Source organism: Nothoprocta perdicaria, unplaced genomic scaffold (assembly GCF_003342845.1).
Source record: "Nothoprocta perdicaria isolate Ctin4 unplaced genomic scaffold, notPer1 scaffold_17, whole genome shotgun sequence".
Lineage (NCBI taxonomy): Eukaryota > Metazoa > Chordata > Aves > Tinamiformes > Tinamidae > Nothoprocta > Nothoprocta perdicaria.
Genome location: NW_020454871.1, coordinates 5,606,831 through 5,678,919, shown reverse-complemented (window position 1 = coordinate 5,678,919; position 72,089 = coordinate 5,606,831). Strand labels below are relative to the sequence as shown.

At 37.7% G+C, this 72,089-nt stretch overlaps 1 protein-coding gene across 3 annotated transcripts; it reads right to left on the bottom strand.

The window, feature by feature from the left end:
• Nucleotides 1-21,933: 21,933 nt before the first annotated feature.
• Nucleotides 21,934-54,641, bottom strand: STAG2 (stromal antigen 2). 3 transcript variants are annotated; one of them, XM_026036005.1, is made up of 33 exons: nucleotides 54,530-54,641; nucleotides 53,197-53,275; nucleotides 52,042-52,203; nucleotides 48,908-49,004; nucleotides 47,498-47,574; nucleotides 45,926-46,130; nucleotides 44,289-44,440; nucleotides 43,244-43,317; nucleotides 42,959-43,082; nucleotides 41,727-41,825; nucleotides 41,551-41,630; nucleotides 41,183-41,290; nucleotides 40,580-40,691; nucleotides 39,750-39,867; nucleotides 38,958-39,061; nucleotides 37,987-38,079; nucleotides 37,704-37,793; nucleotides 36,633-36,836; nucleotides 35,411-35,481; nucleotides 35,042-35,129; nucleotides 34,863-34,943; nucleotides 33,810-33,902; nucleotides 32,540-32,714; nucleotides 32,002-32,141; nucleotides 30,793-30,894; nucleotides 28,814-28,962; nucleotides 28,453-28,581; nucleotides 27,919-28,124; nucleotides 27,311-27,500; nucleotides 27,110-27,223; nucleotides 26,399-26,525; nucleotides 26,193-26,270; nucleotides 21,934-23,802 (listed from the first exon to the last, which is right to left on the bottom strand). In XM_026036005.1, exons 1-33 carry the CDS (start codon nucleotides 54,571-54,573, stop codon nucleotides 23,779-23,781), a joined length of 3,789 nt encoding a protein of 1,262 aa, XP_025891790.1. In that variant the 5' UTR covers nucleotides 54,574-54,641; the 3' UTR covers nucleotides 21,934-23,778. The 3 variants fall into 3 exon arrangements, with proteins under 3 accessions (XP_025891790.1, XP_025891792.1, XP_025891791.1); XM_026036007.1 differs by having other exon boundaries at nucleotides 27,110-27,193; XM_026036006.1 differs by lacking the exon at nucleotides 21,934-23,802 and adding an exon at nucleotides 25,428-25,629.
• Nucleotides 54,642-72,089: the final 17,448 nt, after the last annotated feature.

The following is a 72,089-nucleotide window of genomic DNA, read 5'->3' as shown; positions in this document are numbered from 1 at the left end:
TTGTCTTACCAGTGCTTCACCTTTTTTTCACTTTGACTCAGTGGGCATATTTTACAAATGCGCTTAATCATCTTGGTTTGTGAGCGGAGCCTCGCAGACACGCAGCACTAGTTTGGTGGGAGCCGTGGTGGGCAGCCGCAGACGGGAGCAGCTGTAAGGCTCCGGTCCAGTAGCAGTGTGGACAGCCCCGGGTGAAGCCTGAGGAGAGGCTGATGGGCAAGTAAAGAATTAACAATCAAAACTGCTGAAGGGCACGAGCTCTGCCAATGCTGCAGGTGGTAGAAGAGCAATGGAGAGACTTTGGGTGCTCTCCTCACCAACAAAGGGAAGGGGGAAGTCTTGTGGAGGCACAAGGCACAAGGTGGTCCCAAATACCCAACTCACTAAAGTACTGATTCACTTGCAAAATTCTTGATAATGGACAGAAACTCACCTGAAGATGCTGGAAGAATCACCTTATGAGGATGACCAGAGCACAGTCACATACTGCTTTCCTAAGGGTATTAAGAAGAGTCTAGCACTGTGAGTTGAGCAGGAATCAGGAGGACACCTGACCAACTCCTCCACTGGACCCTGAGTATCCCTCCACTCCCCTTAACCTGGGACACTGGGTAAGGGAATTCCTTATAAGGCTGAAAGTCCCCTTTACATTCAGAGTGTAGAAACACCAGTGTTTGCAGCTCCTGGCAAGGCTGAGAGGCCTCTGTGCACACAAGGTGAAGTAACACAATAGCTTTTTATTTTTATTCAGGGACAAGCAGAGTACTCCATTTGTGGCGCTAATTGCCTGTTGTTATTTACTAATCGGTAAGCCCATCTCTACAAAAATTGCATCAGTTAATGGTGGATGCTGTTATCACACAGATCTCGTGCTAGTGAACAAAATCAGCTAACTAAAGGCCAGTGGTTGTTGCCCCTCTGGATTATTTTACCGTCTCCCTTAATGAGATGCCATGATAGAGGGGAGCCTGGTGGCACCCTGTACTAGCCTGTTAATGCAAGTGGTCACTGCCCATCTGCAAGGCATGGACTTAATCCTGGTTGCTGCTCTCAGGGGTGGCCTCGTTGGCACCTGCAGGACCTGCTATTACCAGTCAAAGCCTTGCTGGGACAATCTTGCTTCCCTCCTTGCTCTACCACAAAAGGCCATCCATCTCCTAGTCATCCATTTCTCTCACATGCAACAAATTCCACTCTTAATGGGAGAACCCAAGCAAAGTTCCCCTGAGACTCTGAAATGTCACTTTTCAGCATCTGACAATAAAATACCAATTGTGCCCTGTCTCTTGTCTATTATTCTTTCAGTTAAGCTTTCACCCAATGCATTAAAGAAATGAGTCATCTTTGCCATCTCTCGTGCGCATACATTCTCAAAGCCCTGCCTTAATCTTCAGTTTCTCACCATCAAGTAAAATATATGCCTCTTAATCTCTAATATTACTTTATGGAAAAAAAAATATTGAAAAATAAATCACAGTTACAATAAGAAGCTTCCAAAGCATCTTATCCTAAAATGTGCTCATCTAAGAACATGATTGAACCTCCCTGCTCAGTATTAAAAGGCTAATTTTTCAATGCATACACAGTTTAACAGATACACAGAGCTCTTCATTTTCACCTGTGAATGACTCTATAGATTAACAGAGAGACAAAACTCTCATCAAGCATGCCTGTCACTGCAGTTATGACCTGCCTGTAAAACAACCTTGCAGAATGGGAGAAGATTGTGGTAGAGCCAGCACAGTTAAGAGCCTTCCTCATTGTGCCAGTTTACCTACGCAGTGCTTTAGATGAAAGGTTCCAAAAACTATTTGCCTACAGAGGTGGGTATAGGGCAGGGGTGGGTATTTGACACTTAAAGTGATTAACTCTGAACTGAGTTTCCAAAAAACTGGAAAAAAAAAGGCTAAATTACAGACCCAAGTATTTTCAGTCTATGACTCAGGTTCTGGCATTCATTGGCAGAAATACAGCTCTTAGCTCTCTTGAGGAAGTAAACTGAAATCCATGCACTTTTTTTTTTCCCCTCAAGATCTTTCAGAGCAACATAATTTCCTAAAATTAGCAGTCTTAAGGACATATCTATCAAGTCTGCTTACCGTGGTCAACCATTTACAATTTTGACGTATACTCAAAACACAAAACTGACATTTTTTTCAGACATTTTCTAAGAATTTAAGCCAGAAATTGTCTAAGACTTTCCAAATAAAAATTGGAATTCCTGTTTCATCATAGGAAAATGTAAATATGTTATGATGTTATATGTTAAATGTTATATGTTAAATATGTTATATGATATGTAAAAAAAAAATAGTGGCTATCCCAGGCAGCACCCTCCACACATCTGTGAGGCACCGGCCCAGCACTCGCTGCATAACCTGCCAGTGGTGGCAGAGTCAGACTGAGAGAAAAGTGCAGACTTTATAAAAGTCAGCTCATTTTATCAGGAATGGTCTACGGCTGCAATTGGAGGAAAGTGCACATGTTCCTGGGCACTTGTCCTCATGTGCAGGGAGAAAAGCACGGTGCCTTCGCTGCCTCTCCAGTGTCTTGCTCGGAGGTGCTCCTTTCTGTTCCTTCCTTTAAAACTCACTTTTGCCTCTTCAGGACAGGAAGGCAATCTGAGGTGCTTCATTTCTTCTTTTTCCAGGATCCTCCACTGCAGGGCTAAAGCTGAGATTCCCCCGGATGACTCCCATGCTTAAGCACGTGCATTAAGTACTTTGCTGAATCAGGCCCTATTAAGGTAAGGAGGAAGATGTTCAAGCTTCCTAATCCCGTGGCACAGCAGGGAAACTGCTCCTCTCTGTGTGATTGTGTAATTGCTCTTCAAAGGCAGAAGTGAGTTTCTCTGCCCTCACAGCACTGATAAACCTCAGAAGTCACTTTGGTCTCGTAGCCTAACTTTTAAGATTATTTGTTATGGATAAAAGGAAAGATAGTTCCATTTCCATAGCTGACAAGCTTTGCTGTAGGGCATGCATTTATTTTCCATGCTGTTGATCTGTTCCTCCCTGTATCAGGCTAACTCATCAGATTAATAAAGGGCGATTTAGCTTCCTGCAGGGTGTTATTGATCTTGTAGAGAACATCACAATTGCTGCTGTACTACAGTTCACCCAAGCAAAGATGCTGGTTTTTAAATATTTCTATTGTTTGAAGGTTGCAGTCAACCTTCAACCTCCGTGAGTCACTATGGAAGAGGAAGAGGCTGGGCCAAAGGAGAAATATAAAAGACACCTATTGATCTTGCTACTTTTTGCCCAGCCTTGTGGCTTTGTCTAGTGGGCACAGCCAAGACTGGGAGACCAAGAAATAAACACCTCCCTTCTAACCCAAAAATTCAGAGAGGGAAAGTACATCTTGCATGGTCACACACTTTTAATGCCCCAGCAGTGCAGTGGGGATTATTTGAAGGAATGCAGCACAGTGGGTAGATTACAGGGTCAAAAGGGCCCTGGCATCAGCCCTTGCAGCACGTAGCTCCCGGCGGGGCGCTCCAGCAGTGCAGCGCTCGCGCCAGGGCTCAGGAGCAGCCGGCCCCGGGCAGGGCAGCAGGACCAGCCCCTGCCTGGCCCCTCTCCTTGCTCAGCCTCTTTTATGCAGTGCTCTCCCGCCTCCTCTCCGAGCCCTCTCCACATCAGCAATCATTTTCTTAAGAGCCCGAAATGGACACAGGTTTCAGGAGCACTCACCTACCAGCCAGAGCAGAAATAATAGCATCTCATTCCTAATGCTGCAATTACCTTCTTTATCCAGCCAGAATTATTCTTGTACCTTTAGGCAACGGTGTTGGACAAGAAGCTCTAATTTACCTTAATCTCTCAGCCCTCTCTTGGAGCCCTGCTTGTCTGGGCACAAGTCTCTGTCCTGCTGATGCAGCCTCTGTCCTTGTTTCCAGAAAGCAGGACTATACATTTGACCTTATTAAAAATCAAACATTGCCTATTTGTGGCTAGCTACAAACCCCAGGTGCTTGGCTTCTGCAACTCACCCGCTCCTGCTCTGAATGTTTCTTTTTCTATGGATGCTCCTTTTTCTTCCCAAGAATTGACAGACATGGTAAGTAGTGATGGAGCGAGATCAGAGCCCCGACGATTCCAGGCAGAAACGTGTCCCGCTGCCTCTGTCTTCACCGTCATGTGGGGGAGCTGGCAAATCAGGCCACTTGAAATCTACCTAGTACATATTATATTAATTTTATATCATTCTACATCCTTAATCAATAGCTTTGAAGAATCAAACACCGCGGTAAATTACAGCAACATTATTACCTTTAGCAGCCTAATTTGCAATCTCATTAAAAAGATATCAAGTTCTTCTCTGTAAGCCTACAGTGATGGAATAACTCTCCATCCTTCATTAGTCGTACCCTTGGATCCATTGCTACATATTTTGTCTAGGATTGGTGTCATGCTGGGTTGTTGTCCCCAGCTAACTTTAAAATTACAGCCAGGCAGTAGCGAGCTTTGGTTCCCGCAGCGCCCCGTGAGCCAAGCACTGCAGAAACTCAGCACAGGTGACACAGAGCAGCAGCATATATGTATACAATGCTATATAGACACCCCAGGTCACTGTGGGGACACCCAGCCTGGGACATGACCAGGGCTGAAACATCTCTCCCCCAAACACGGCACATTTATAATATGCTTCTGCCTTTTCTACATTACCCATGGTTTACCTACCAAGTTTGTCTGGTGATCTGCCCGAAAGATGCCTCCTCCTCTCAAATATTCTTAAAATTATTGCGGTCTGCTCAGGCTTGTGGAGTCAACATGAGGCAAGGAGCTGTCTCAAGCGAAGGGCTGGCAGCCCCGTGGCAGCCGGGTCCTCAAGGGCTTTCTGATGCTAAGGCCGTGCCACATTTCAGCTCATCAATCCTAATAAGTAGATTGGATGTGCCAAGATTATAAAGGGAAATAACCACAGAGAACTACTTTTTTTTTTTCTAAAAATAAGCAGAGTGCCTTAAAACTGATTTACTGTCAGTGGCGTCCTCTCTGTCACCCCGCTGTAAGTGGGTTATGATTGCTCTCAATTGCAAAAGGAGATGTAAATATATCTGCCACATCCTGCTGTTTCTAGTTTTATCTAGTCTTTTTTCCTGCCTTTTCTTCACTTTCTCTCTTTGGAGTATCCCAGAAACTGGTGAGAAATATTTGTCCAGCATGCAAGGCCCAGGAGGAAGAACAGAAAAGGAAAATACCCCAAACTATGTGGCTTTTCTGGCAGGCTCTTCCTGCTGTTTTATGTCCATATCATGGGAAGTAGGGTTTCATATCTGCCCTTGAAAAATAGATCAAAGCACACTGCCAGCATACATTCTTCCTTGACAACTTTTCACTGATTTGGGAAAACCGAGTTTATTAGGCAGGCAGCATCCCCTCTGCAGTGACAACTTCGCTGTCCCAGGTGTTTTGGGCTTCATGCAGCCCATTCTTAGCAGAAGCTAAAGAAAAGTCTGTGCCCTTGAGCAAACCCAGGGCAGGCTCTAGCATGAAAAACAGCAGTGCCCTCCCTACAGCAAGCAAAATACTATTCACAGTTAGCTAGAGGTTGTGCTTGGGGTCCCCAAAACAGAAAGCAAGATTTTCCTTAAACCAAACCTTTGTTCTAGATTTTTTTTTTTTTTGGTTAATTTGACAATTTAGAGGTTACTCTGACAAGTTTATACCTACACAGGTACCAGAGAAGCTTTAGCTGGGTCTGCAAGCAGCATCTCACAAGGTGAGTGGTCCAAGGACCACTTCGGGGGGTTTCTGTGTCCTGTGAGGTTGGGACTGGGGAAGGGTTCCCTATTTTGTGGCTGATCTTCACACGCTGCCTCCTGGCAATGCTCGGGCTGCTCCATGGGAAGCGGCTGCTGCTCCTAGTTAAACAGTACTCATTCCTGCTCGTCAGCCTGATGACTCCTCCAGGTGCTAGAGCTGCTGCTGACGTGAGGCAGTATGGACTGCAGCTTGCCCATGGCAGACAAGATGTGTATTTATTGCCATTAAAAGGCTTTAGAATTAAAGAAGGAAAAAAAAATCTACTGTAAAAGATTTGGCTATGTCTGTAGAAGGGTGAAAACAGGCAGCCAAGCGATGACAAATTTAGCACCAGGTTGCTCTGGGACTACTTGTGATGCTCAGCCACAGGTGGGCCCGGGGAGGGGAGGCAGGGGACGGCCCTGCTGGGCAGCTGGGTTTTAAAGCGCCGTCAGGCTGCGAAGCAGGGCTTTGAAATAGTGGCTGCTCCTTGAACAAGTCTTAAGCACGTTTCTGTAATGCAGATCAAAGTATTTGCGGCCTTCAGACAAGATCAAACTACCGAAACTTGAGACACTCTCCCTCCAGCAGGATCTAAGATCTGTGCCGTTAATAATTATTAATACATGAATAGTCTGTTACATGACCGCAAAGTGAATAGACTTCCCCCATTTATATATACATGTATCTATGTGTTCTGCGAGCTACAACACCCTTCAATAAAAGAGCGACCCAACTTTTCTGATGCTCCTGAAATTCAATCACCCCTAAAGGCATTTCGGTTGCAAAGGCACCAAATAGTCATTGGGTAACAATATAATGAGTTTTGAAACAAAATTCAGGACACAGGTTGCCTTTCTCCCACTAACTGCCCAAATGCACCAGAGTCCAAGCTGTCCTTGAACAAGCCCTGTTCAGAACCTATCAGCCTCATACTCGCTTAAGAGCGACTCAACAGTCTCATACAATGTTTGGTTTGGTTATGAAACATTAGCCTTAGTTGAACGTATTTCTCAATATGAGTTATGAAGTATTATTTCATCTTTAATTGCACCGATTTGCACTGGGAGCTTTAAACATCTGCCCAACAATTACTTAAATTAATTTGTCATCCAGAATGCAGTAAACTATTCTCTACATGAAGGCTTACAGAGAGATGATTCTCCTGCATCAGAAGAACTGGAAGCAAGTAATATACTTAAAACAACTGTCCAGGCTGCTGTGCTTAGACGGGGGGAAATTCTACCAGCCAAATTACCGCTGAAGATGAAAGCAGAAATAACACCTCAGGGAGCAAAGTTTCACAGAATGCTCATCTACAGAGATACGTCCTCATGGTGGCAACCTCCAGCACCACCGTCCCAGCTGGTTCCCGTTGCACCACAGCTGCCCCACAAGCAGCCAGCAGCTGGGCAGGGGCTGCAGCACGGCTGTCCCTGGCAGCTGAGCACCCAATGCTGGCGCAGGGCACAGGGCTGGGGGTGCCTCGTTCGTAGCTGGCACTGGAAGAACTGCTGCATTTCTGCGCCATTGCTCCTCTTTCTGTCATACCCTTCTAAAAACAACGTTTCTGCTTACAAAAAGAGCATCAGCAAATATTTTTAATGACAAAACTTCATACTTCTACCCTGATTCTTTAAAAGTCTAACTGCTTGAAAACAAAAAACAGCTAGAGGCACAGAGAACTTCAGATGAAACAGTTACTAAACTATGAGACACACGGAGACAGCAAGGCATAACGAGAACTGCCAGGCAAGTGTGCTAATGAGCAGGGCCACCAGGTTGCCTCATATCGGGGCTGGCACGTCGTGAGTCCTCCTCAGCTGCAGAGCGGAGGTGAAGGCAACGTGTGTTTGCTCTGGGCCCTGCTGTCTCTGTGAGAAGGCGGCCAGGAGACTGAAGGCAGGATTTGGATGCTGTGTGCACTAGGGCAGTGAGGCACCATGTTTCATCTTGGGGAGGCTCTGCAGGACTTGAGAGCTTCCCCCTTCCAAACCCAGTGAGCCAGCACTATACAATGCTTCGCTGGCACTGTCTTGATGGATTTTACCGCAGCTGCAAACCTCTTCCCTGTGACACTTTCAGCACAATGGGATTTATTTTGCAAAATGCAACTTTGAAACACATGCCATGGTTTTGAGGGGCAGGATGAAAGAAGGCTCTGCCTCCCTGTGGTGTCTCCAGAAGGGTTTCACAGCTTGGCTTTCATGAAGGAAACACGTTATCACTGCCAGCAAGGCTGCGGGTACCCAGACAGGAGGCACCGCTCTGGTGGGAATGCGGGAGACAGGAGCCTCACAGACCCTGGCCACCAAGCAGTGCCCAGGCCAGGACACCAAGGCAGCAGCTCTCGAAGGCTGCCGGGGCCCCTTCACCCTGCATAACCTCTGAGAGCTGCTGGGCTTCAGCCTTATGCAAAAGATACCGATCGCCCCAATGCTGCAAAGGAGAGTGGCGCTGTGAAACATGGGGAAGGCAACGAGTGAGCACTGGGCAGGGGCCTCCTGCCTTCTCTAGCGCTCCCTTCCAGCCTTGTGTATAAAATATCATCTGATAATTTACAGGAGGTGTCAGCTGTAAGGCACCGCCAAAGAGAAGGTTTATTTAAGACACCATGTGGATGGTTATACAAGATGCTGATGGATTATCTCTATCTGAGAATTTACAGATACTGCAGGAGCACGGCCAACAACTCAGATTAGTTTAGATTAAACTCAGACTGGGTTGTTTTTTCCTCCCTAAGGAAATCTCAGCCCTAGGCCTACAGATTTATTTTTTTATGGAAGACATAGAAAAAAAACTTTTATTCTTTCCAGAATACAGTGCTTTTCCCATCAATCATCTTTGATACGTGGAGGCAGAAGTGGGAGCTACTTCATTAGAAGCACTCACACATAACTGGGTTCATTTCCATATTAATCAGGCAGCCGAGATGATAATCCCGCTCTCTTAATTGACTCTGTAACCGTTAGTCAGAGCCAGGATGCCTGCTAAACACACCGGGTGCCACAGAGCGCTGCAAAATCAGGATGAGCAGAGGTGATGAGCAGAGATTCTTACGTACAATGCTCCCAGAGCACCACACTGTTGCCTTTGCAAATACATACATATGTCTGTCTACCACTGAGAGCTTTAACCCAGCACCAATGCCAGGCCAGGCCCTGCACCCCAGCAGCAGAGAGCATTTTGAGCCTGAAAAGCAGCCCACGAGGAGCCCTGCATGGCGCTACTGCATGGCCACCAGCCCCCGCGCGGCCTGGCCGGGCACCATGTTGGAGAGGCAGCGGTGTGTGATCCGTGCGCCTGCCGCCACAGGCAGCGGCCAAGCAGGCAGGCGGGCGGCAGCTGCTCGTGTGGAGGACGTGGCTTCCCCTCAACGAGCCTAGTGCCTGTCTGAGCCTCGGCTAAGCGAGGCGGGCGGCCATGGTGGCGCCAGTGCTGCCACCCCGGGCTGCGGCTGCTCTGTCGTGGTTTCCTGGAACCAAAGGGGCCCGTGGAAGCTGGCACTGAGGCCAAGCCCATGTGGGTTTCCACAGGAATGGGAGGGCAGAAAACAAGAGCTCTTTAAGAAGGGGAAGTGTCACTTCAGCCCTTCTCCACCACGACTGTGTTAAGCTCTCCTGAGCCCTCAGGTGCCCTCGCTGAAAGCAGGGCCACCTCCAAGGCCACATCGGCCCAGTGGGGCCAGCAGACACGGCCTTGGGCAGCACCCAGCGCCTGCTGCCTCCTCCTGCACCAGGACTCACATTCGCAGCCTCACTCCACCCAGCGCCTGGCAGATTTAGAGCTCCTCCATCCTTATTTACACTTCAATTTTGCCTCTGCTCACACACAGACACAAATCACACTCCTTCTCCGGAACACCCTCACCAGCAAGGCTGCAGAGGCCTTTTTAAAGTCGAGCTCAGGAGAGCTCTGCCCTATTTGGAAGTCTAGCGTAAAAGCATAAAGCCAAGCAGTTATGTTTGCAGGCACTGCGAGTTACACACCATACCTGTCACTCACAAATTATCATCCCTGTAACTGAGCACTTTGCAGATTTTTTTTTTTTTTTTTTTTTTTTTGGATCGGGTACCCAGCTCAAATGCACTTCAGTCTGAGCTCAGCTGTGATTATTCCACCAGAATAAGTGATACTTACTCAGGTATCTGGAAAGACTGGAACATTTCATATACAGAGCTGGAAGGAAAGAGAACCACCCCACTCCCCCTCCCAAAAACACATATATTTTTATTTTCCCTCAGCCTGGGACGGTCAATAAACCTTTCACTGGATGTTTCTTAGCAGTCAGGAGGACTCCGTGGGCTGGGAGGATTTCCCAGCTCAGCGCAGTGTTGGAGCTGGTGGGGAGGTGCACAAACCTAGGACACCCAGAGAAGGACATCGGGGACAAACACTGGAGGCTCAGTGGCCACTGAACAGCAGGTGGGGACAGATCTGCCTGCCCCACCAAGCCCCGTGTCTTGGGATGATACCTCTCCTTCAGTGACGCATTATTTCTCCATTTATATCTTTCCCCTCCATTCCCAAATGGGCATTTGGGAATGTCAGCCACATGCTGTTAAAAACTTCCCTGGATTCTCAACCACCACACCTGTGCAACATGAACTGGTCCTATTCTTACAGCAGAGAAATGGGGCTGGGGTATGGATTGCCTGGGATGCAGCCTGGGAAGGGATGACAGGAGCAGGCAGGCTACCAGAAGTAGCAGCACCATAGAGTGACATCAGGGATATCAGCCTCTTTACCTCCCATGCAGAGATGAGAGGGGCAGAGGGGCATGGATGCAGCAGGCAGAGGCATGGACTTGCACTGGGCACCCTATGGCGCTGCCTGCCCTACTTAGATGAAAAATTCTGATTAACCTTACCAAGGAAACAGCAGCTATTATTTTATGTGCCTTATTACACTTAATCCAAAAGGATGAAACCATTCATTTAGGCATAAGATTGATTCCTTATTTGATGTGAAATCAGACAGCCAAAACTTAGCATTTGATCTCAGTTAATCCATGAGATATGTTACCCAGAGAACACACCCTTGCTCCTCTTTCCTCCTCACTGGGTTCCTTTATTTCCATCTGCACCAACATTTCAAGCAGATCAATAAGAAACTGCCAATCCCACAATGATACGGTTTCCTCAGCTCTTGGCAGCATGCACTGTTCTTCAGATTTCAGGTTTCTGCAAGGAAAGCATCAGTGTGCCTTGAAGAGCAAAAGGAAAGAGCAGGAGCCAAGAGACTTGGCAAGAGGAGATGATAACCCTCTTCTGCTACAAGCCTTGCACCTTGGAAATCTGTAAGATCTCCATATTGCAGGTTCCCATCCGTATCTTAGTTGTTTGCCAACATACAGGTTGTGGTGGGATCAGGGCCTCTTGCAATCATTCCCCTTACAAACACAGTGATGAAACCCAGAGGCCTTTGCAGAAACCCTTCTGCTTGTAAATAAGCAGGTTGAAACCTGTAGAACTTTTGCTTGCAGAACTGACAGGAGATGTGACCATAAACCCTGCTACGTGAGCAACTATGTTTTGTACTAGGAAAATGCTTCAATGTCAGTCAATGAAACCATGCTAGGGACCGATGGTTGCAAGCCTGGCCTACAGCCAGAGCCTACCACAACTCCTCAACTAATTTCCCTTTTCTTTGTGGGGTTTTGAACAAGAGCTACAACCACCAAAACAGGGGCCCTCTTATCCATCTGAGACATATGGGATTTTGTGATGCAAGACCTTCAAAAAGCTGCAAAAGCCTGTTACAAGCACAGATAAGCACTAAACCCACTGTGCTAAGGGAAGTTTTACCAGCCAAACGTGGCCTTTGATCATAGCAGCAGGAAGCTGCATTTCCTGCCCTTACCTGAGCAGACTCCCACTACCTGATCATTAATGATTAGGCTTCTGCATCACTTTGTTGGCTTCTGCAGAGGAGCGAGACTTCCTTTCCATTTTACTGACTTCAGATTTTCCATCCAACACTGCAGTTTTCTTCTAAACCCAGATTTGATACAGCAGCTTCAGTGTGTTCATCAGGACTTGTATCTTTCTCTCTTCATTGCTGACAGGTTGGTTTTCCCTAACAGCTTCTTTTCCTGGGACACGGGCAAGTCCATCTATTTATTAGAGAAGAAGCTTGAGTAATATGAAGTTTCCCCTTTATTTCCCATCTCATAGTGTGCTTTTCTCAACCCATATCTTTCTCACCTTGTTTAGTTCCCATCCTTTCTTTCAGGGCACTCCTGCACACATGCCAAGCATAACAGACCATCTCGCTGCAGTCAAGGTGCCCACCTTTGCACGCTCAGCCTAGGGCAGAGCTTCCCCTATAATCTCTGTTTTTGCACCATATGACACTGTTCAGTCTCTTCAGGTACCACCTACACGTATGGCACAACCCTTAAGACCTCCCATATTTGATGATTTACATAAGTTATAAGCAAAATACCACTGTGCAGTAAAAAATAGAAAAAAAAGACAAAAATAAGGGGGAATTTTAATTTGAATGTACATGTTTAAAAGCTGTAGGAAGTGGTCTGTCGTGATGCAGCTAGGGATGATAAGGAAGTCATAGTTGAGGTAAGAGGCTCCATGTGGTACAGGATAACCATCAGCCTCACAGAGATATTGCAGATTTTACTAGTTCTACCATACTGAAACAACCCAGCAAATCTTGCAAACTGCTTAGAAAATAATTCTGTCACTCAAGAATACTTGTCTTCTTTTCTGCAAGTCAAAAATCTGTTCTATGGCTCCTACAAATCAGCCTTCTGTTCAGCAATTTAAACGACAACAGATCCTGCTTTTGCTAAAACGCAGCTTTGGGATTCATCGGAGGGACCTCTGCAGAGCCTGGAACTGAAGGCTCTCCAGGAGTTCGGAAGAGGGCTGTTCCGTAAGGAAAGCTGCAAACCCACCGTATTCTCCAAAGGAGACATCTCCTCCTCCCAGAACTGCAGAGCCCCAACTGTCCTGTGTGAGGAACAACCCTGTTGAACAGTGTATGGCACTCAGGTCAAGGCAAGCAGAGGCATCTCTATCTTGGAGCTCAAGGTATCAGCATGGCAAAGAACTAATCCATATGGAAAATGCCTCCTTTCATCTACCACTTGAGTGTTCTCCACAGGTTCAGAATTTAAGAGAGGTTTTCTGTTACACATCTAGACCAGAATATTACATCCTGAGGCTACTGAAAAGTATGACTTGTTCTCAAACCTCTTAAAAAAACACCTCATGCAAACGTCTTGTCTTTCAATGGTATTTTCCCATTAGTTTTCTGTAACTTAGTATTTTCCTAACATTTTATATTTTTCTAAGAAAACTTGGTCCACTTTAATCTAGCATTTAATTCCTCTCACTTCCACAAGAACTTGCTGTTTTGGCCATTAACACAGAGCTAATCCTCTGTGAGCCAAAAGGTGAAAGTTCCAGCAGAGGTTAAGGCTACTGGAGCGCACTATAGATCTATTCTTGGAAGAACACTATTAAGCACTTTGTATTAAAAACAGTACTTCTAGAACCATCAGAAACCTCTAAATGCACCCCCTTCTATTTTCCTTTGTGAAAACAGTGAAACTGTTCTGAAAGCAGAATCAGAACTCCCTTAAAGTGACATTAAAAAAAAAAAATCCATGCACTATCTACAAAACACAGTAGAAAAAAGCCTCAGACCCACTCTGAGAATACACACCCTCAGAGGGAGGGTTATTTTCTTCATCTCTATTATTCTCTATGAAGAGTCTTGCTAACCAGTATCATCTTTCCCTTAAAGCTGCTCATCGTGACCTTTGGATATTTTCCTCTGTAAAAAGGGATTTCTTCATCGTAGCACAAGAGGGACAGCTCTGCGTATTTCTGTGTTCTTACCAATAACTACGATTTGTGAAGATCTGCAGCTACAAAGTGATAGAAAAAGTTGTTCGTCACTGGATGCCTAGTCCACGCGTTCCTTTACTGCCTGAGCTCACATATATCCAATGGTGATTGTTGGTGGTAGTCTTTTGTTCTGTGGTTTTTGTTCTTGTGCTGGTGGGCTATGAATCATGTACAGCAGGGACATTCGGCCAATGTAAAACATCCACAGCACCTCTGTGCGGATGCTCAGGTCCTGCACTAACACTTTATTCTACACCTTCTTCCTGTCTGTGATCAATTTGTTAACAGACACAGTCCGTAAGAGGTGAGAACGTTAAGAAAAGGCTGTGGATAATATGAGTAACAGCAACAGTAACAGTGAGGTCCCCCTCGTAGAGAAAACATCAAGAAATGCAATCCGTTTCCTGACCCTAGGCCTGGTCTCAGATGTGGCTTTTCCTAAACCCTACTTTCTTCCAATTAGAAACCAAATGTAAAACAACCAAACCCACCACTCCTCCTAACCTTAATTAGGGACTATCAGGAGTAGATTTATCTTCTCCCTTAATTATTTCATTTACAAAACGTAGCTAGGGACTTCAAAGTTAAGTTTTTACACTGGTGATAAATCTTACCTTCTCTTCTTCCACCTCCGAGCTGGATAAAACTGATTTCAGCTCTCCTTTTTCAATTACCTGCTCCCCAGAAGAGAATGTTCCACAGCAGACTGTCTCCACAGGGTTGACTTCTTCTACAGTCTGCTATCTTAAGGTGGTACACTTGGAATTTATGTTCCAACAAACGGAACATACAACAATTCCAAACAATGTTGGAACCGATTGGAAATTTTTGAAAGAAAAAAAAGACTTTTGTGTCCAAGTCTTCCTGCACCTGCCAGCCTGCTGAAAGGTGCATCACCTCTCCTGAGAGTCTGCACACTGGTGTCAGGGAAGCAACGCATCTTTCCATAGCAACTCTCAGGAAAGGCCTCCCTCTCCTTTAGAGCAAATCTCACAGCTTGTGCACATCAAGTGACTAAACACAGAATATTAACTTATAATTATACACAGAATTATAGTTAAACAGAATATTAACTACTCTCTAAAAGAATGATATGCTAATGATATACAATAAAATCTATTTGCTTATAATTCTGAAAATGTCTGCCAAGAGTTAAATGAATGTAAGAATTGCTTGATGAGTTAAGAAGATTGCACATCATCTTCAATTTCTTCCCTCAGACTGGGGGTATGGTCAGCCAATAAAGCTGTTATTTTCCTCTACTGATCTCTGGTGAGGGCACACCTGGAACAGCGTATCCACCCCTGGGCCCTTGGGATATGGGGAACAAGCGCTACCAAAATGGTCATGGTCAAACTTCTGGTTATGCCAGATGATATAAGAGACAAAAGCACTACAAAATCTGCCACTGACCACCAGAAGAGTTCCCTAAATTCTGAAGGGAGGCAGAAAAACACCCCCTTGAGCCTCAGTGACCTCTGGGATGCCTGAAATAAAATCCGCCCCCCCCCCCCCCATTATGACAAACCAGAGGCCACATTCAACAAGTTGTTAGGAATTATTTATCCAGATTTGAGGCTTATAAAAAGTCAGGTGAATCTCAACCTTAAATGCCATGAAGTTCACTTGAGCTTTGCAAAAAATGAAAGCCATTGCTTTGAAAATATCCTCATAGTGATTTGAGCTAACTACTGTACTTCGGGTAAACAGTACTAGTACCACGTTTTGAAAGCAGAATTTTTTGTAGTCAACTGCAGCCTGCAGGTTACTCAATGATACGTATCTGCCTCCAAAGACAACACTTCTTTTCCTCAAAGCATTCTGCCTAAATCCCCTCAACAAACTCTCCTCTGCACTTTAAAACTGGAGGAAAAAATAAACATCAGAAAACAAACAAAAATCAGGAAGGAATTACTTTGTTCAGTCACTGCAGCTTAAAGATGATGCCTTGCTAAAGCTGTGCTGCTTCCGAATAGCTGTAATTTGAACATCCCAAGATGCTTTTGTCTGCTTTCCCATTATTGCCTACAGACTGCTTGAAGACAGAAACTGCAATGGATTCTAGCTTGTCTTGCTCTTCTAACCAGTGAAATAAAGAGTGGATGAGAAAGGCATCCTAAGTTCAGGCTGAGAGTGAAAAATAAGGTGACTCCTTAAGCAGGAGGACTTTTTTAAAAATCTGGAAGTAAGCTAGCCTACCTTCTTCTAGTAAAGACTTTTTCTGAAAAAAAGATATTGCAGGTGACGTACCACCGTACCACCACTTCTCTCCCCCAGCAAGACCTATGTGGACCTAAGATTTATCTTGTGCTGATGCAGACCCTGGAATACAATGGTCTGATAGCCCAGGCCAAAAAGCAAGCTGTTCTTGCCTTTCTCTCCTTAAAAAAAGTTTTTATTCCTTCCTGCATTATTGTCACTGCATATCCTTCCTAGAGGCATCTTCCATACAGTGAGACCTGACTGCATCCACCCAGTTCAAATGGGCAAGTTTAATCCTTTTAAAATAAGCTGAACAACAAAGATAATTGTTTGGTGGGAGTCAGAAGGTGGCTGATCTTGAACTACGTAACTAGTAAGGTCACTGACACCTTGGTGACAAACTAACTTAGGAATAAACTAATTGCCCCTTCAGAACAGGCATAGGCAGCACACACAGACGTTTGACAGCATGTAGAAAGCCAATCCCAAGGGAGAACCCCTGCACACTTTCATCAGCCAGGACTCAACGTGTTGGTGGGCTGGAGTACCCTGCTGCCCAAGATAAATGTGCTGGTCTTTAACACGACTCAAAATTTGTGTGTACATATGCCTGCATTTGCTAGAAGAGCCATCACTCTCCCCCTGCTACAGCCATCCTGCCACGTTAACACATTTTTTATTACATACATACATATATATCTATATCACTTAGTGGTGTGGTTTTGTTCTATTGACCATTTTGCACACCATCCATTTGCTATATGAATAAGCAATCAGTAGCAATCAGATTAATTCAAGAAGAAATCTAAGCTCCCTTGCAGGTAGAGATTTAACAAAATGTCTAAATGACATGTGTTTTAAATCTTAATAATGGATCAAGGGACCTAAATCTAGTACTTCATATGAAAAGAACAGTACATGAACAAATGATGCTTAAAGATAGTTTGTCAAAATCACCTCTATGTATAAAACAAAAAAGCAGTGGACCACAACATCTATAAACACCATGTCCTATCTCGATAATTCAAAACATACTCCAGAAAACAAGGTAATACAAACTCCTAAGGGCAGAATTTCAGCTGTTTCACAGTATGTCACATTGCATCGGACCTACAAAACAACCAAGCCGAGCTCAGGAACTGTGCAAGTTGGAAGTTGTTCTGAAGTGGAAGACGAAGTGTTGCAAGACAAACAAAAAAGAAAAACCAACTTTGTAATGAAAGTACCATAAAATAGAACATCTGTTCCTTTTAGCCTCCTAGCATTTCAAGGAAGTTGCTTGCACCAAGAGCAAACCATTGAACTGAACAAGTCGTCGTCCTGTTCCTAAACAAGGTGATGGATGTGCAGCCTGAACGCTAATCCTACCCCATTAACAGCTGCTGTACCAAATACTGCAAACTTAACTGGCTACCTTACAGGCAGCTGCATGCCCATGGATGGTGACACTAAAGGACCTGCTTTTCATGTTTCCCTTAAAAGGGAAGGATAGGCAGAAATTTGCTTTTATGTGGAATGACATACAATACACATCCAATTGCCTTCCACAAGGATATAAACACTCACCCACCATTGCACACGCTGCACTGGCCGACCTTCTACAGGCAGTCTCACTTCCACAGGATGTGAAACTGCAGCCAACACAGAGATGACATCCTAATTGGGGGTGATTCTCCTGAAAAGGTTAGGAAAATAGCCACAGCAGTATGTCAAATCCTACTTGAAGCTGATATTAAGATATCCCTGAAAAATGCCAGGGACTGCACAAAGAAGTAAAACTCTTGGGTACTTGGTGGATAGCTGGCAGTGCAGTGGTTGTTCTAGATACCTTAAGAAAAACTGAAGAGCTGCAAATGTCCCAATAAAGGGAAGAATTCAAGTGCTCTGCAGGGTTATCAATACACCCTGACAGGACTGGAAGTGCCACATCTGTGCCACAACAGATTCATGGTCACTATGGCACACACTTTCTGAGCTAGTAAACTTTATTGACATAACTGTGCACAAGTTTCCTTAGCCATAAACCACAGACCAGGTCTGGAAATAGGACTGGATCCAGCCAGACTCCTCTCAGGAGGGAAAGCAGCAGGTGGGGTCTAATCTGAACCTCATGACTCAACAGGACAGTGTCCTTGGTAATTCTGTGTATTATCTTGTACTCCATGCAATAGACAGTAAATGCTGTCACTTATAAGTTGCCACAGAATCTTGTGAAATCATCGTCTGTATGAATAAAACCTATTACTATTTCTTTCACATGAGAAAAGTGCATTGTGTCACCTCCCACCACTACCACTTGTTCCATGTCACAGGAAAACAGAAAACTGGTGACAGTAGCAATAGGCAGGCTTCTGTAGCTGAGTGTTACACAGGATGCCCTTACACCAAACCACCAGTACCTCAAAGAGGAGGAAAATGACAAGACACTGTATTTTACTGACAGAAATCACTTTCCTAATCCATACTATGTTTTATAGAAGATTTCCATTTCTAGCTGTGATGCAAGATTCCAGAAGAAAACTAGAAAAACTGAACCTGCTTTTCAAGATGCAAGATTACAGGCCACGAACAGAAACAACGGACATGTTTTGTCAGCTGAGACTTAAGAGGAATTGTGCAAAAGACAACTTAGTATTTTAAGATAAAGAAGTGCAAAGCATAGACTAAATGCAAGATATGCCACATCTTTAAGTGATTTTGTGCATGACACGAAAAACATGTGGATGTGGTTTGCCTTTTGGCTTATAGAGTTCAACAGTCTGAAAAGAAGAAAACAGAATACAAGCTTGTGGAAACAGTGTGTTAAAATAGTAAGATATCTGTGCGTATGTCACACAAGAACTGTGGTTTAACTGCTATTTAAAAAGCAAGAGCAAAACGCACTGCTTCCTGGGTTGGTCATAAGGCACTGCAACTAACGAGCGCTTTCCCATGGAGCTGCCAACACCGTGCCCCAGCACTCCAGCAGCTGAGAATAGCCGGGCAGATGAGGACAACATCAGCAGGCTGAGGCAAAACCGCCAGCAAACATATATGCCAACTCCAAGCCAACCAAAACCCACCATTTATTGGATTATCACACAGCATTTCCAAGAAAGCTCCTGTCTAAGGATATCTGCTGGGAGATGTTATAGGCAATTTTGAGAGAAAGGTACATGGAAGAACATTAAACTTAAGGTCAAATATACTGAATAAGCATTCTAGATAGGGTTATTAAAACTTACACCATAACCCTTAAAGAGACATTCCTTACTCTAACGGGAAGTCAGATAAATAACGACCAGTCTGCACACAAACAGGCTATCACTGTTTAAATTATGACAAATAAATTACAAATTATAACAAATAAATCGTAATGGTACTAGTATTCAGCACAGTTTTTTCAAGGCACTCAAAGAATGGAAATAAAGAGGATACTTCTAGTTTATTCAAAACAACATGCTAGGAATGCCTAAATCTACCAAATGTGAAACGATTTGCTGCCGTTGGCATTGATCTGACCTTGTCATTAGCCAACTCAACACACTAGAGACTGCTTTCATCAATAGACTAATTAATGATTCAATTTAGCCAAATCCCTTTGTTTTATAATGTGATTTTTTTTTAATTAAGGCCCAACTTTGGGTCCCTTTATGTAAGATGCTCTAACTCCATCAGAAGACTTATTAATTTGACTTTTACGTCCCTTTCCTAGGAAGTTATAGCTAGTATTATCTTTCTAAAGTTTTTGTTTTAATAAGGCCAGCTTTTCTTGTCGTCATCAGCTGAACACAGAAATTCTGTTCTTAAAACTAAATGCAGCTTTCTTTTAAACAAATGTAACTCATATGAGCATAATATAATGCGCCTTACTCTTTCTGCAATCTAGAACACTCTAAAAACCTTTAGCATGAGTTACATGATCACTTTTTAGGAAACAAAACAACTGTATGCAGATGACAAAGAACAGTACACACTCTAGAAAAACTCAAGTTATGTGGAGTTCTGTGACACAAATACTTCTTGCTGACTTAAAATGCTTCCCATCAGGCTTTTTTAAATAAAATAAAAAACATCTAAGAGGAAGGCTCTTATTTACATCCTATTCAACAAGTTTTACCTGTTAAAAGGTTAACTAAAAATATAAAAATTAAGAGATTTAATCAAAAGAACACATTCAAGAAAACTTGGCAGTGTGACACAAGGACAAAGAGGTAAAAACAGTACAACAGCCACAAGTGACTCTGAATATTATGAAGTGACACTTCATAATATAAATCATTATTACAGATTATTGTCCTACACTGCCTTATTTCTCAAATGTATCTTCTCCCTCATCCAAAGACGTAACCTTCGCATGCTAATAAGTAACAGAAGTTAAACTCTCTTAGTTTTAGAGACCATTTAAGATTATGAACAATGAGGGAGTGACATAAACCCTATTTCAGTATCATAAACTGATTAAAGAAAATTAGTCAAAGTATTTAAGCAATATTTAGTATATTTTAAGAACGGAACTTTTGAAGCACATATTGACTGCTTTGTCAAATGCTTCAATGAAGAAACGAGTCCATGACTACTAAAAAATCTAAGCAACTACATGTTAGGAAGTAGCAAACGACCAAAGAAACCCAAAAAACGTAACCTTAAAAAAACCAATAGTACCTTGAAATTCCATGCTAGAAAAAATGTCTGTGTAAATCCCATGAAAGTTAGAAAAGAGTAGAAATTCAAAGTGTCAAATATTTTATTTCAATTGAGATTAAAATAGGGAATTTAATGACCCTAACAAGCTGTGTCAATCAGGACACATTATCTGAAAGGAAAGACCCTCCCCAAAAAACAAAACAAAACAGACAAGAGCAATCATCAACTTCTTACGTATTGTCTTTGGTTGTTTAATTTCAGGAAATACTTTTTACAGAATATGCAAAGACTATTTGACTATCATTAAATGTCAATACCTCTTGCATGGCCTCTTCAGTAAATCAGAGGACAGCCTCGACTTTCTCTGTAGCGCTTGCTATTTTCTACATTTTTATCACATAGCCTTTCTGGGGAGGGAAAAAAAAAAAGACAAAAACAAAACAAAAACAACAACAAAAAAGCATCTTCTTGTCTTTACAGCCATCTGTACCAAAACTGTATCACTGTAACAGATTTTGCATTGACTTTGCAAAGGTGTTTTTCTTGTGTTATAAAGCTGGAGTCTACTAAAACCATTTGAACTTGCAGCAGGATTTAGAGAAACGATACACTTTTAAGGAGAAATAAAATAAAAACAAAGTTAAGAATCACATTAGCAAGGGTTAGAAGTATGCATCTGTAAGACTTTTAATAACTCCTCTGTAATGACTGGTAACCAAAAGGAGACATTTTCAACACACATTCAAGGCTTGTCGAGGGAGGGGGAAGGAGGACCGCTTAAGATTTTTTGCTTGTTTTCTTGCAGTCTTATCAATTAGGCTTGAAAAGTTTATTTTTATCACATGAATGATAAATGTAAGGAATGGAAAGTAGCATTCATATTCAGTGAACCAAACAGCCTAATTTGATTTTATGCAATACTTCCAATATCTGAATCAAAAACATTCTGAACAACAGCAGATAAAATAGGGAAAAGAAGCCAACAGAAAGGCTATTGACACACCTTTTAAAAATTGTAACACAAAAATAATTAACCATTGATTTCTTGCCATGTAAAAGTTCTATACAAATTTTAAAAATTTTATTTGCAGGTACTAGCCTCTCAAAAAAGCTCACTCTGTATTTACACTGCTAATTCTTTTAACAAGTTTATCTCAAATTAAAGCATATTTAAAACAATCATGATTGCATAACTTTCTACTTTAAATTATTAACCCAATTAGTGCTTTATTCACATTTTAAAAACTTGTACAATTTATTACAAATATAAAACAGTGCAGTTTTTCATACATTATCCCAACTCTGAGACAAACACTTAAAAGACATGAAAAAAGATTTTGATTTCTATAAACATAACATTTGCATTACTCACTCCCCTTTCTTCACTGACCTCCCTTATCCCCGATTTAAAAAGATCAAACATACGACATACTGTAGGTTTATTTTTATTCAAAAAGTTACTGTCTCAAGACATAAATACAAATCAGAAAACAGTACAATTAGGACAATAGAATGTGGAGGACAACAGGTTAAGGTAAATATATAAAACATTTTTAGCTGGTTGAAAACAAAGCTGTAAGAACTGCTTTCACAAAGAAACACTCCTTTAAGAGTAAGAAAAAATCAACTTAAGTTTAAAATCATATATACAGTCCTCTCAGCAGTTCTATTAAATGCAGTGGTGTGAAAAACAATATAGGCAGTACTTTTAGACATGAGAGTATTTATTTATGTAAAATGAGTTAGGCAGATCTAGTTTAGAGTTTATTGTTACCCCATGACTTAGTAAAATAATTATATTTTATCATGATCCTTTAGATAATCTATGGTTTTTGGCTACCACAGCCGAATGTTTAATTTCCGAGTCTAAAAACAGGAAGCCTTTTCGTATTCACCCATTTGGGGAGATCCTTGTATTGCAAGCATATTAAGGCATGGAATGATTAAAATAATATACCTCAAGAACTGAGAGACAACTGACAAAAAAATATACATATGTAATATAAGTTAATATTTCCTTTAAAATGATGTCTAGCTGCCTAAGCCTTGCAAAATGAGTTGATGTCAAAATGGCATAGATCCAACTTTCTGTTTTAGACCAATTTAATTTATTTGTGAATGGACACAAAATGAAGTTTAAAGCTTAGCTTTCAAAGAATATTATGGGTTGTTTATGAATTTCTATTATCCAATCTAATTTACATACAGAGGAAATGTACTGTAACCTGTTAGAAGTATCTTTAACCTGAAGACTGCTTGCAAAGACAGATAGATAAAACAATATAAAATACAAATTTAAAAATCATTTTTAAAGCATGAACTCTCATGCTCTTCTATTTTTAAACATTGTTAAACTTTCAATATATTTCTGAAACCTCATAATTTTAAGTTGGAATTTAAAAGTAAGAAAAAACTAAACAAACTGCGCAATTATAAAATCAGCACCAATTTATATATATATATAATTTTATTTAAAATTTAGATCCCTATTCCCACACTCTAATAAGCTGTATAATTTTTGTTTAGAATTTTTCTGCAAACATACTACAATAAGCTTCTTTTATTTGGAGACAAAATACAGTGGCACTACTGGAAGGAATTTCACAACATTACATTTTTCTTAAAGGACAAGCAAACTTTCAGGGCTGGTAATGGGCAAGCATGACTGATCTGTTACTTTCTGGTAGTTCTTATTTTCTGGACCTTTCTAAAAAGGCTAGCATGAAGCTTTTGGAAAAAATAAAGAACATTTTAGATGAAAAAAGCTACTGAAATTCTGCTTTTTTTTTTCCCCCCACATGATTAATTAAAACAGAGCTTCTGTTGTTGAATTTATGTTTAATTTAAAATATTGACACTTCTGGTTCTATCACTGTAAGAAAATCAATCCATCTATTCTTTCAGTTCATGGATATAAACAGCAATCCAGCAGAGCTCATCATTATTTAGGATAGCCAGCAAATGTAGAAAGAGAGGGGCTCAAATCTGTACCAAACACCTCTCAGACTGATTAAAAACCAAGAGGGAATACTTCTTATGATCCGGAATAAATTGATAGCACATAAATAAAATATTGATTTTTTTCCCCCAAAAACAAACAAAAAAAAGTGTAGCTTATCCTCAAATTGTTTACTTGTCCTTTACACTTCTTATTTTCAGGCAAACAAAACTGCCCCTTCAATGCACTTGATCTTGAAAGCATGTCATTCTCCTTAGAGAAAAATCTGTTCAGAATCTCACTGTATATCTACCACAATTTTGTATTGAAAAACTTCCTCTTCCACTTAGAAAATGACTTCACCACTGATTTATTTGTTGCTCTGGTATTAAAACATTGACACCCCAAGAACCTAAAAAGAAAGTTAGAAATGGTGTCAATTTGTAGTTTACTATACATTTAACAAAAATAAAACAATTGGTATATGATAAGATTAAGACACTTCAAGATATGTTAAGGCATTACAAGTTTATTTTTCTTCCGAACCAAATTCACCACATTCATGATTTATATTATAATATATGAAAAGGGCACCTCATTTATTAGAAAATGTTTCTCAACACTTGAAATTAAAATCAGATCCAGTATGAATGCAATAAAAAATACTTTTTACTTTAGATAATAATCGCAAAATAATTTTCAATTGAGCTCTTTAACAACAGTAATTCTTAAGCCAAGTGTGCAGAGTGTGATAGCTAAGCCAAGGCTGTAACACTCTGCACACAGCCTGTTGCTGTGTGCGTGTTTATAAAGACAACAGCCCAACCACACCAATTAGTCAGGATACAAGCTTAGTATTAAATTGTGTCTTTCAGAAAGACAACGAAGAATACCAAAAATAATCAGGTTAAAGCAAAGCATTGTTCTTTGGGAGGCTATATAATTCGGTGATGAAAAAGCTTGCCAGAAATGAAAAATCAGTTTCAACTTTCTAAGTGAGAGCAAACCGTATCTTCTACACCAATGAACACAGCTATCATCACTGAAAGGCCAAAAGAAAAACATCCACAACTTGCAACTGCCCTACCTGTTATAGGACTAAAGATTCCAAAATAGTGCAATAGAGGTACATAAAAGATTTAATTCTCCTGAATATCAAAAAGTTAAAGACCGTCGCTCATATTTATCTGCTTCCAAAATATATATCTTTACATCTTTCTTGCTTTTATGCAGTCCTGGTTCCAAGATAAGCACCTTCCTGTGTCCTGACTGGAAAGAAGATTTGCTAGATGATGCCCCTTTGATCGTACCAACTTATATTTATGTGTTTGAGCGCGCCACTGCTTCCTCCTTGCAGAGAAATAGTGCACAGCTGGTTCTCCTGGCACACAGAGGCAGGACACTGCTAGCAAGTCTCTCACAACGGGCTCCAAAAGCTTGCAGAGCAATGTGACTGTAACCAGCTGCCATCATGTGGTGATACCTCCAAACTGCAGCTAAGAAGTGCCTAGCAAACTCTGGGCTCACACGAGATGGTGGTAAAAAGAATGAGGAAAAAGTAACAGGAAAGAACTCTAGCTTACAGTAAAGCTATTAAACTACTCTTAATTAATTTAGAAATCAAAAAGCTGCAAGGTTGCTGAAATCCATGAAATATACCTCTTGCTGCCTAAACTTGAATCACTGTAGGAAGAATAAAAATGACTGGCATTTCACAGACCAATTATTTAAAAAGGGGAGGGAAACAACTATTTGAAAACCAGAAAGAAAACAGAATACTTTCTATGTTTTACTGTAAAACTGAACACACAAAAGCTAGATGCACGCCTAACCTGGTTCATCAGTCTTAAAACAAATGCCTACTTGTACAAAATAGACAGATCTGCATTTAAAACAGCATTTAAGTTTTCTTTCCCCCATAACAAGAAAAGCTTCATGCTGCAATAATATTGTGAAAGCATGTAACAGTCTTTCAATTTCCACCAAGCTGTCCAAGATGCCCAGGAAGCCTTGCTGTACTGTCCTTTGCTGGGTTGCTGCAGCTTGTTATTTCCAGGGTAATTTTGTACCAGCTACACAAGGTCAAAAATGGCTGCATACATTACAAGTGGTTCAAGACAGAAAGGATCCCTCATGCAGATTTTTAAAAAGAGAATAGAGACTGCAGATGATATTATCAAGTCGGAAAAAAGGGCAACTGCAAGCAGAAACTACACGCTTCAGATGTTTGGACCTAAAGCTTTATATGGAAAGAAAAAAATACCTCTCATCTCTATAAGCAGTTATCCATATATCTGTTTTCTTTATTACCTTATGAACAGAATTTAACATATCAACTAAAGAAAAAAAAATCCCAATCTACTGGTAACAACAGTCACTTGAATTAGGTCATCACAACATGAAACTTGCCTTTAATGTTATGTGTGTGGATTTTATTTAAAGCTGTTCCCTAAGAATCTCTGCAAGGATCTTTGCTAAACTGATGTGTTTTCTTGTTAGATTCAAAAGCTTTTGATATCTACGTAACTATGTATGAAGCAGTTAAGAACAAAAAAATGTATAAAATTGCAAAAATCTTGGTATGAGCATGGTAATTCTCCTCTGAGACTTCCAGAATATTAACTACTTAAAATTCATAAAACCAAATTACAGCACAGAATATTTCAACCAACAGACCAATCTGTCAAAATAATGAAATGTTTTAGGACAACCTAAAAATTGAATTTCTTTCACTTAAAATTTTAAGTAAGGGTAAACTTAAGATTGACTCTACGTACGTTCCTCTTACAGATGTTAACCTACCGATTCATCCATGATTGAAGCGGGGTCAAAGAAATCTGGTTTTAGCTCTGTTCTTTCTCTCCTGTTCTTTGATGGTGGCTAAAAGAAAAGTAGGTAAATGCAAAGAAATCAACAGGAATTATTTCTTGTTTCCATAATAAATTATTTAAATATCTTACTTAAAAATAAGAAAAATATATACAGTAAAAGCCAAGCAAGTTTCTTACTAAGTCTATGTCCATGGTGTCAAAATCCATGCCTTCATTGAGGTCTTCAATTCGCCCTTCCGATGACATCATCACATCTTCAACAATTGGCTCTTCATCATCTTCCATTAGACTCGTGCCACGTCGACTGAATTTGAAGAGAGAAAGCAAAAAGGACCACGCTCATTTAAGAAACACTGGCCTAGCTGCATCCTCACTTATAATTTAGAAGATTTCTCAGTTTTTTTTTTTTTTTTTTTTTTTTTTTTGTGGTTTTGAATTAAAAAGATCTACAAAAGATCTGCACAATAATCAACATACACAACTCCACTTCTGGTACTGATTATTCCTCCCCACCTTACTGACAGCTCAGCTTAGACAAGACTCATGCTACTTTTAGTATGAAGTTCACCACTAGTTAACATTCACGTTCTCAACTAAATTCCAGAAATAGACGAACTTATCCAAGGGATTAATCTATATTCTGCTAAATGCATACCCATTCACTTCAACTACTACTTTCCTCCATGGTTGTATCCAGAGTGTCAAAGACACTAAAGCAATTCAACATCCCCATCCCATGTATTCTCCTCTCCCACCTCATCATAATTAGCATGATTAAACACTATGTAAAAATTAGAATGAGTACCCCTCTTCAGGGATACAGAAGTAACATTAAAGAAACTCGTCCCCTCTGTAAACCACTGAAATAACATTTCGTTCTCAACTCACATAGCGTGCTGCAAGTTGGTTCTCAGCTTGACGTAGTTCATCGCTGCCCTCTCCTGTTGTTGTCGCGCGGCTTCTTCCTGTTGCCTTTGAGCCAACATCCACGTTACTTGCGTGCTTAAAAAGACCATTATTCTATTTTAAACAAGAACTGGTTTTGTGCGTGTGCACTAACACAAAGCAGATCTATTTATCTCTACGTACTTGTAATCGAGAGGAGCTTGATGGTGCTCAGGCTGCATAGGATAGACGCCCATGTAACTCTCTTCAGGTCGTAACCTTTTGGGCTCCCTCATTATTGTGGAAGTAAGTTGAGGTGTCTGCATCATTACTGGCGTGTGCATTGTCTGCTCTCTGTTCAGCCACATACTGTCACTACTGCTGCTTTCTTCAGCTGGAAGCAAACACAAGGTATTAGCAAGTCTTTTCAAACTAGGTGAAAACTAAACATTTTATTTAGACTTTATGCACGTGCAGCCAGCCTACTGAGAATCAACTACTTTACCTTATGATATATAAATTAAGTGTGCCCTAAAAGGCCGTAATAATCTATCACTGCTGACTTAAGTGTTTAGAATATTTCTACATTCTGCAACTCTAAGTAGCACAGTTTCTTCAATTACTTTTGTGGATCAGCATCACATTGTTTAATCTACTGAACAGTTTTTCACCAAGACATGAATAAAAGACATCATGCTATTAAAAAAATACATTAAAGCATGCAAATGCAACAAAGCTAAAACACAGAAACAAAACAAAAGTAATTCCCTAATATCTACTCTAGTAAATTTTAAAATAGGAAAAGTTGCAACCTTCAGGTACTTTCCGTTTCCCTGTTGCCGGCTTGGTTTTCTTATTTCTTACTGTAGAACCTCGACTACTGATTCCACTGATGACTGACATAGTATCATCATCCCCACCAGCTAATAAAGAATTTCTGTAGGACATGAGAGGAAGCCACACATCTTCTCTTCGCAGAGACATCTGAAAGGTCATAAACTTCTCCAAATAAACATACCTTTAAATAAAAAAGGGAATTAGAAAGATGCAGAATACTAGTAAGAAGATATTCACACACGAAGACAGGAAAACACTTTTAATGCCACAGTCTCTTTTTTACTTTAAGAATTCTGATGAGCAAATTCAGAATGTTTTCTCTCCATTCACCATAAAATTTGAGAACAACAAGGATAAAAACAATTTACCCTCTGTGATTACACTCAACTGACTTGTCAGGTTAAAATTGTCTTATGTGCCAAATACAATGCTTTAGGTACATATGCTGTACATATTTTCTGGTAATTTCAGTAAAAATAAAATACTAAAAATATTACGCAAATACTTACACTGTTCTTTTGTCTTGTCTGAGAAGCTTGGAGGAGAACTCACTCAGGATATCAAGAAATGCCAAGTTCAATGGTGGATGACTCTCACCTTGTGGATTAGGCTCCTTAAAAGCAAATTCTATGCCATCCCTAAAGTTAAAAAAGGAGGAAAGAAAGAAACTAAGCTGCACAAGGTCTAAAATAAAAGAATGTTCTTGAGCAAACAATACTCCAATCTGTAAACAGGTCATAGTCAAAATAAAGATTCTCAGCACTGATGAATTTTGTATCAAGAAATCATTTTTAAAAGACTGAAAAGATACTTGAATCATGCTAGCCAAAGTATTTACAAAAAAAAAAAAAAAAAAAAGCACACAATTACTTGTGTAACATAGCTATAGCTTCTCTTGTTTTCAACTGATCCAGTCCGAATGTTAAAGCAAAACGTCGAGCCAGTTCCTTTATGCCACTGAATGTTGGTGATGATCTGTCAAAATTATAACCATTTTCTTGAATCATTTCATTGAAAAGCTGTATAAAAAAAAGAGAAATTGTTCATTTATTAAAAATTTGTGCTAAACTAGGACTAGATTAAACAGAGATAAGTTTCAAAATGTTTTTTATTGCCCAATTAGACAACCCCAAAAGACAAACAACGAAATACAAAACAGGGCTCCTCCTGAAGAACACTTTTACTTCAGAGTTAATCCTTGAAATGTCAACATTGTCCAAATTTGTGTCAAACTAAGTATGCTATATAGGAGTAGTTTCACTGATTTCCTAACTGAACTGTTCCAGAGATGAGAAGACTGAGAATTAAAAAACATCCCTTATCTGTCTACTAACAGAGAAGTTGTTTCAGGGACGTTGCCAAAAACACTACAAGTTTTGCCACTGAGGCTCAGGTTGTTACTATCCATCAATACTTGGCAAAGCTGAACGCGCTGAACTTTGTGGGTTTTTTTTCTTTGATCAATCCCTTCACCACGTTACTGAATCTGACTCTAATTCTCTAAAACAATCAATCTTTTAATTTTGTGTCTCACATTTCGCATAGTTAATAAAGAATATAATAAGCCAGAATGTGACTGATCAGGGCTATACACATTAACTTTTTATTAGGAGTCTGGGCCAAAATATATTTAAGTGGTGTGTGTTGCCCTTTAGTCGGTACAGCTCGCTGCAAATTCACTACTCCCTGTATTGACTATCATTTCAAGTATTTCCTCTCATATATGTTCCTTTCCTAAGAAGCTTTCCTGGAAAAGCACTAGTTTACATGTTTAATAATGTCTTCTTCCTGAATCTCAGGATTGTGTTACTGCCCTATTATATGTTTTACTGTGCCTATAAAGCCAACTTTCTCTGTCTGCCCTTTGAAAATATAAAAGGCAGGTTTATTTATGGAAACGACGAATAAGGAAAATATTTTATTTTATGACAAAAAAGTGAACTTGAAATGCCATCAAAAATTGTAAAAGGAGAAATATTTAGTTGTATATTTCATGCTGCAGTTCCATCAGCTACTTCAGGTCATTCTGTTGTGAAAAGCAAAGTTCTCTTCCTCTCTTATATTGACAATAATATTCAACCAGATTAGAGGCTTCCATAAACTGACAATAATATTCAACCAGATTAGAGGCTTCCATAAACTGAAGAAGTATCTTCTTTTCTGGGTTAGTTTTCAACCAGATCAACAAACCTCTGCTGCTGTCATCAAAGAGTGAGAGAAGGGACAAATTAAGGGACATTGTTCCTTTTCACAACAGTGCACATCTATGTTGCATTAGAGTGGACTACAGAACTACGGCTTTATTGCTCGGATCTTCCCTCCTGCAATATTATCACAGATGATTTATGTGAGCAGAGAAATATGACTCTGACCTCTACTGCATTCCTCAGGTTTCTTCATAAGTAACATCATTTCTTGTTTTTAATTTAAAGATATGAAGGCCCTACCAAACATTAAGGAATACTGAATGACCAAAAATTCTGATTACTTCTTAGAACAGGCACTGTAAGAAAAGCAGAAAATACTTTTTTCCTCTATCTGCAATAATATATTTCTGTATATTTGATTCAAATTACTATTACAGAATAAGAAGGTATCATATATTACCTCCATTTCATATTTATCACGCTTCCCACACACTTTTCATTAGGATAAAGGTTGAAAAGCACAGGAAGACTTCTAACAGATTTACATATAGTTGCAGTAAACATATTATTTTCGAATCTATCTATCTTATCTTCTAGGTAAATTTCTACATGAATTTCTTAGTTTAGCTATTAAACAAAAGAACATGGTCTTCCATAGTATGGATTTTCATACATAAAGTATCACAAGTAAATTATTCTTACCTGCTGCAAGCTAAGGATAAGTGTTTTAGCACACTGGATTTTGTCTATTTGTCTTGTTTTACTCATAGTCTCTTTAATAATATCACCATAGTCATTGTAATACTAGGAAAAATCCAAACACAACAGGTTAACTTTTGACTCTAGTTGAAAACATTACAATTACATAACTCTTCAGAAAACAACATTTGGGGTAGACTTTAAAAACTTCACACAATTTGAAGAGGAATACTAATGTGTTTGTGATTAAACTTTTATGAAGATCATATTCTAAAATATCCCCCAAATGATACATACCCAAACCCCCTGAAAGACTTCCACCTCTTTTCATACATGTTCAAAATTATCAGCGAGAGAATGACCTGTTAATCTTCCAAGTTCATTACCCATTTGTGAAAGACATATGTCGACCCCTCTAAAGTACAGGATTTAGATCCAAACTTTTCAGTAATCCTATGACTGTTAGGAAAACTCCATTTTCTCTACTGAAAGGAAACATTTAAAGATAGCTTCATAGTCATAATTTTTCCAACTGCCTGCTTGGTTTTGAAAATAAATTAAGGTCACTGAAGACCAGATTTCAAATGATTCAAAATATGTATAGGACAAATGGACAGAAGCAGGCTAGCTCTTTTTCTTTTAAATAAAAATCACAAAGGAGCAAAGTATTGCCATCATGCTTACAAGAACAGAATGCACAGCATTGTGCAGTTGTGAGTCCCTACTGCCAAAAAGGGATTTTATATTGAACTAAGATAGAAATAGATATCAATAATATATTTTTTTTCTGATGAAGAAAGTAAACTCTCAAACCAGTACTTTTCTCCTCCCCTTCTGAAAAATTTAAGTTGCAATTATACCATGAAGAGTTCAACCCAGTATTTAGCTGTAAGATTCTTAAAAATAATCTGCTAAGTATGTCACCAAAGTAAAAATATATAATCATTTGAGACAAAAAATAATAAAGCTAGTAAAAACAAAAGCAGAAACAACTATCAGTTTCACTACATCATTTCCCACACCTGAACTTTGCAATTATTTCTACCAGGTCCCCCCCAACTCGCTATGGAAAAATAGTTTTAGAAGCCTACAAACTACTATTCAGACTTCTGGAGTCTTCACATTTTGAAATTTAAAGTAAAATATAAATAGCAGTACTCTTAAAAATCCTAATTAGTTTAACAAAGTATCACAAATAGGCTTCATATGTACCTTCATATATTGCTTGAAAATGTCTGCAGCAGTATTCATTTCCACCACAGTATATACAATGAGTTTACAGAAAGCCGCAAGTAGATTTCTTCTTTTGTGCAATGCTTCAATTTTGCTAGCTTCATCATCCTGCTGACCATCTGAAAACAGCGTTCAGAACACACACAAAAAAAAATTAGGTTCAAGTACTTTGTGTTTAGGTGCTATGAAAATGATATGGGCTAATGATCAGGATTCAGAGATTCCAATCTCTGACAGCATCACATTTCATTGTCTACTTAGAAGTTTGTTTTTTCTGAAAAGAAGCCTATTAAACCAAGACTTCACCAAGATTATCCAATAGACTTCCCAAATGTAAAATGCTTAGTTAGCTGCTGACATTTAAAAGATAAACTTACCTCAGTGCTCATGCACACTTCAAGGCCAGGGAGGGAAGGGAAAAAAAAAAAAACCAACCACCCACGGATCTGGATACACACACAAAATACATTAGCTAGGCAAATAATATAAAGAAAGGAAACATAAGTTTTACACAGACCTGCACTATTATTATCATCATCCTGATCAATGAAGACATGATCTAAAATGAAACTGAGTAGTTCGGATTGCAACGAAGAATCGGGAGTGTAAACGAGTGGCTCCAACATATCACGTCCTCCTGTCATAATCTGATGACTGAAGATCATCAGCACATCACACAGAATTGTGAAAGCCTATTAAAAAGAAACCTGAGTAAATATCTGCTTAGAAACTGGGTAATTCTGATTTATTCAAATACAGAATACTGTATTTCAACTCAAAATTCTTATTTGGAGCTCAACTCTGCATACAGGCCTTCAAAAGCCTTACTTCACTGAACAGGCCAACAAGCAAAATGAGTTTTTTATACAATACTGCTGTATGAAGACTGGGTCTGTAAAAGAAAAACACCACAGAAATGATGCGGAGTACCAAAATATTCTACGACTAAATCAAGAGTAGCCTGAACCTTGCAAATTCTGCCTAGTGTGTGTTACATTATATAGATACCAACCAGAGCACACTCCACTTTTCTAATGGTTTTGATCACATATGTTAAGACCGAGGAGGTTGCTCAATCCCTTTGAATACTAGTTTGCTTTGCTTTTAAAAACAAGGCAATCACCTCTTCATTCTGTTGGCAAACTTGCAATCTGACATCAAACTTCTGTACCTGGCTCCTCTAGAAGTTCTGAACACATCTGTAACCAGACCTGCATTCAAACTAACAGGCCTGCTTAACTCTACATCGCTTGGCATTAGGCCTCATTTCTTCACCTCTTGTTATTTACTTCCATTTAACAGGCAGATCCTGTTCCCAACACCTCACACTACCAATTTCTTAATCAAGGAAACACACAGGCTCTCCTGAAATTCCACATGATTATAGGGAGCAAGCAGAATCCTGTGCCACGTGCCAGCAGCTTCTGTGACTACTTGTCTGTAGCCTCAGTTTTATATCGAGTGATCAGTCACCAGGCAGTAGTCTTAGCTACCCCTTATGCAGGTCTGGACGTATGCAGATCCAGACTGCAGCTATAAGTAGACTTTCTCAGAACTTGAATAACACTGCTTGCACTTACACTCCCTATCTCTTGCAGCTTAGATACTGGACAACTCTTAAAACACATCTATCCAGCTGCAGAAAGAAAATATTGTCACAGTAAGCAGAATTTCAGAAGTTGCACTGGTAATTCAGTGCTATATAAAGTTTGCAAAGTTGCTCTTGTTAATATTTCTGAATCGCTTTAAAAGCATAAGAAGACTACGGATAAATAACAATCACTAACCTGTTCCTTAACAGCAGTGTTTACATTGGTCAGGTAGTGTTGACAGATCTGACAAAACACTCTCATCTGCTTCTTTAAACGTAGGAGATCCTCCTTTAAAGACAAGAATTTCAAGTAAATATTCCTTTATCTTTACATTAATTATACAGTATATAACGTTTCACAGAGCTATCAGTTACAGGCCTCCTCCTTAGTTCTGCCCAAGTCCACCATCTTAGTTAAGCTCACTACAAGTAAGAACTTCCTTATTTTTAATCAAGCTCTGCTTACCAGAAATATAAATGGCATTTAGAAAAAAAAAAAAAAAATCAGAGCACAAAGCTTTGTTTTCTTTACATATACACCTGAATTTTCAACCTAGAACATGAATCTTGCATGGTTGTTATTATAATAGTTCATGGCTCCATTTTAATAGTAAACTACAAAAACAAACAAAAAAATCTTTGATTGGAGATGTAAGAGAAAAATGTTAGGTAGGAAATGGGTATTTTTCATCTGCTATAAAAAGATAGCTTAATGATGCAGTAAATTTCTAAAACTATTTAAGTGAGCAAAATAACACAGCTCAACATACGTAAGCTGTAGTACATGTGCTTCTGTGCATTAACAATTACAGTTTTATTTGGAAGAGGAATTCTGTATTTCGAAGTTGCAACTCAGGCTTCTACCTTCTGAAGGAGCACAATACTACAAATATTAGGCTAGGGAGAGCTCCACAGAACTCGAAGGACAGCATGAGCTTCTGACTGAAGCCAACAAGCAAACAAGGGCTTCAAAAGCACATGACTGACAAAGTTACACAGCCACTGCCCCAAGGAAAGCAACCAGCAGCATTGCATCACAGGCATAACAGAAACAAGAAGACAGGGGCAGAGCTGGAAGGAGAAGAGGATGGGAACACTTGGCAATTTTCCAACTACATTCATGCAGATGGTGAACTGTTTACTACATTATAAGTTGTGAATCCTAATCCTTTCCATCACACTTCCCACTTGATGACACTGCAGATACGTGCAAATGTTTATTCACCAATACAACTGGCACAAGGCATACCTTTGTGGAGCTGCTTTCAGTAATTTTCGCTAGCTGCCAAAGGATTACATAATGAGTACACTGCAGTGCATGAATAACAATCTGCAATCAAGAAGATGAAAAGTATTAAAGAGGCTGATAAAAAGCAGCAACAGAAGTTATTTATTGTTGCAACTAAAAAGCAAATTTCAACTACAAACCTGTTCTGGCATGTCTCCATTTTCAATGCCAGTTTTTAATAACTTGTAGTTGCAGCCAAACAAGTCCCATCTTGATAGGTCATGAGCACTGGAAACAATAGAAATGAGGCAAAGATGTAACTTAACTAACATTTTATTAAACTATTTCTTCAATGTAGTATTAATTTGATATTAACTACTTAACTGCTCTAAAAGAAACCCGAACTAAATATTCTAGTTTCATGTGAACGTCCATGCAATCTTATAATTCCCTTATTCAAAATGCCACATTATGCACAAAACTCAGATCTTCACAAGGAATAGAAAAAAAGAAATAAATGCAAAGAGTTAGAACTACCAATTTAAAAAGACCTTGGTAAGTCTACTTACTTATGAAAAGCAGTGATTCTCTTCAATGTTGACAAGACTTGATAAGCATCATCTTCATCAGGCTCCTCTCCCTATCAATAATCAGATTTTAAGAATCCTGCAAACAAGTATCCTAAGCAAACTTTAAAATAGAAAAGTATCTAGATATTTATAAATGATGCATTTTTTTGGAATTAAGACATTTTGGGAGGGAAAGTAACACAAAGCACAACCCCAAGAGTCCCTAAAGAGCAAATCAGCCTTCACAGTTAGAAGACAGATGATGGAGAAATACGTTACAAGAAAAAAAGAAATCAAGGATCTGAATATAATGTTTTATTTAGGTGCTTCAGTTTTCTCTGAAGAATCCAGCAGAGGCCACTATCAGATAACAGATACTGGACTGGATGGGCCAAGGGTCACTACCTCAAATCTTACATTAATTACAGATAAAAGCCTTTCAGAGAGAAAAATGAGATGTTTTATTCATTTTTTCCCCAAAAAAACTTCTTATGAACTTGTATTTGGAGCAAGAAAAGCAGTAAAACAGTTCAAAAGTCATGAGTAATCTACATATTAACTCTCTGAGATCATGAAACATCTTAAATCCAATAAATGTTATTCCCGATAGCTGCATCTTATCTCCTCAGAGTACCATGGGTTTCAAGAGTACAATAGTGTTTGCAATTTTCCTCCAGGTCTAATTTGATATTTCCTCATCTTATTCTACCTTTAGAAATTCCTTGTTCAAATTAATATACCATTCAGACAAAATGGTTTTTTGTTACTAACCCCATCTGTATGCATATAGAGCTGGCAGGGGGAGTGTTAGTAATTTTTACTTAAAGATTTTTTTTTTTATTCTCCTATGAACACCACCATGCTATCACGGGCAAGACAAGCACCACTGCTATCATGGGCAAGATTAGCACCACTGCTACATCTAAACAGAATCTTACTAGAACTACAAAGCTACATCTCTCAACAACACAAGCTTTGAAACCTAAAAGGTGAAAAGCCTATGCAAGTGCATTGTTCCTCTGAAATTTATCTTAAATTACCAATTCTTGTCAAAAACGGTGATTATAAATAACCACTGTCCTACTACAAGAACAGCATGAGTTTACATATCATGATAATGATACTACTGTATTACTATACTTGCCCAAAGAAAGAAAGAAAGAAAGAAAGACCTAAAAATATTTCAATGGGCAGGAAATGATGATCTTGCACATTTTAATACCTCTTGCAGGAAGTCCTCAAGAAGTCGATTAAACTTGTCTGCCAATTCATCTATTAACTGACTTCTTGCAATGTCAACTCTGTTAAAGATGGTGAACTCTTCATTACATAGAGCCTGGTAAGTTTTTGAACAGGCTTCCAAAACATCTATGTCTGTGTGCTTCTCCACAATGTCCCGGATTTGTCGCAGTAAGGCATCCAAATGCTGTTAAAAAAATAACTTTAAAAGCTGAGAAACATATTAAGCTCATAACTACAACACAGAATACAAAAAACTTTTGGAAAACCGGTTAAACTTCAGAATAAAGTGACTTTATTTTAACAAAAATGAACTGAGAGCTTGTCAAAGGCTTCTGCTTCATTTTAAAAATACGCTTACTAAATTAAAAAAACAAACAAATAAGTTATCTGCATGTTTTCATCTAACATGAATTCACAGTGACAAATGCTTTTGTTATTCAGTTGTCTCCTACCACACAAGTGTTTATACACAGTCTTGACAGTTGAAGATTTAGTTTTTCTATTAAAAAGTGCTCATAACACTCAGGTTTAAGGCACTAATGCAAGCTTCTGTTGTTCTTACACGCTTCCCTTCACTACTGCTCTTTTTCACCTCCTTGCTGTGCTACCAACTAAATATTTTATTATTTTGTTGACCCTAATGGTTTCCAGCTACTTGCTTCACACTGCAGCTCTGCAAAACAGTGTATTTGAGAATGAGGAAGCAAAGGCAAGAACAGCTCACAGCAACTTCATTACCACAGCTGATAAATTCAGAGCAGGATATTGCTTGCTTCAGGATACAGTATTTTTCAACTCTTTTCATGCAATACTGGTGACAACATTCTTTGTTAAAAGCAACCAGAGAGGCCTTAGAAAACTTTCAGGCTCTTTACAAAAAGGAGACAGCCAATATTGTGAAGTTCAGGCCTCATTCTCCCTGAGGTTTATGGTAAAGCAAGTCACACAGACATAAAAAACCCTGAACCTACAGTGTAAGAAAGAAACTGGAAAGTTTTCAGTGAGAACATTTAACACGGAAGAAAAAAGATACATTTAAGTGTTACAATACCTTTTCTAATCGTCCTGTTGTATAAATTTCCAAATCGAAGTATTGTGGCAACTGCAGTAAGTTGGTGACTTTCTCTGCGTCTACAGAATACTATAAAATACAAAAGAAAAGATGTTTAATTGGAAGTGTATCAGACACATAACAGTAAAGTTGGTCTTAAAATAATCATTTATCAATAAAATCAGCATCAGTTGTGCAGATCATATAACTACAAAACCTATACTATACTACTTGGTTAACATTTTAACAGCAGCCCATCAGCAGGAAATGTAATTAAACTTACTTTTGCTAACAACTGAGGAAGTGCCACTGCAAAAAGTTCTGTAATTTTTGTCCTGTCATCCAACTGAGTTTTCTTTTCCTTTGCTGTCAGCACCTAGAATACAATTAATATAAAGATACTACAATTAACAGCATAAAGTTTCATTAGCACAAAGAAAATGATAATTAGCTGTATAGATCTTCTAAAACTATTGTAAAATATCAATGTAAAATTCTCTTGTATATACAATGTACTAATCCTGTTCCCCCTCTTAAAGAGACAAGTCTGCCCAGAAAGGTCAATACAAGAATTTTACAACTCAAAAATGCAATTTAAAAGTTACAGGTAACATGACTTCAAAAATAGAAATGACAATTTAAAGCAAGAAGATAATATATCTTCTTTGAAGACTATGATTAGAATGTTTTTCTTGACAGTGACAGAATAGGAACCTTTCAGCTTATTTATAATTTTTAATGATTTCTATTTATTTCATTTACATTCAAATTAGGTCTTCATATACAAATAAGCTGCATAACCTTTGGAAAAAACTCCCCTATTTAATGTCTCAGTAAGACCAGGCTGCCCAAATACTACACAAGCAGAGGAAACATCCAACTGGCCTATGATCCTCCTTTCTAAGAGGCTGTGCAGCACACAACTCCTCTAACTTTACTGCCATTTTTAAAATTGAACATAATTTTAGCTTTTCCAAATACAGAATCTTGTCCCTTTTTCAACCAATACTTAAAAATAGCTTTTAATTACATTTAATAGACAAATAAATAAAGCAGTACAAACCACTGCACAAAATTCAGCACATGCCACAATCCAACCAACCAAAGTGGTCAAATACTGGCAGCTATGGAGACTGAATCTGTACTTTTGAATTCTTTCCCTCTAACAGCAACAACCTATGACCTTTTCTTTCTTCCCACATTGTCCCCACTAGTCATTCCTACATCTATAGAGAAATGACTTTTAGTTCCTACCCTTTTCCCTGTTCCTCTTCCCACCGGAGGATGACATTCAGCTGCTTGTCGAATTGTACAAAGCATTATTTCAATCAGTGCGCTTTCCTGTCTATCTGTTAGCGCTGAAATTTAAGAAACACAAGTTAATATAGAAAATGACAAATAAAATAAGCTGTATTAGTATCCAAAACCAAAAATATACTTGTTAACGAGATAGGCATGTGGGTCAACAGCTCTGTGTGTGCTAGGGGTGGGGAAGACAAACAAGAGCAGCACTCAAAAGCACCAAAAACAGCACAGAAAAATATTCAAATCGAGGATATCACATAGGATAAATGACACAAAAGGATGAAGCAAATATCAAGTCTTATATCAATTTAGTTCCTTTTTATTATGGAGTTTCCCCCCCCCAGCCCCATCCCCCTGATTATCCACCCCCCCCCCCCTTTTTTTTTTTTTTTTTGGGGGGGGGGGGGGGAAGGAACAGTACTTTTCCATACAATAATTTTAACATTCAATAAATGAAGCAGTTTGACAGGCAACTTCCAGCCTCTCCCATGTCAGAGGTAGTCTAAATGTGTGAAACAGCAGAGCAACTCAACATTACGTACATTACATACTTACTCTTCCGATTTTTTTTAGGCACCTCACTTTTATATCAGAAGTGAGCTCCTTTTATCTTTTATAATATTAGTGATTATTATAGGCATGCAAAAAAGTAGATAATATATGAGCACTGATAAATGCACACATCTCCTCATGAATAAAGACTAGTGGAAAGTGCACACAGGAACCATTAAAATCTCTTACGTTCTTCTCCATTGAGAGGCTCCTCCAACAGAAGACTGTTCATACATTCCCAGTCCTTCAAAAGATCTGTTGCACAGTCCCACATACTGTCCACAAGATAAGCAGCATGTTCATGCAACTAAAAGAAAACAAAAGAAAGAGAAGATAAGTTTTTCTTACCAAGAATAAAGTTGAAATTGCTACGACAGTTAATTTATCTTGCTGCCTTTTTCTTTAAGCAGCAACTCACAGAAAATACGGAAAACCCCTGATGCAAAAAAAACCACCCTCTTCCTCAGTACAATTAAGAAATGTATACAAATAAACTGTTAAAAAGAATATAGTGTAAAGTGACAGAAGATCTGTCAGAATTTGTTTTTTTTTTCTGCTTGACATTTAAGGAGGTACTCACTGGTAAGAGTGTGGAATGGTAGAATGAACATAAGTTTTTCATAGTTTCTAAAAAAGAATATGCAACACTATTTCCCCAACTTCACTCTATTGTTGGGCTTGCAGTTATTAACGACCTTAAGAAACAGCAAACATACTAACTTCTTTCATGTAGGAGGTTCTCAATTCCTTTTTGAAGCAGCATTTGGGTGCTCAGAATACTTAATACGTATTTTCTTATTAGACTCCTAAATCAACATCTCTATTTCCAACTAGAGAATACCATGAAGACCGAAGAAAGTTTTTGCCATAGTAGAGCTCATATCTCAGTACTAACCGATCCTTGAGGACACTTGCACGCTGGTGGTTAAGTTCTCTAGATTATCTAAGTACTGGGGGAAAACTCAAACAGGCTTGTTGTTACTAAGCAAGGAGAACTAACCCATGAACTCTATACTTACTTCACTTTCCAAAAAGAAGAACACTAATGTCTTCACAAGGTTAGCATTTGGACTTTGTCTTCCCCTCCTTTTCACAATTCCATCATCTTCAGGATCCCTCCGGCTGAAAAGTCTAAAAAACAAGTTATTTCAGGGCAAATTTCTTCACTGTTACCTTTACCACAGTCAGTTCATAACAAGATAATCTTTTTACAGACATGCACCTTGTACTGCCATGTGGCTCTATGTAGGTTTTCCCATTCTCCTCTTTCTCCTCTCCCCCAAAATTTGGTCTACATGTCTTTTGAAAAATTTTATATTTGACTGAATTGGCATTTCACTGAATGGAAACTGCAAACTGCAGATACAAACTTTTGAAGTATGTTTCAAAAAGTATAAAGTTTCAAGATTACTTGCGATTTCCCATTAAGAAAAAAAAATAACAATTCAAGAACTACAATAGCATTATATTGTGAAAGTTAATTCTCAAGTCCACTTCATTATTCCGGTTTTCCTTTTCTTAAAAGATCACCAGAATCACAATATCAATAAGCATGCCAAAAATATACAAGAATGAACAAAGAAAGAACCCAACAAAGACCCTAACTGTAATTCCCTCCTTACTTTTTATAAAGAAATTCCCCCGCAGCAACTGCCACCGGCCGATGAGCTGAATAAACCAGATGGTAGACATTTTCACAGTCTTCTGCAGTCAGAACTTCTTCACTACTCCTAGGTTGGAAAGAGCAAGGAGAGGAGAGAAAAAAAAAAAAAGAACTGACTGACTCAGAACATAAACTCTAATAATACAGACTATAACGTGTAGCAGCGTACTGGTCAGAACAGCTTCCGAATTCAATTTCTTCCAGTACAGAAGGCACAAACATTTTTTTCAGATTTTATCTAAATTCCAGTGAGTTACTGTCCTCACCAAAAATATGAAGAATATTTTAAGTTTTAATATTTGCTATAGGTCAGACACATATACTTACTGTAAAACAAGAGTGAGTAATTTTATTGCTTGGACTGCAACATCATATTCTTTGTCAAGAGTCATAGACACAATTCTATCCTAAGAACAAAAGAGAAAGTATTTTCAAAGAGGAAAGAAAACAAAAAATAACTACAGAAATATTGTATCGTTTACAGGAAGTGTGGAGGTACTAACCTTGAATCTACTGGTGAAGAGTTCCAATTTGGAATTAAGCTCTTTATTATAGTAAAGCCCTTGCAAAGCAGTTAGGCATTTGAGTCTTACTTCCCCTTGCTAAAATAAAATTAAGAACTGGATTAAAAGTTAAGCACAGAATGCAGATGCAATCTTTAAATCACACAGTTCATGTGTTACAGCCTGAATTAGTTCAGAGACAAGCATTTAATTTTGCCAAGTTATGCTATCAATAATAATTTTAATGCCATGAGAACATGTCCTGGGTCATACACAATAAGCCAAGGAAGGAAAAAAAAGTCTCACTGCTATTAGTTCCTATGCAAGTCAATATGCACCTTTTTCATTCTCTCAGGATATATTTTAAATGCTCCAGACATTTCTAAGCAGGAAACTATGCACTTCCTTTCACCCCAACTAAAACTAGCAACATCTATATCATTAATGGAAGTCTTCTGTTACACGAAAATTATGAAGTAGGTACTAAGACAAGTATTTTTTCCGGAAACACAAGTTCTACTTTATTGGAGAACATATTTTAAGGTGTAGCTTCTGATACACTTTGCAAACATCTAGGACAAGTGACTATCACCACCCCCGCACAATTTCTTATCACCACACTGCCAGAGGTTAGGGTTCTGTCAGGCCAAACCAATGAACATGTGTCATCGTTCCCCATTTCCTTCACTGCAAAGTCAACAGCTTAAAGTCTTCAATGCAAGAGCTGATGAACTAACTCTACAGTGGATCAAACAGCCATTTATGAACTACACCTGCTGATCGCTCCTACCAGAGGATGATCTCTAGCTGGTAATTAACGGTGTATGATGCTGGCCAGTACTGAACAGCACTTCTTATACAGAGGTTTTACAGTTAGCTGAGGAGGCTAAAAACTTTCTTACCTTTACAAAACACAAAGAGAGTTGGAACATGTGACTTATTCCATGCAAAATGCACTAAATTTAAGTAGTCTAGCGTTGCAGAACAGAGGTCTGCATCAGCAAAATGAAAGGAAGAAAACAAAAAAGAGGAAAAGCTATTTCCTTAAAATTTTTAATTTATTCCCTAAAAGCATATAAATCTATATATAAAAATCAGTTATTTCTGAACAACAAAGCAATTATTCTTATGAGTAACTGCTTTTTAACAGAACAGAACCTAGTGTGGTAAAACTGAAGACTAAGTATGTTGGCTTAAGCCTGATGGTTCTGTTTCTTCTGAAGGCAGCTTACCTTATCGTGCATAGTCCATCCTACATACTTTAAATAGCTGTCATTGAGAAAGGCATCACTATACATCTTCATCCATATTCCAATCTCTTCAATGCAGATAGCTCTTATTTCAGCAATTGCATCTCTATTGGGAGACGTGTAGAGGGAAAAACAAAATCAAGCAAACTGATAATTAGAAACAACTTATTATAAGCTTCTAAAATAATGCATCTATAGGCTACTTCACAGAAAAGTGAAGTAGCATAGAAGTAGAAAGTAGATAAGAAGTAGAAAAGAATGCCTTACCGATATCTATGCACAAAAACACCTTTAAATATTGCATTCATCATGTTTTCTATTTCATCCTGATTTTCCTGAAGCTGAAAGAATGAACAAAGAACATTAAAAACTGAACAGCACTTTTACAATCAGATCAAATACTGTTGGTGTTAGGCAAAGTAAACTAAGCTAACAGGTAGGGTAGGGTCACTAAATCCTTTCTTGATCTTGATTAATATTCACAGATCAGTTGCACAGTAGAATACGTTAAGGAATTTGTCTACCACAGTGCATCAATATTGTTAGTTTTGATCACTGGAAAACTCTTCTTCAACTATGACAGATATTTTTGGTTTCATCAAGCCTCTGATACAGTTATTTATAAGGAAAAAGAATTCAAATTAAATTTCTAAATAGCAACTCTTAAGCTAATTTCTGCAATAGCTGTAATGTTTTTAGGTATATATATTTTCAGAAAACCAAATTGCTTTAAGGTTTATAACAGACTGTTCTATATCCTAGCTAACTTATAACTAAATAGACAATACATGAAAGTACTTTTTTAATGTCTGCACAAGCATTAAAATTTGATTCACATACTGTTTTAAATACATCTTTCCTCCTCACCTATCACTTCATTAGATAAGGGAGAAAAAAAAAAAAAAGGCTGAAATTGAAGAAGGAAGCGCAAAGGAACAGAATTTGAGAAAATCGTGATTATATTAAAAAAACTCTCCTGAAATTGGTATGACATCATAAAGGCACTGTTTTGCACTGACATAATGGGGCTCTTCTCTACAGGCTACAAGTACCAGTGGACGGCAATGTTACATATCTGTGTTCATTTTAAAACACTACTCATATTAATTTAGCATGTCTCTCTTGTCAACTGTACTATGAAGTTAGCATCTGAAGTTCCACATTTTTCCTCTTTATAAATAAAACTTCAGAATCATCTTTCAAAGTCAGTATTTCAAACACTAAGTGTACAACTCAAAGAATGAAACAGAAGGGCTAATAGGTACACCTCCAGCAGGTAAAGCACACCATAAGGCTGCACAATTACACTAACCTCCTTTCTTTTCTGTAGTAAGAGTTCCAGTCTATCATTTGCTCGCTTCCCAATTATTTTATTTCGTTCTGCTTCATATTGCCGTTGTGTATTGTCCATGTTAATGCTAAGATTTAATGCCACATTCACTAAAGCAGTCATCAATTTCATTGCTACAAAACAAAAAAATTATTAGTAAAATTATCTAATGAAAGAAAGCTAATAAGCAAACATAGCAAAATCCTCCATTCATAGTTTTCAGGCATTCGACACCACTGTAGAATATATTCCGTGAAATTTAAAGATACATCAGGCTTAGGATTTGAGGACCAAATACTATTATTTTATCCAAAATGCAGACTTTCTACACCAGTTAACAGATAAAGAACATATTTTATTCTAGTCCTTTTGTTAAATTGTAGTATCATAAGCATTACTGTCGTGCAGAGCTGCATACGCTTTCCCAGAATAAGGTTGATACATAAAACTACCTACTCAAAAAAAACATTACAAGGAACCTGTTATTAAAATTAGTTAAGCAGAATAATATAACTAAGCATTCAACCTGAAGCACAGCAGAAGAGGATTTTCCCTTAAGAAGGAAATATTTTAGACAAGCTACACTACTAGTTTGTGCCAAATTTGTCTCCTCTGTCTAGTTTTAATGGGAGACAGCTGGCTTGACAGGCAGAAGCAGAGAAGGTGCATTGGCCAGGGCACTGACAAAACTTCAGGTTATGGTTAGATGTTTTGAGGTTTTTGTTCTTGTAGATATGCTTTCATTCCTGAATCCATCCCCCTTCTAAAAGGCATATAGACAAATACGCCTATTGCACAGAACGGAAGGTGGCCAGAAGTCTATCTGCTTTTCTTATGACCCTCTGTAAAACAACACGAAGTGGCCAGAGGGAGAACATACAAGTAATGCTCTTAAAGTTCAAGTGTCACTAGCATAAAGCATCAAGTGGATGAATAAGGCATAAAGACATGTAGAAGTATCAAAATATTGTGACACTGCACGATATTTAGGGATTTCAGGATTATAAATACATATATGCAAATAGCAGTAAAGATGGATACAGGACTTTGTTGGTTGTCTCTATCCAAAATAAAATTCATACATCAAGAATACAAGCTGTAATTTTATATGTAACACATGAGTAATGACCCTGTGTAAACAGAATCAAGAAAGCTAGTGATGCAAACCAAGGCAAACAGACTATTATTAAATATATTTCATCTCATAGAATGAAACTTGCTACAGGGCAATATGTGCAACTGTTACTGAGGCACATCTCAAGAAAGGAAGGTAAAATTGATTTTAAATAACTAAAACTTACATTGGTCTTAGGGGTACTATAACTGAATCGATGACAGAGAAGCATTAGTAGATTCTCTTGAAATTACATGTTTTACCTTCTACAGAAAATGTCATGGACAGTCTGACAGCTACAGCCTGCAGTGTGCTGTTACAACACATACTCAAGACTGACAGTGAAACAGAACTAGTGACCAGACATTTACAGCTGAAGTTGGCTGCAAATCAATCAAGTTCTGTGAACTGAATATTTAATGCCAAAAGGTTTAACCAGAACAGTTTCTTCCTGTGAAATGCACAAGTGTTAAAGGGAAACAGCATGCAGAACAAAATCACTTACCTGCCAGTGTGCTAGTGTGCCGAAACGCTCGGACTTGGGAGTCTGACAGTCCCGTAAGTAGTGAGATGACCGTATCCATCATATATTCATCATATATGATGCTATATTGACACTGTCGGACAAGTACTCCAATGAACTCACAAAAACTGGATTTGAACTTCTTCCACTGGGGACCAGCCATAGTTAATGGATAATCTCCACTATCCTATTAAAAAACAAAATGGGACGCAAACAGGAATCATTTCCAATTAAAAAAATTAATAAAGATCAAGAGAGACAGGTACAACTTAAAAGTCCAAGTTTTTGATGGCATAAGTGATACATCTGATGAACCTTACTACACAGAAACACATCTACTTTCCTCCTCAGGTTTCTTATTTGCAGAGAAAACTCTCAGTACGTTGTCCAATACAAATCACACAAACCTTTATGTACTGAATTAACATTCTAAGCTTCCTCTCTCTATCCTACACGCCCTCAAAATAAACCTCAAAATAAACCTTTTATACAACCTGTTTATACAACCTATCTGTTTTTGGATATAGTGTTTCTGATACATTCAGGAACATTTAATTTAGAATTGTGATAATACGTATAGAGAGATGCTCCTTCATCAGACTGAAAACTCCTGCCAGTATAAGACAACCTACTATAACACTTTCAAAATACGGAACATGTCTTCATCTTTTATTTTGGGAGTCCTTACAAAAGGTCAGGAAAAAAAATCAACTTTAATTTTTAATAGTACTTCTGTGACTCTCTACTTTAAGGGGCTAAACAACATTACAACTTAAAAATGAAGGCAGCATGCATGAAAAGAGATTAGAAATCTTAAGGGTGCAGTTATTCATTAGATTTCTGTTAGAAGAAAGTGATCAAAGAACTGAATAAATAGTCTCAAACAAAGTTTTTTACATTTCAGAGCACACTGCTTTTCCTTCTCTTGAAGAAGCAGTGATGCTCCTCAGTTTTTATTTTGTGTGTGGGGGGGAGGGGGCAGGGGGGAAGGTATATACGTCATTTGTGTTCCTTGGAATGCAAAGCACATGGAAGCCAGTAAAAAAATTTCTAAAAAGCATCTCATGTACATCAAGATTCACGGAGACAGAAAACAAACGGGCAATTTAGAAGGAAAAAGGTCAGAAAGTCTCACAAAAGGTAAAGCGGAGTCTTCTGTTTGAGATTAATACAACTGAAATCCCCAGGATTTGTGGATTAATGAACATATCAACTTAATGATTTTGAAAGTTAAAAATTTTAGAGCTTCACATATGCAACAAAGGGGATACATACCTCAGTATTCCCTCAGTATTAGGGGTTTCACACTGTGGATTTTTTTTTTTTTTTTTTTTTTTTTTTGTCATGCTGCTGTATAAAACCATTACATATAGAGTTTTTCTATTCTCCCGTCTGAAAGCTAGTGTCAAATGAGTTTAAGATTTTCATTCCTGAAAATCTGGTCATTCCTACAGGCAATCCTATCTTTGAAATAGATCCGTAGCAACATTCAGTAAGGTGAGGACAGGGAAAGTTAAAAAGCAGTATCAATACACTGTTAGCATATTAATTTACCTCATCAAACTCTTCAGTCATTTTTCGGATTATTTCAGAATTCTGCATATGTCGAAACATCTCTGCTGTAACAACTCCTACATTTTAAACATTAGATTATTAACACTTTAAATATGGAAGATATAGGTTACAGATAACATGTCTCTTGCTACAATGTAAAAAATGGACAGTATTCAGGTAGTCTACAGGTTACAAATGTATTTTAAGAAGTTACCCATTAATCACTTTAGCATCTGTATACAACACCTTCTTAGCACTAATATTTTTGGTATATTTAGTTATGTATGCACATGTGTATTTTAGCATGTATGTACATGTGCATATTGTACACACACACACACACAAACCTAAAACCCCACACTCATTCATTTTTATATGTCAAAGATATCTGTGCTAGACAAACCTCTACATCATCTGAGAGGCTGCCTGCTACGAAATGACCTTTCAGGAGCCAAGATCCCAAATTGCTCCGTAAGACAATAATTAATAAACTGTTTTGTTGCTATTCTGTTGTCTTCTACGCTGTGATATACTCAGTGCTTTCCAGGAATTTCTATCTTCCATTAACTCAAATCATTACATGGTAGAAAAGGTCAGGACAGACTTCCTGAAGTTTACTGCAGCATACATGCAAGGATTATCTCAAAAGGCAGAAAAAGATTCTGTAGTTTTTCCACCCCCCTCCCTGTAACAATTAGCAGAGTCACTGTTCTTGAAAGCATGGAGAGCTTCTATAAAGGAATGCTGTTAGCCTTCTGGAGATTTATGCACATTAAAAGTTTATCAGGATGAAGAAACATTTCAGAAGACCAACTCACACTCAATCCCACTTAAAAGTCTACCAAATGCAGTGGTATAGCAAAGTTACCTTCTTCTCTTCAAAAGAAGGTAAGGAAGGGCGGGGAATGTGGAATCAAGATAAGAAAGCCAGAGTCCTCACAAAATAGAGAATAAAATACTGGAATACACTCTTCTTGCAGACAGGCTACTACAAAGCTGATTGAAATTGCTTTTAAATCACGTATCTCTAAAAAGGCTATGATACAATTTTAGAATGCTCATTGATACGTGGGTGCTATATCCAAACTAGTATTCCAAGATTAAGTAATTTAAACAAACTATTAATATTGAGATGGCTTTCTGAATTAATTATAGCAACTGAGGAAGATGTGGGAAGTATTATGCAACAGTATTGTGTCATCTTCATTTTGTGAAATAATTCAACAACATTTCTAAAGCCACCCACTCCCCCTACCTCAAAACACTGTATGAACTTAAAGCAGACTACTAGCCCCACAAATGGAGTACTTCTACACCATATGTTGCATGGAAGTAAGAAGAGAAACATGCTATAAAATTGCCTAAATGGAGTACAGGTCCCAAATGCTTCAAGAAAAAAAAAAATCTTACCTTTGCAGCCTGAACACTGAATAAAGAAGTTTATGAGATCAAGAAGTGCTATATCTCTGTCATGTTTGTATGACTCTATCCAGTCATCCACTACAGACTGAAAAGGAACACATAAAGGTAATTTTTAGATTAAGTTGAAAAGAATCAAGTTTATTTGACTATTTTCCATTAAGAGTGATTTTTGATTCCTCCAGAAATAGATGGAATGATTTTCTGATAGATTCAGAATAAAGGTTTAGAATAATTCCTTACCATCACAGAATCAGTTTTCAAGAAAAGAACTAATTTCTCTCTTTAAATATACAAGCACAAACTTGACAATCAAATATTTTCTGAGAGAGATTGTAAAAACTCAGCAAGACTTATAGAATCATAAAGTCATTATGGTTAGAAGAGATCTTCTAGATCATGTCCAACCATAAACCCTTTGACACCCAGCCTGCTCAATGCTTCATCACTCTTTCTGTGTAAAATTCTTCATGACGTCTAACCTGAACCTTCCCTGGCACAACGTGGGGCTGTAACAGCAGCAGCTCAGGAAGCATGTTTGGTTTCTAAACCAGTGATGCTTCTCTAAAGATACCAGTGAGATGCTCAAATCCAACAGCTACAACCACCTATGATCTTCAGAACTTGTCCCACCGATGTCTCTTGCTAGTGTGCTCCTTACACACTGGCAGGAACAGAATGAGCTGCATTGTACTATGCTATATGGAGATTAATTGCTTAAGCGTTAACTATATCAAGCATACTGACTAACAGAACAGGTACAAGAGCTCTTTTCTCAAACTTTAAAGGGAAGCAAATTAACAGAAAACCCATGATAATATCTGAGGAAAAAAGTTTACATGTAATCACTTTTAAATTCATCCACAGGTAAACAGCAATACAGGAAGGTCATATAAAAATGCACATGAGTACAACTAAAATGTTAACATAAATACTTGAGAGTAGTTTTGAGTGTTCAATATATTGACATCTTGCCCTACCAATTCAGGTTTATTCTAAGTAAGTCTACAGAATAATTCCGAACAATTAGATTCTGCGGCCTACCACGAGTCCTACTTCTATTCTTCTCAGTTTATTCTTTCTGAACATGAGTGCTGTGAAAGCACTGGAACTAAATCTCTTTTCCTTAGAATAAAATTGGTCACAGAATGACATATAACTTTAGCCAGCAAGACAGGAGGAATTAAAAAAATAATAAACACCAAAGTCAAAACCTCCTTAGTTTTCCCAGTAGCCGAACTTAAAAAAATGCTACTGATCTGACTAGGGAAAGAAAATCGGAATGTCTTGTACGAGGCAATGAAAAAGGCCACTGCCTAGGATTGGAATATTATTAGGACAGGGAGAGCAAGTATCTCATTTAGGCTTTTTTTTTTTTTTTTTAATAAAGATTAATTTTTTTTTAAGAATTAAAAAAAAGCACAAGCACTGCAGCAGAAGTTGCTTGAAATTTATGTTTACTTAAAAATTTGTCTTGATGGATGAGTAATTTCTTTTTGGCAGGGAATACAAACTCAAAAGAGAAGTAATAGAACAGAACAGAAATCTATGGATTTTTTTTTTCTTTTTAATTATTGAAGTCTTTTTAGGTAACCAAGCAAGTTCATGGTCACAGAATAAAGCTTCTACAGCAACTGCTGAACTGGAGCTGGCTGGAGGTCTCAACTCTCCGATTTAATATTAGTAATTTGAACTGAGAGACTTTCTCCTGGGCAGTGTTTACTCCCTGCCTCTGCCCCGCAACTTTCATAAAACTACCCAGAGCAAAAAGATTCTGGCTGTTATCATTGAATAAAGTAAAAACATCATAAAAATAAAATCTCTTATAAATGGTTGAAAATGTAGTACACAGAACAACAACCAGAAAAGTTATTATATCCCATTCTATACAATGTTCAAACACACACACACACACATCACAGAACAAAACAAAAGACAGAAGTATCATACTTTTCCTGTGCAAATAAGTAAGAGCTTGTTCTGTTTTCTTTTTTAAAAAGTTTGGATTAACTTCTGCCAAGGAATTCAGGCTTCCATATCCCCAGTTCCCATGAGCCTGCAAATCTCGAGAGGACTGCACACAGACCCCACTTCCTGCATATGTATCAGAGAAGCTGTAAACCCGGGATCTTCAATCCCAAAGATAGCCCTTCTGCTAGGCTGCTGAGGAGTCACATGAGTGAGTCAGCAGGAAAACTTCATGGCTGACAAGCTTACATTTTAACCCTCCCTTCACTGGAGGGTTTACACAGTCATGCAAGCATTTAACGGCATTTTCCATATAAAAATGTCTAATTATCTTCACTTGTCAAGCGGACCAACTTCAGTCTGATTTCTAAAAGGAGAAAGTTCCTAATCCAGGTATTTCTGATAGGTTAAAATCTCCTAATCAAAATTTGAGACAATTCCAGTGCAGCAATGCACAGGAGGCTTAGTCAAACTAGTCAACATATATGTGTATATATATACACACATATACACACACACTCATATGTATACACACACACACACATATATGTGTGTGTGTACATATATATATATATATATATATATGTATGTATGCACAGCACAGACCTTCAGCTGCAGCTAGTGATTTTTACTGAAGAGGAAAATAGATACTTCTTTTCAGAAAATAGATACTTCTTATCAGGAAAAAAAAAAATATATATATATATATATATATATATATATATATATATGTATATACACACACACACACATACACACACACACAGACACACACTCTGGGAGCGTCTAATACCAAAGACTTATTGTCAAATATTTTTGACAAGCATAGGCATAAACCCCATTCCTATTCAGCTACGGTCACATTAAACAAACAAAAAAGCCTGATTTGGAAGTTACAGTGTAAACTAAGCTTTCTTTCAAGTCTGGCATTTCAAAACGAAAAATCAGTTCAAATATTATCCATTCAGAAACAGGGCTTTTTTGCCTTTGTTTGGCTTTTTTTTTTTTTTTTTTTTTAAATCTTAAGCTGGAACTACTAGTGACTGGAGTTCAGTCACCATCAGCTTGATTTTATTAAATCATACTTACAGAAAGATGGTACTGCTATATTTAAATGCCTTATTTAGATGTCTACATTTAAATGTTTGAAGACTTACCTGCATAGCACTCTTGCCCATTTTAACTACCTCAAACAGCATCATGTTTTCCACACCATTCTGTTGGTGATGGCCATTCATCCGATTTGGACCACCAGGTTTTCCTCCTCCGTTTCCACTTTTCCCCTTTTCTGCTGGTCCTTTTTTGCCCTTTTTACAGGTCTGCAATCACACAACACAGAAGAAGGTTTATTATTTTATCATATAGTAATTTAAAAAATTATTATTCTTGAGTGACAAGTATATACAAAGATTTTTTGTTTTAGGCAACCTAATTTAAAATCCGAAGTTGACAGTAACGGCCAATTCCAATTTGGCACAAAGACTAATGGGATTCATCAATTTCATTTCATCAGGTTCTCATCTAAAATCTTTCAGCAAACACCTAACACAATTAGTGGAATTTTATGACAAAAAGATTTTTCTCTTGTTTCAATTGTGAAATAGACTATACAGATTTTATTTAAAATAACTATAGCAATTTAGTTATATAAAATAGCTATAGTAATTTAGAGGAGACATCATCTTCTCTGTAACTTTAACCTCTGTAACATTAAACTTTTAAGTACAAGTAGGGTGAAAGCAAAAGAGTAATAAGGGGGAAATCAAATAAGAAAAGAGATACTTGAACCAAGGACTCAGAATGCAAAAAAGCTTAATCACAAGCAAAACTGAAATTGTAATTTGAAATCTGATCATTCCCTCATAACAGCAAGGTGCTGCTAACCTGCACTCCAATCTCTCAGAGTGCTAGCTGGTGGGAGGCACTAAGCACACCTCCTGGTCCAGCAGCACAGACACTTCATCACTACCTAACTTGAAAACTTCTCATGCAATTATTCTTCTGCAACCACTTTTAAAGCAAAAAGAGAGCCAGAATTACTAAAAGCAAACAAAAAGTAAATATTTTAGTAGCAAGTGTAAGTACAGAATAGAACAAATGAAGAGAGGATTAGCAACTTTTTGCTTCACGTCTTTCAATTACTTATAAAGTATCTGGCAGATACTTAGGATGAGTAGTTCAATAAAACTAGAAGAATTCTTCACAGAACATTTGCATTTTAAAAAACCATTTCTAGCTCATTCAGCTTCAAAACAAGTGCTCAGTTTCTCAGTTCATAACAGTGTTTCAGTGACCCTGTAAGCTCAACATACTTTTCCTTTGCCTTGTTTTTGGTTTTTTCCTTCTATATCCTCAAAGTCTGTATCAGAAGAGAAGTGTGTTTCAGACTCCCTGCAAAGAAAGAGACAGAAACCATTTATACATTTGATCATAAATTTTCTTGATAATACCAAAGTATCATAATACCTTCAATAAACTCCCTATCCCAACACACATATTTAAAAGTGACTGTTAAAATCTTCCTAAAGAACACAGAAAGCAAAAGATAATGGATACAATGTCTCTATGCAGACATCAGTTGCAATAATTTTCTAATATTATTTTAGCTGTCCGTTTATTGGTTTTCCTTCTTCTGCACACAGAATGTGAGAAGCAGCAAAGTCTAAGACTTTACATTTAAACAGATCTAATTCAGACATGATTTTTCTCTGGGATTCATTATTTTTTCTACTATTATTTTCAAAGCAATTTCATACTTTTTATTTGCCAAATTATTAATAGCCTCATTAACTGTCAGCTAATGTCTTAACATTCTCAATTAAGGATCTGTAGACTTGCCATGTTTTCACTTGAAGTTACAATTGAAAAATACTTTTGGACTTGAAGTGAATTATGGAAGAAAAAATTCAAAGATTCATGTCTACTAACAATAAAAAGGTGGGAGCTTCTTTTAGTTAAGTCTACCTCTACTAATTGTTTTGCTTCTCTGTTCAAAATATCATCCGGTCCTTATTTTATATTTTGGCAAACTGGACACAGATTCTTAGAAACTGCAAGGATCACTAATAGTCTATGAAGTGACACCACAAATACTTGGGGACTGATACCTGAGGCAAGTTAAGACTGGCAGTAGCAAAATCTTTTGCCACTGGAGTGCCAGGAATATGAGGTGACTGCCTTGGTTATTATAGGTTGCACTTCAATGACTTGATCTCTATGAAAAGAGCTTGATGAAGGAAACTGAATTCTTTTTGTATTGCTCATAAAGAAACTTATTCACAAAAAAGGAGGTATACAAGAGGAAAACACATATATACATATATATAATCCTGTTGCGATTATTTCTACATTACCATAGCTTGAAAACGATTTGAAAATAAAAAAATACAAATAATAAAAAAAAAGCACTTTTGAAATGTCTGTTTAAATTCGCAATGAATACTGAGACAATTCTAATATCTATCAACCCTTTGGAAAAAAAAAAAAAAAAAAAAAAAAAGAAAAAACCCACCCCAATAACACTCCATTTCCTCATTTTGCTTTCTCCAGAAAAACAAACAAAAACCAACACACACTGCATAAATATGAGCACTAAAAATATCAGTACATTTAAAAATCTAATCAGCAAATCCTCAAAGCACTTACTGAAGGAGAGTAAAATCAGTTGGTATTTCTGGAGCTGCTATCATTTCTTTATCATCTTCTGGAACACCAATGTATTAGAAAGATATTCAAAAACCGGTCTGAAGTACAAGCTTACTTGCTTTTCTTTCTTTCTGATGGACAATTCCTATTAAAAAATAAAGTTAGATGCATTTATTTTTTTTTCCCCTCACGTGAAGGAGGAAGACAAGGATATAGAAAGGTTTAGCAACCTAGAAAACGTTAGATCACATCACCATCTGTTTCCAGCTACACGTCTTCCTTTTTAAATAAAGATTTTTATATATTTAACTCCTTCCATGATCTTACCACAAAGCATCCCAACAAACATTAGAAAAGACAGAAAACACTTTCTGAATAGGCTTTCATAAATGCTTTGCAAGTATACTACAGGTTAAAAAGTAATTTAAAAAATTATAATTAGAATTTATTAAAAGTCTGAATCAATTTATAACATCCTGCACTGCCCAAGAGCACCCCCAACACAAGCATATTCTGGTTAATCACAACAAATTACCACAGATTTGAAGTTAAATTCAAGTACATTGTGTATACCACATTTGCTCTTCCGATTTGTAAACTTTCACAGCATTTTCTGCAAAAATATAAGTTCTTTGACAAGTTAATGGAACCCAACCACCTGTTTTACAACTCTTTGTAAGGAGACTCTTTCCAGACTTGATAAACTAGGCTTGCAACTGTTTTAGTACTTAAAGCAGCTGACATGGCACCCAACTAATATCACGGAAGGAATGACTATCCTTATTTTATTAAAAAGAGACAACCAAAAAGTTCTTTTCATGAAAGCAAAACACAATGCAATGCCTAGCTTTTCGTATTATTTATACTATTGCCTCTTATTTATCAACTTATTTTCCTTCATTTATGGAAAAATATTTAATTTGAGTGCTTCAAATATAGGACCTAGCCATGTACGTTATAAGCTGCCTAGTCAATTGCCTGGCTCATGATAAATGTACATGGTTAAATTAAGAAAACATTAGGTTTAGGTAATTCAAAGATGTAATAGCAAGAAGCAGCTCCAGAGTTAGAAGCTGTAGTGATTTTAGACCTCATTGGAGTAATTAGGTATTTGAAGGCAAGTTTCAGTTTTGACATGTTTAGCACAGGTTGCTTAACATCTGGTAGCTCTACTCTTCAGAGACTGCATATAAATTGAGCATGTTGATAAAGCCAGCAGGTTTTTCCTGCAAGTACTTCTTTCGAATGCAAGGGCCCCCTATAACTTCCACAATTTGTTGAGGTCAGAGATATCTCACAGGATATAATAATAGAGAGAGAGAGAGAAGCCAGAGTTGAGAGAATTAGTAGCAGAAACAGCCGAGGTCAGGGATAGACAGGTACATCTCAAGATGACCTGCAATTACTGAAATACTCTCCATCCTGAACACAGAGGTTATTGAGCATCAGGGCTTGAAATAGTTGTTCTTGGAGAATGGCAGCAATTTTTGCCACCTCTTTCCTCCCTTCTCTGAAACTAGAGGCGCACACACAGGACATTCATATCCTCTTTATCTACTTGTATGTAATTATTCTCAGGTAGGCTAACAACTTTTCCCCCACCATTTACCTTTGCAGACTCTGTCGTAGAGGACAACCCAATTTAATGTCCCAATAAAATGGGCAAAATATCTTAAGAGATTTCTTCTCCCAGATGATCAGGTGGAACTGGTTCAGCAGCATGCATTCACAGCCAATGCATGGAAGCCATGCATAACTATGCAGCCATGAGCTGGGCAGGGAGGAGTAAAGCCATGAGCTCTACTTTGGTGGTAAGGCCCTATCAGGCCATTCAAACTCTCAATCTCATTTGTGACGGGGTGAAAAGCTCTACACTTTGGATTATTCCAAGCCTATCAAGGCCAAGAAGCATCTTAGTGTCTTGGTCATCAGGTTATTGCCTGCTCAAGGGTACCCAAATGAAAAAACTCCAAGTCACGCAAGTCCTTTTCTGATCTATGCTCATGATTCTGTCTCAGTGTAAACCACATTGCTCAGTATCAAGTTCAACCTGACCATCAACATATCATTTTGCTTGCTCTAGTTTCCACATCTATAAGTGTAAAAATGACAAAAACAACTGCTAAACTGATGATCAAAAATCTTATATGAAAATTCAGTATTACGGCTCACTACCCATTTACACTAATAAAATTAAATATTCCATAAAACTTGAAGGCACAAAAACACAAAGATTAACCAGTTGTTCATCACAGAAAGAATTAGGATGCACTCTTAGTTCCATACAGAAACATAAAATTTATTATGTGTCCAATTTTGGAAAAACAGTTTTCCAAAAACAGTTTCATTGCATCACAGAAACATTTTGAAGAAAAGAAACTGATAACAAACTGGGAAAAAGGATGGGAAAATGACTGAGATCCATGTTGATGTTCTCTGCATCACGTAAGTCAAATCACCTGAAAAAAACCAGCTGTCTGCAGCCGATATCAATTTACATCTCCTGTAAGGACCATTCACCTCAAGATAAGCAATAAACAGTAAAAGAAAAGACACTATTATTTGGCCATAATCATACAAAACACAAAGAAATATCATATTTTACTAGATGCTGAGTTTAGCTTCTAAGACTTTAGTTTCAAGAACCATTTTTCTTGAAGGAAGGAAATACTTGACCCTCATGAGTGCTAAAATCTAAGTGCCAGAATTCATGAGATTTTATGAGTAACGTACTGTAGCAAACAATACATTGATGTTATGGAAAACAGCAGAGTTAGATGAACGCTCTCCAAGAATGCGTGACGCAAGACAGGAAAAAGGGTTTTCCTGTATCAGATTCAGGCAGTGACCAGAAATCCTTTCACATTCTTCCCATGAAGGTCAATTTTAACAATTTTATATAAAGGGTATCTAAAATTGTGATTCACTAATCTATAGAAACAATAATGGCAAACGACCAACAGAAACTGCCCAGGGAAGATATTTGCTTTACTCTTATAGTGACATTTTCCCTAAATATCTTCCCAGCATACAGAAATAACTTGGGCATTTTTTAACCCAAACAGACTGTCTGTGCATTCTACAGCCTCTAATCAATGTTCTTCCCCATATGAATATTACTTTTTCACTTACTTTTCAAACCAAATATTCATCACTCACAATATTCCACAGAGGAACTGCCACAGCCTATTTGCATACTGTAAAGAAACATATTCTTTGCTTTGGATTTATCACTTCCTGATTTTATTTGATGTTCTTTAGTTTTAATATTGGAAAAGATTGCCACTGGTCATGGTCCCTAATCTCAGCAAATGTCTTTTGGAAATTCAAACGGACTGTCAGTCATGTTCTTGACATACACATACTTGATGATTCATTCAAAGAGCCAGGTATGGAAAGCTACCGAGAAAAAAAGAAAATTGTCCACATACAAATCCTATTAGAAACTTTCATAATAAATGCAAGTTTATTATAATACAGATGACAAAGAAACAGACTTGTAGATATCATTCCAAACAGCAAAATCTGAATTATCCATTTGTGGGCTCTAATAAGCACTTTTTTTTAATAGCTGTTAAATCTACCTAAACTAAAATGGATGTATCACAGAAAAAAGCACCTCTTCACAATTTTTGCCTTTTCTGTACATTCACATAATTCCAGCTTTAAATTTCCCAAGCAAACACTGAAATCTCTCTGTAAGCCTGCAAAAACTTCCAAAACAGTCTCCAAACTTTGTGAAATCATAATTAAATTATTAACTTTTAAAAAGAAAATGTATCCTGCTGAAAGATCACAAGGTGGAGCTCTAGCCTAAAGCTAACTAAAGAAACTCCAAAAGACAGGTCATCCAGAGGTTGACCTAGTTATTTCTATGCAATAAACTTCATAATAGATTGTTAAAAAAGCAACAATATTGTCTACTATTTCCTTCAGATTTGTATGTTAATTATATAGAGACCAGAAAAATCCTGTCACTTGGTTAGAAAAATATACATATAAATTTTTGATTTGCTGAGTTTTTTTAAGGACAGAAATGCATCTGGCAGTGACAGCATGACCACTCTCAATATAGATTTCTAAAAAAAATGAAACAGAGTTTCAAAATATATATGAATAGAAGACATACAAAAAGATACAATGAAAGTATGCATTTTTTAAGCCAAATACAAATGAATTTAAATAAATAAAAGGAATCCAAAGACACACAACTCATGTAATACTGCCAACTTTTATAACAATTTAAACTATTTTTGACTGATTGAGGTAAGGGAGGGGGGATGGAGGGGAAGCATGCCAAGTATAAAACACTACCAAGAACCAGAACACATCTTCACTGAGAAATTTATTTAGAAGGTGAACATCCCCCTGCAAAAACAAGTAAGTACACCACAGGTGCAGTGATACTTTTAACTCAAATTTATGTCAGTCAGATGTTGAACTAAGGCAAAAGTAATTTTTCAAAGTAAACCGGCACAATTCACACAGAAACAATTAATAGTTGCTAAGTGATACCCATCCTTTGACAATTTCGTAATATGCACAAGGAATTTAAACAAACATTAATACTATTCAGCCAGTAGACTTGGTTAAGATACAGTGTGTATATACACACACAAAATATACGAAGAGGCAGGAGATTTGTCCCAGAAAGTTGCATTTCATTCATATATTTATTTGCATAAATACAATAAATCGAGTCTCTTAAAAAGTGACAGGTAAGAGCTTTAAGGTATATCCATCCCATTCTCCCATTCCTCCTCTGCCCCACGATGCATTTCCACACACCACCTTAATTCTGAAGATTAGGACTTCTAAAATTGTGATAACAGATTCACTGAGCTCAAGAAATAATGGCTGCAGTTAAAGTATTTATCTGCGAATGAGGTGCTGATGCTTCAGAACCAACTATGCAGAAACAATATTTAAAAGACTACATGGAGAAAATGTAAATCCCGGATCAGAAGTATTTCAAATATTTTCTTCTGTTTTAGTGGAGAAAGCCGATATAAACAGTATCATGCCCTACATGCCTTCTCTCAGAGAGACAGAGTATGTCTAAACTTCTGTTTTATAAAATATGGTTGTAGAGGGAGTTTCCAAGTAATAAATATGCTTCTTCTATTACATTTGCATTCATATTAGAGTAGGGTAATACAGTAATTTTTTACGTGAAATTTTGAGCAAGTGTATGACATTCCCCAAAGGTCTGAAAGTCTGTTATTTCTACTAATATTGCAGAACACAGTATTTCGACTGCAATCAAATTTTAAAGCAATTCTGCGATTTAGGTAAAACACACACACACAAAAACAAAATATAAAATGGAATTTAATGTAACAATAGCATTTTAATATGATGTTATTGTAACCATATCAGCACTTTTCCCTCACATTACAACAGTGTAATTGAGACTAAACTGAACTGTAATGCAATTAAAGACTTCAGACATGCTGTTATTTTTGTGCCATATGCTTAACAAGTCCTGCAATTCCTTTACTAGAGCACCTGCAAACAGACATACATCATCCATCTGCATTCTTCCATGCTTATAAACAGCAGCTCATGGTGCCAAAGTCAATGAACAGTTAACACGCCTATAAAAAAACCTAAGTGACCTTATTTATACAGGTCTTAAAAATTTCAACCTTTCCCCTCACTTTTTTTTTTTTTTTTTTTTTTTTTAATACATTTCCAGCTCTCCTGGTCTCCTCTGGTACTTCTGTCCACACGTCCCACTTTGTCTTCATCCTTTAAAGTATGAAAAAGGCATGTGACAGTGGCCACTGATATTGAGCCATCACACTGTACTACTTATGTTCTCTCTCTATTCAATTTTCATGATGTTCTGCTCTTTGATTCATGTAACAAGTTTACTGATTAAATGGGAAAGAACCATCTCAGAACAGGCTTTTATGACATAGCTGAAATACTGTAACTGTGGGCGCTTCAGACAGTGCTTGTCCTCCCTTCCACTCCTTAAAAACAGAGGCAAGTTTCTGCTTCCTTCTGTCTTCTACCACTCAACTGACTCAACAAAAAAAAGTTCTGAAAAATGAAATCACCCTTTTCAGTTCACCTCCTCCCTCTCCACATCCCCTCTCCTTTGTTTTTTTCTCTCAATGATTACCACTTCACCAAATCAACCAACTGCACTGGCTCATCCTAAAGCCACATAAACCACTAGTTACAATTCAATCCACACCTTTGACAAAGCTCCAGTCCCATGGGTTCAGTTGCAATGTCAGGGCTCAACAGCAGGGGCAGAGCTCTGTGGCGACAGAAGAAGGGATAAAATGAGGATGACTAACATCAGGGCTCCAGCTTTCTGACTACTGCTCCTACCACAGAGAAAAACGGCAAAATTGAGTCCCTGAAATAGTTATTGCTATGTCCTGTTACCCATGGGAAGGGTTGCAACAAACAGGTTCTTTGGTCTCTCAGAAAAAGCAGTAAGGCCCATACACTGTGCTAGCTCCACTGGGCTCCACCTTATGTAGCTGGCTCCCCACAGATACCTGGCAGGATCCTTGAGGCCAGCAACTCCTCAGCACCCATGAGGAGCATGAGACTGGAGGCTCCACAACCACATGTCATCAGGCATCTGCCTGGTCTTGGCCAACCCTTTCTCTAAAGCAATCCCCCTCACGAGGCTTGCTACATTATACAACAGATTGCACAGTGACTACTACCAGTTTGCTGGTATTAGCTTGAACGAGTTCGCTTTAAACTGGCCTTCGTCAAAGAAGTCTACCTATGCTGGTGATCACCAGAACTCCAGACTTATCTGCCTCTGTGAGTCCTCAGAAAGAGACCAGCCAGTCACAGCTTAATGAGCTTAAGCAGGTTTATTAAAAAGCTAAAATGTTTAAAAAACATCTCAAAAGGTAGGATAAATCCCAAATTACATTTTAGGCTTCCCAGCAACTCTGGAGATTTTAAAATGAACAACATGTAAGGACCTCTGTACCACCCTAACTCCATCAACCTTAATTTAGCCATGAAACAGTCCCTCTCTCCTTAGAAATATATTTTAGGCTTTATTGACTAACGATGGGCAGAAACCATTCGGGAAGGGAAAGAATTTGCTACTATGTTTCAGCTACATTATAAGTACCATCAATGTCATAACCAACCTCAGTGCAATAAATGAAGTATTTTGTAATACAAATACATTACAGTTTAAACCATATAGAGAATTTATACAATTATTAATTTACTTATATTTTCAATATAGATGTTACTGTATCACAAAACTATGCAAAATGAATCATCATCCTTACTGTAGGAAAACTACCTGTATTTATTTAAATGGATACTGCCCAACAATACTCTCCTTATTCATCCTGAGCTTATTTAAAAATTCCCATGCATCTAAACAGCTTTGGATGTGTTTTCTTTAATACAAGATAAATAAATAAAATGTGAAGGTAGAGCAACAAAAGTAGAAGTTACAGCTCAGTTTATCTGTCACATCTCTCCCTGCCAAGGAAGAGATGGCTTCCAGATGTTTTAGCATGACTGTGTGGAAACCGAGACTCTTAGGAAGAAAAAAAGCCAATTCAGATGACAACAGAGTTAATAGTAATAATTAAAAAAAACAGCTTATTAAAAAGGCCAAAAAGACAGTACTACAGTACTAGTGTGGGATACAAGGCAAGCACAACTCTCAGCTGCCCAACTGCCCAAAATTCCCAAACTAAACTGCAGAATAAACTGCAATATACCTCTCCTCATGCTGATGTTGACGCTTCAAAATCTTGCATTTTGCAAGATACATGGATTAGATGCAAACACTCCCTCCACACCAACCAGGTAACCTGCTACATAGAAATGAAAAGGGATAAAACTAGAACAAAACTAGCACCATTCAGATGGACAGCAAATGATAATAAAATGCATCAGTACACTCAGAAATCCGTTTTTTTTCCAACAGACAAGATATTGCATCTGGCAAGTTCTATTTTTTGTTCTTCTACTGATCAATGTGAGCCTGAAAGTTGTCTCACTTAGTAGGAGTCTCTGCTTCCCTCCTACCACATAGATTTTCCTCTTTAAAAATTCTATCCAGACAGATCACTAGGGTTTTGTGCCCACATTTTTGCTTGGGCCTTTCTAAAAGCAACCACCTCCGATTATACGCTCTGGAGGAGGGACTACATTCTGTGTACTACAAGAGTGTCAGCTGCTTCTCTAAGACAAGTAGTCAAATATTAGATAGCTCAGATAAGGGGAAAACTCTATACAACAGAACTAGTGAAGAGTGGAAAGCGAAACTTCTCAAGCATGTCTCCCTGAGTCAGCTCATGTAAGCCCAGGTCATAACGAATTTTGGATATTCCTTTGAAGAGCCTGTTGTGTAGCACTGCAATTCCAAATATTCTGAGGCACGAAGAGAGAAACAAAAATCAGTTTGGTTCTCTTTTCTGTCGGCTGAGATTCATCACAGTTTATTAGGTGAAGCTTCATGCTAAATAAAAATGGCTGAACTGCTTCCAGATGAAAACTGAAGAGACCAGGTTCAGCATAAAGAAAAAAAGCAGCACAGGGCACACAATCAGTTTAACTGCATCTAGAGAAGAAGGAGAAATGAGCAAGGAGGTAGAGAAATTCTTCCGTATGGAACTCAGATTTATCTGACCTACAGACAACCTAATCTGCAATTGACTATTTGGTTGTCTTTTACCCATCAAGACTCACATACAGCAAACAGTACAACTTTTGCTGGTCCCTCCGGGCCTTGCTCTGAAGTGAGAAGGCTGGCTGCCAGAGTCTAATTTGCTGTGTATTTATTTATACAAGCACTTCAACTTTCTTAAATTTTCCTGCATGATACATTCTATAGTTTGGTACCAAGAGAAGCTTTCACCACCACAGACAGTCATCATGTATTTTTCTCCTCACATTTATTTGCACATCCAAACGCACCTTCTGAAAAGAAGGAGAAAAAAAAAAAAAAAAAAAAAAGGAGAAAATGAGGACCAAGCAAGTAACCCTGAACTGCACAAGAGGTAGCCACAAAATCTATGAAGACAAGCTCTGAATTTTCTCCTATTTGCTGTGCCCTTGCCATGCTCCCTTCTCTTTACAGTCCATCCTACTTCTCACCACCCAGCTTCTCCTTTGAGTAACAGGCCTTATCACAGCTCAGCAACCCCACAGCAGAGAGAAGGCATCACCTTCTGCCATTCCCTGGGGACCACCCACATGAACATAGCAGCCTCTGCAGCCCGCGTGATGCAGGCTCCAGTTCCACCAGGCTCTCATTGGGGTAACTATTGTCAAAGTGAGATGCGCAACAGCAGCATAAAACTTCATTTATAGCAAAGCTCCCCAAACTGCCATTATACAAACACAGAGGTAAATAATCCACAGCAGCTGTCCAGTCCCCACCCCCGCCTCCCCACCTCAAACAGCAGGTCTACTAGCGCAGAAGACAACTGACACAAATAAACCTACACTATTAGTATGGAAAGGATTAAGAAAGAAGGAATAAATCAGCACTGCATCTAAACCAACAGTATGCAAGTCTTTGGTTTTAGCTCTTTTGAAGTAGTTTATAGCTCTTTCAAAGATCAAACTAAATCACACTAAATATAAAAAATTAAAAATATTGAAAAAACACTTATTTTGAAACATCTTCACTTCTGAACCAGAATATAGATAAAAATCTTATCTTTGGATTACGAAGTTATTCTTGTAATTCTGCCAACCTCAGAACATCTGTGCCCTGTACATCATCAGTCTTAACTAAAGATTTTTAATACCCAACATTTGTTCCTGCTCTCCCTCATAGCATTTGAGCTAAAATCCCACTTGATTTGTTCAGAGATTTGTGGCACTGAATACTAATTTTATACAAACCATCAACTGTGATCTGCATGGCTTTTCCCCAACACAATTCAGAGAAATGAATATATGCACAATGAAAAATGTTAATAATCCATTAATGAAGTCATTATCAGATTGGATATATACATATATATACACATAAAGAATATTGCAATAACAAGTCTTACTCCTTTTTCTCCTTACTCCTAAACAGAGTTCTGTCAAAATATACATTAAAAAAATAAGCCTAAAAACACTGCAAAAATATTGGCATTATTCAAATCAGTAAGCTCTCCGAACTCTGCAACTGCTTACTCATGGCAGGTAATGAATTACATCAACTGGCAGAGTTGTAACATGCTTGTCTGTCTTTTAAAACTTAATGTGAAGAAATAGATACCCAAACAACTGAAAACACTTTTCCATAAGTCTCTGAAATATTTTGCAATAGCCATCTCAGAGATACAGCAGCACATCCATTCCACAGCTATTCAAAACAGGAAATGTACAGCTTGTTAAAGCCACCTGAATTAAAACTGGAGGGGGGAAAATGACTGTCAAAAAGCCAAACCCATTTTAGACACTAGTTCTTGAGTAAGTTCAAAATGACAATAAAACTAGTGAATTCCCTTCTCCTTCAAAGGCAGTTATGGCCTAGAGCTAAAATTTACTGGCTACATTATGCAAAGATCATATTTTACAGCAAGTATTTCAGTTAAGTAATGCTAAATATCTAGAGAATATTTTTAAGACCATCATTTCAGCACTTACTAGTTCAGCAAGGCAGTAGAAGCTGTTCTAGTAAGCTAGTTACTTTCACCTTCTGTGGAGGGTTTTTTCATGGTTTAAGGGAAGGAGGGAAAAAAAAAAAAGAGCAGTAGTGCCAGATGTCTCTTAAACAAGCTACACGTGCTGTAATTCCTCCCCCTTCCCCCATTCCAAGAAAGAAAATCTGGAACTGGGTGTACCCTACAGTGCCATTTAACTGAATTCAGAGATCTGCCACCATGCTCTTTGAGTTCCATGAAACTCTCGATAGACTCCTGCGACTCCAGGATATCAGTCATTTACAAAAACACCTCAACAGATGAAAAAATTCTCACACGTTGAAGGATATATGTGTGGTTTTTTAAGCAGCCGATACAGAAATGCAATCCTGGCCATAAGAAGGCATCTTAACTGCTATTTTAACTGTACCTTAAACACACACACAAAAAAATCCTTTTACCAGTTTACCAGTTCCCTCAGCATAAGGCATACCAACAAATCACTATAACAGTAGTGAGTAAATATTTATATAGTGTAAAATAACGTTCCATTGCAATTTTGACTATATTTACAGGAAATGTGTTTTTATTTGCACAGCAGGTTAGTGCTTGTGATCTCGAGTGACAAATTCTGATATTTACTGCTGTACAACTCATTCCTAAGACTTTTGATAGGTTACTACCTGAGGGGAAGGGACCAAGGGGACAAATAAACAACCCCTAAATAAACCATGCATCATCACTGCATTAAAAGAAAAAGGGGGATGGGGAGATGAGAGAGGGAGGGAGGGAGAGAATATGAATGTGTTTCCACATCTCATATGCTCTAGTTTACAGACCTGTCTATTAAGGACAACTCATTTTCACAGACAATTAAAGCTACTATCCTGAACTGCGACTGGGGAGAAACTGAAGATGTGACAAATCCCACCTCACTGACTTGCATTACATGGGAGGTAACTTCCAATAGAGGGCTGGAAAAGTGTTAATTGCCACAACAAGTATCACGAAAGGACATCTATTAAAAGCTGTATCTGTCCAACAGTAGTATGAAAAGATGCTTCAATCACATATTGTATTTTCAACTTTTGATTTAGAATCTGAACTGTTTCATACTCCTGTGGTTGCGAGTTGAACATACTTGACTGTTATCAGTTTGAAATTACCTCCAATTATTCTATAAGAATTTGCTAGATTGCAAGTTCTGTATCTGTTACCAAGTCTTCCCCAACAGTTTTTGTGGTTTCACAATTAGCTGCATTGCTAATCCTAACAAGTTTCTCTTCCTCTGTGCTGTGTGAATACCTGTTCCCCATCTCCCCACACTCCTCTCAAATCAGAAATGGGTAATAACAACTGAGAAAACAGAAGCACTGCTAAACATACAGGGCTTTTATTTTTCTGTCTCACCTTCTCTACCTTTTAAAAGTGAATAATGACTATACTTAAAAAAAAAGGAAGACAAAATTATTTTAAAAAGGCAATATCTGATTGCTTAGGTCTTTGTACTTTTTTTGTGCTGTACAGTGTTAACAATATTGTAAAGCCTGAGGAATAGTCAAAAGACTTTCTCTAAACTGCATGTTTATATTTATGAAATAGAAAAATGAAATCTAGTTGAATTACTCGTATTAATTTATTTGGTTAATATAACTACTTATTCAAGAACACAATTTCCTTATTGCTATTGATTATACAATTATATAGTAGTCCTGTGCTGAATTCAGCAGATTCTTCTCTTATTTATAACTAACATGTTAAGTCTCAAGAAAGGTTTTCTACCAGATATTGATCACCATTCAGGATTCTAACATACAATTAGAAAATTTAATAGCAAGTACTTTGTTTTTTTAATTTGATAAGAATTCCATACAGTCACTCACTTCTTACAGCTACTTCATAGTTCCTGAAATAAAGGTCTACTTTGCAGTCAATAAGGCAGTGAAGGGGTAGGATCATTTATGTATCACTTATTACAGGACTGGCTACATAAAATGGGGAGAAAAAAACACCCTTACAGCACAGTAACTGGACTAAAATTCAAGTACATTAAAAAAAAAAAAAAGCGCACTCTGAAGTACTATCATCCTATCAAGCAGCAATCTTTTTCATCATTTTAATATCCAAAGCACTGATTTCTTAAGAATATTGATCAGCAATAAGCTATGTTATAGCAATATCTTTACATGCAGAACGTCAGCTTTACATCCTGTTTTTTCAAACAGTCTTAATGCTTACAATTTCTTTTACAATTAAACAGCAGTATAAAATTTTCATGCTGCTGTACTACTTTCTGATCAGGATTACAAGCACAATACCTACTTTCAAATTGGTTTGCACTTGAAATTTTAAGTAATTTCAATTGAATTCCCACACTTCCATGCAATCAGATGTTAGTATTACCTGACAAAATAGCCACACATCATGAGCAGCCATCACATTACTTTGAAACGTATTTACCATCTTTCATTTGCTCAGACACTCCTTTAAAGGTAGTATCCAGTAACATACAAGGCTTTTTTTCTCCACACATTTAACTTAACAGAAGTTAAATAGCTTTTCATTATTTTGATCATGATCTTTTTACATAGGGAGTAAAACACATGTTACTAATAAATCAAATGATTTGAACAAGTAATTTTTTTTTTATTTACTGCTTTCTTAGAGACTCTCTATCAAGGAAATCTTTTAGGTTTTCTTTAAAAAACATTTTATTTAGATTGCCTCATATGCTTCCAGAACAAGCATGCTGCATGCCATTAATATTGATACCTGATACAGTACAATTTCATGAACTAGAAGAATGAAAATAATAATTCATTTGGAGGATCTCAGCATCAGACTATTTTGGTCTCTGAACGATACAAACTGAGATTTAGCGAAAGTTAAAGAGGCAATAGCATTCAATTTAATTGTTAGACAAGAACATTTTTATCTCAGTGTAAATTAGGTCTGGCGGTTGTTCAGCTTGACCTCCACTTACTATAATCTTGCCCTAGGGTATGAAAATCCTAAATCATTAAATGCTATGAATTTAGTCTTGCAAGCAACCTAAAATGAAACAGCAATCAGAGCCATGGTTTTTTGTCTGCTTTTCAAAAGTAGAAACAAGACTGATAATACAAAACAAGATACAAGTTTTTAAAACTTTTAATATTTTAGCTTTTTTTTCTAGTTTTACTTCAGGATGTTATGTGAAGAAAAATATATATATATATGTATATATATATATTCCCTCCTTTAATCTCAAAGATCAAGAGTAAAGCATTTTTTTCCAAGAAAAGATGGGTTAAAATAAAGCAACCCACTTGATTTAAATATAACTAAGTTTGTAGGAAAACTAGCATTCTAAAATTCTCTTGGCAATCAATACAAACCTTTTAAGAGTTGCTACCAATTCATTCCTCTGAAAAAGATGCCTATCAAAAATATTAGTTATAGAACATAAATTATTACATAAATTAGCTGAAGACTTTATTCAGAGTAAAAAACAACTGTACAATCACAGTCTTGTATAATATGCAGCCCACTAGAAAAACAAGAAAGAATAAAAAACAGAAAAGTATGCTAACACTTCTTGAGGATGGTCTTAGCAAAAACATACTTGTTAAGAAACTAACTAGTAAAACTCCTTTTCTGAAAGTCTTTGCTGCAGGAAGGGAATAAAGAAAACTAAGCTCAGAGAAGATTGATGATGATGGACAGAATCAACCATAATTAGCTACTTTGGAATTTTTCTAAAATGGTAAGGGATGCACTAAGGAACAAAGCGAGAGCACTGGAAGGGCTGAAAACACGATGAAAACATCTTCTAACGATTCCACTATTGAAACAGCACGTACTTTGTCATTCTCCTGCTTCAGCCCAGGCTTCTCTATAGCACATACAAATATTAATCTCTTCTTTCAGAGCAAGAGAATATAATGGTATTCTTTCTCTATATTGACATTATAGTAATTTATTAACTATGAGATGATTACAGACAATTACAAGTAACATCCTACAGTAATGAAGGCTTTCATTCTTTTTACTAGAGTATTTGCACATATAACAGTCACAGTACAAATGACCATAAACATTAAAAAAATCCCACAACACTAGAGTCCAATATCATTTCTGAAGCAGAAAAAGTATTTGCACTTCCTCCAATAGCCCTCAGGAGAGTCAAGCAGTCATCAGGTAATTCACTTTCTAAATATGAGGTGAATCCTTGAAGCAATCCAAGAAAATTCCCAGCTAAAGATATCTCTAAGTATTTCGCTGGTTTGAGGTATTTACAGCTCTCACGTGGTGACATAAAATGGTGCCATTAAATGGTTCCCCATTACCAAAATACTCTTGTTCAAAATGGAAGCCAGAATTTGTCAAGGGAGAGGAAAAAAAAAAACGTCACAGTTGCCTCCTTAATACAAATCTCTAATTAGCACACCATGTGCTCTATATTCTCCATCCTGATGTGAAAAAAAAAAAAAAAACACCCCACAACTTACCATTTCTAGATTAAAACAGCAGCAGCATCTTAAAGTCCCAAACCATACATGGATATAAAGCAACAAAGTTCTGAAATCAGAGTGCTTCACCTGAGCAGCAATAGCTTAAAACACATTTCAAGAACAGCAAAAGGATGAAAACAAATATGGCGATATCAAAGCATCCAGTAAAGTAATAGATCATGAGGGCTGAAGCACCATTCTATATTCTCACATATATCACCAAGTCTCTAATGGGCAATATAACATATTGCTTGATAATAATTCTGATCTACACAACAAAAAAGCAAAATCCAAAAATTTGGATGCATTTTTTCAGTCTTCTAATGCATATACATAAGATTAAGTGACGGCAGAGTTGGAGAGAAAAAGAAGAAAAGCAAAAAAAGCGCTCCCACCTTAAATGTGCTTTATAAATGACTGACTGCTAGTAAAAGAAAGGGTGTTTTTCCCCCCTTCATTTTCTCATGCAAGATGAAAGAAAGAGTTTTTTTAGGAGAAAGGGAATAAAAACAACCAACCAACCACACAAAACAACAGCAACAACAAAAAAGTCCCACCTTTTTTCTATCAGTAAATGAAAAATTCTGGATGAAGTATATAGGAATAAACAGAGAGCATAAAAGACATGAGCAGACCCTAGACACTAGAGAGCAACTCGTGATAACGAGATGGGTGGAAATTGGAAACAAGAGAGAAAAAGCAATGCAGTGGCCATGTTAAAATATGCAGCACTAACAGTTAATAAATATATTCTGGAAGCAGTGGAAATGGAGGTGCATTGTTGAAAATGCAACAAATTCCCAAGGAAACCCATGTGCCTTCAATATGTTCTCTAGAAAATACTTATAGTTGATTAAAGCAGCATCAGTAACATATATCCAGCTACGCACAGGTAGGTTACAATCACCCCACACTGCTAGTGAGTGGGGAAAAAGTGACTCTACATGACAAGCAGTGACTTCAAAAACAAACAAACAAAAGAGAGGGGGGGGGGGGAGAGAGAGAGAGAGAGAGCGCGCGCGCGCGCACAAGGAAGGTGGGGAGGGAGCTCAATACTGTCAATGCTGCAAATTCCAGTCCCATCAACCCCCTGAAAATGGTATGCATGTGAGTTTCAAGCACAGCAAACTCTGTATGATTTCCTGAAAAAGCTATGCCTCTCTCATCCAATGGTTATAGAACAGGGAAAACACATTTTTAACTCTAACCTACTATTGATAATATCATGCAATCCCCATTTTTTAATTCTGGAGGCTGCTTACTGTAATCTCATGTGTTCTTGTCACCTGAAAAAAAGAGTCCCAAATACATACAGATTTGGGCAGAGTAAATGCTTCTTTCATGAGTCAACACTAAAGTAGTCTTCATGAAATTGCTTTGTGATCAGATCTTCCTCCACGGAGATAAGTACTTTCCCCTGAAAAGCAGTGTATCACCTAGTCTTTCTTAGCTAAAAAAAAGTCCCAATTAACCTTCTTATGCCTACTTGGTAACAATTACTAACACAGTCCCATTACTGACTACTCCCGTGCTTCTATGCTGTCTTTTAAAGAAGTACCTCACATGAATAAATATCAATACAAGAAATGATATTTTAATGCAACTAAGTAGTGATGTGCTGCCATGTTTTTCACATAGGTGTATAAACACAGAATTGTACACCAATTCAGAGTTAGAAGACTGATGTTATTCATAACAGGTGGGGCAATAATCAGGAAGAAAGGAGAAATGAAACTGCATGGATTAAGAATTAATTCTGGAAGGTAACTATTACAAAAGATTACTAATATTCAGCCACAATGGACAGTATTTACCTACCAGATAATTTGGTCTTTATTAAGAAAAAATAGTAACCTTTGCTGTAATTTCTTATCCTTTTATTTAATTAAACTCTCAATAAGTAGGCATTATCTTTTTGGTAATAACTCATAGTTTTTAGACTCTTTAGTAATAACATAATTTATGGATATTGTTTTTGCACATCATAAAACAATACAGACAGTTAACACATTAACGGATGCACTCATCTACACTACCACATACATTCCACAGGGAACAACCTTCAGGGAAAGAATAAAGTGGTTTCTTCTAAATAATAGAATTTTAAGAAATAACAGTCAAATTTTAGAATTAAATTGCCAGAGGTAATTCGTGTAAACACATGGAGCTAGGATTTACAAGACAGTCAAAAACTGTAGCAAGATACTCAAACCAGCATCTTCCAGGTTTTATATACATCCTGTGCCTACAAGGCACAGAAGTATATGAGAGTCCTTGGCCAGACAGAACAATTCTTAATACCTGGAACATTATAGCACTGGATCATCCACTCAGAATCATTACATATAACCCTAAACATCCCAATAATTTAGGAGAAATGTAGCTGTAATAGATGACGCAAATCTGTGCTGGACAGAAGGTATGATTTAACATTGAGCCTATTGTTGAAATTAACTCAAACTTTAATTA

Coding starts and splice junctions, on each gene's coding strand:
- STAG2 (XM_026036005.1), bottom strand. CDS start 54,573: ATGATAGCAGCTCCAGAAATACCAACTGATTTTACTCTCCTTCA. Junction 33,903..34,862: donor CTGAAAGCAGCTCCACAAAG/GTATGCCTTGTG, acceptor TTGTCTTTAAAG/GAGGATCTCCTACGTTTAAA. Junction 27,224..27,310: donor CAAGCTCCTCTCGATTACAA/GTACGTAGAGAT, acceptor GGTCTTTTTAAG/CACGCAAGTAACGTGGATGT.